Source organism: Indicator indicator, chromosome 34, assembly GCF_027791375.1.
Source record: "Indicator indicator isolate 239-I01 chromosome 34, UM_Iind_1.1, whole genome shotgun sequence".
NCBI classification, from domain to species: domain Eukaryota; kingdom Metazoa; phylum Chordata; class Aves; order Piciformes; family Indicatoridae; genus Indicator; species Indicator indicator.
The window spans coordinates 1,353,406-1,421,176 of record NC_072043.1 but is presented as its reverse complement, the minus strand read 5'-3'; the positions used below and the strand labels follow the sequence as shown (position 1 = coordinate 1,421,176).

Genomic DNA, 67,771 nt, shown 5'->3' with positions numbered 1-67,771 from the left:
CACCCTCCCTGTAAAACCTTCTTCCAGCCCACATCTCCCTTCTCCTTTGTTCTTGATTTGTTCTTCCACTCCTCTGTTCATAGGCCTCGGCCAAGCAGGTGAACCAGGCAGCCCTTGCCCGCTGTGTTGGCATCATGGGGAAGCTGTGTGCAGCTGTGGGCACCCGAGTGCAGCTGGCAGAGTGCAGGCAGTGCTGGCAAGCCTGCCTCCAGCTCCTGGTAAAGCAGCTTGGTGCTTCCCTGGGAGGGTGTCCTCAGCCCCAGCTCCTGGGGAAATGGCATTGCTGTGCCCACGTTTGGCTGCCTGCCCTGACAGCTCTCACCTGGCACTGAGACCTCCCTAGGGTGGACATGAGGAACAATCTCTTTATGGCAAGAGTGGTCAGGAGGTTGGAACTGGATGATCTTCAAAGTCCCTTCCAACCCAACCCATTCTGTGAATCAATGACAAAGAGAGGGAGATTTGGATCCTTTTGTTAGGCTGCTGAATAGCTACAGTGGGACACTGGGAGTCCAGAGCTACAGAAGCAACTACTGCCTAGGGGCAGAATGTTGCTAAAGCCCCAGGGGATCAGGAGTCCCCAGGGGATCAGGAGTCCACATCATCTGAGCACCTGACCCACAACCTTCCACCAACTGGCAGCCTGTAGCTGGCACACTGGTATTCAAAAAAGGCAAAAGAGGTTTGCCCCTGGTGGTAATTTTTTGGGGGTTGGAAAAGACCTCTGAGATCATCCCAGTCCAACCAGCAACCCAACCCCACCATGGCCCCAAGTGCCATGGCCACAGGGTTCTGGAACACCTCCAGGCATGGGGACTCCACCACCTCCCTGGGCAGCCTGTGCCAATCCCTGACCACTCTTGCAGCAAAGAAATTTTTCCTCCTCTCCAACCTAACCCTCTCCTGGCTCAGTTTCAGGCCATTTCCTCTCCTTCTCTCACCTGATCCTGGGGAGAGGAGACCAACCCCCACCCCACTGCAGCCTCCTCTCAGGCAGCTGTAGAGGGCAATGCTGGAAGTGCATCCTCTGAACCCCCTGCACTCTTCTCTCCTTTGCACACAGGATCAGTACCTGAGCAACCCACCCCAGTGCCAGGAGTGTGTGTTTGCAGTGCTGGGCCTGATGATGAACCTACTGCTTGAATCCAATGTGGTCATCCAGGTGAAGCAGAGCTGGGAATGTTCTTTGGTGGTGGTGTCCTTGGGAGATTCAGAGCTGCCTGAGCAGCCTTGGCAGGAGTCAGGCCAGAACATCCCAGTAGAACAGATGAGGAACTGGGATGTTGTGACCTTGCAGCCTGGAGAGGGGAGAGCTTGGCTGCATGAGCTGGCTTTGGAGCCCTCTGTCACATCCAGCTGGGTGGAGCACTTAAACCATTCTAGGAGTTCCTGAAGTCACCTCTGGGTGCTGGGGTGTCAGCAGCTTCCTGTGCCCTCATCTGGACTCTTTCTTGTCCAGTATTTTGTACCATTTCTGCTCCAACCCTTCCTGAGCTTTTCCCACTCTTGTTCTAGTGCCTGGCTGTGGAGATCAGTGGCAGGTGCATGTCCCTCCTTGGGGACAAGCATGGAGGCATTGTCACAGTAAGTGCAGTGGGGCTGGGGAGACACTGGAGCAGGCTGCCCAGGGAGGCTGTGGCTGCCCCCTCCCTGGAGGTGTTCAGGGCCAGGCTGGATGAGGCCTTGAGCATCCTGGGCTGGTGGGAGGTGTCCCTGCCCATGGCAGGGGGTTGGGACTGGATGATCTTGAAGGTCCCTTCCAAGCCAAACCATTCTGTGAGCAGTGAGAGATCTGTGGACTAAGCACAAATCCTGCTTGCTGAGCTGATCTCTTCAGTGCCAGCTGCTGCCCTGTGCAAGGCTGGCTGCTAGGCTGTGAAACCTGAACCATTCAGAATTATTAGTAGCAGAGATTCACAAACACACCACTCCTGACTCAGCTTTTGATGTTGCTTGATGCAAGAGGCTCTCCATACCCTCTTTGAAGCTACTGACAACTCGTTTCCATCCCTAGGATGGTTTTCAGTATCAAACTCTGCACAGAAATGAATCCATCTGGAAGCTAAAAGGAGCCAGAAGAGGTTGGGTGGTTAGCAGCTGGTTCTTTTTTCACAGTTCTCATCTCCAACTCACACCTAGGAGACTCTGCTCCTCTTGGTGGTGTGTAACTCCTACAGGTAGCAGTTACTCAAGGGAACTGGAGAGGAGCAGGTGTGGACTCAGAGTCCATTCCCCCCCTCTGAGCTCACCTGGATGCTCCTTCCTGGCTTACTCAACAGCAGCAGTGGTGGCCTGGTCCCTGCTAGGGCTTTGCTTCAATAAATCACCACAGAGGGAGCTGTGCTGACCTCAGCTGGGTCTCATCTCTCTCTGTCCTGAGCCTTTAGAAGCTGTGCTGAGTTCAGCTCCCACTAAGTGACTAAAAACTCCACCTCCTGAAGATGTTCTTCATTATGTTTCTCTACACTTCTCCTTTTATCACTTCTTGGGCTTTATTCTGCCAAAAGTAAACCACAAACAACCAAATCCTGGGATGAAACCTGCCTGAAGTTGTCAGGAACAACTAAACCTTTTGCATTTGGTGGTGGTGGCTGTTGTTTGGTGGCTTGATTTTGTTCTCTCCTCTAATTCAGAGAGCCACTGGAGTGCTCAGCTGCATCCTGCCAGCAGCCTCCTCAGCATTGCAAGCAGCAGTCCAAGGAGGAGTGGTGAAGAAGATGATCAAATTCCTGAGAGTAAGTCCATTTAACACATGAGTCCTGCTCTCTTGGCCTTTAAGAAACCCACAGCTGCCCCTCTGTCCCCAGGAGGACAGGAGCAGTCCCTCTGCCTGCAGGGAATGATTTGAAGCTGAGGGTTAGACTGGATCTAGGGAAGAAGGTCTTCAGCATGAGGGTGGGGAGACACTGGCACAGGCTGCCCAGGGAGGCTGTGGATGCCTCCTCCCTGCAGGTGTTCAAGGCCAGGCTGGGTGAGCAGCTCAGTCTAGCTGAGAGCTGTCCAAGCCTATTGCAGGGAGGTTGGAGTAGATGATCTCTGAGGTCCCTTCCAACCTCAGCCATTCTATGATCTGGCCTGCTCCTGAGCCCGGGCTGCCTGGATCCTCCAGGTGTGCTATGATGCAGATAAAATGAGACTAGGGGAAGCTTTGTGGCACTCAGCTTGGAAGCAGCAAGCATCAGAGGTTTGAAAGGAAGGGGCTGCAGGGCTTCAGGGCTGCTTGTGGCTGGCAGGACAGAGATGGTTCTTGTGCTCACCTTGAGAGGCACTGACAGAGGTCTGCATTTGGTACTTAGGGGAAGGAACACCCAAGTGTGTCGATGGCACCCAAGCTGTTCTGTTCCCCTGAGGGGGCTGGGCTGTGAGCTGGGGGTGTGTTCATGTGTGCTTCCATCACTTCTAGGTTGGGGGAGAGCTCACCTCCAGTTATGCCCTGAAGACCCTTTGCATCTGCACCAGGAGCAGCAGACAAGCTCAGGAAGATCTTGTGAAGGCTGATCCAAGTGAGTGACAGCCTCAGCCATGAGAGTGTGAATGCAGAGAGGGGATCTCAGCATCAGCCAAGCCAGCTGGGCTGGGGGAAGTGTCCCTGGCTGTGGCAGGAGGGTGGAGTAGATGATCTCTAAGGTCCCTCCCAACCTGAGCCATTCTGTGAGGCTGAGGCTGTTTGCTTCACTGTGCTGATGGCTCTCTGGGCCTGGTGTTAAAAGGGAGTGGCTGTGGAGACAGAGTGGTGATGCCAGAGCAGGTGTCTGGGGATTTCTTTGCTCTGCTCATGTGGTGTAACACTTCTGAGATTGCTTTAAAACCCAGGTTCAATTAATGCTAATTTGACTGCACCAGGGAACAGCTGAAGTTTACCTAAATGGTTGAACCTGTCAAGAAACTGTCAGCTGCTGTAGTTCAGCTTTGGACCCTGAGGATTTGCACTCATTCAAAGCCTCTCAGAGCATCATCTTCCTTCTCTACACCCCATAAGAGTTTCACTGTCATCTGCAGAGGAAGCTTTCACTTCCTCAGATTAGCAAGAGCACTTCTCTCCTTCATTCCACCTAAACTCCTGGGGGTTCAGTCCTGTCAGCAGTCACTGGTTTGTGTTTGCCTCCTCTCTTTGCCAACCCAGATGTTGCCCTGTTGCTAGGAGCCTGTCTCAGGATGTGAAATTGCAGCTGGGCTGCTTGGTTTAGCTTCTGCACCAGCTTCTGCTGCTGGACCTTTGCAGGAGACATGACTGCAGCAGAAGAGAACAGCAACCAAAGGAACTCCTGGGACCCCCAGGGCAGTGTCATGCCTGTGAAGGCCATGGCTGGGTTGTGGGTAGCAATCAGCCTGGCTGGAATGGCTTTGCTCTGAATTTGCTCTGGCTGAATGATGCTGAGGCCTCAGCTGCTGTTGCTGCTTGCAGTGCCAGCAAGAGCTGTGCAGCTCTGCCAGGGTTCAGAGGCTGATAGAATGGGTTGGGTTGGAAGGGACCTTCAAAATCATCCAGTCCCAAACCACTGCCATGGGCAGGGACACCTCCCACCAGCACAGGTTGCTCAGAGCCTCATCCAACCTGGCCTCCAGGGAAGAGGCATCCACAACCTCCCTAGGCATCCTGTTCCAGTGTCTCCCCACCCTCACTCTCAAGAATTTCTTCCTGCTCTCCCCTGCCAGGCTGCCCTCCCCAGCTCCAATCCATTCCCCTGTTGCCATCCCCACACCAGTCTCTCTCCCAGGGTTCAGAGTGCTGCTGAAGTTGTTGGACTCAGAGAATGAAAGGCTTGTGGGGAATGCTGCCTTGTGCCTTGGCCAGTGCCTGGCAGTTCCTGGAGCAGCAGCCTCCTTGCTGGGTTCCAAGGTGGTGATGACTTTGCTGAAGCATGCTGGAGGTGATGCTGCCAGAACCTCAGTGCAGGAGAACTCAGCAATTGCTCTGGGGAAGCTTTGTGTGGCTGAACCAAGGTATTGTGACAAAGGCCCTTGCTGTTAGTTGCTAATTCCTAACAAGGAATCTCCTACCCTGCCTCCAATTCCCACCTCTGGTATTGTCCCCACAGCTCTGCTTTAGGCTTCCTGGGTTGGTAGTTGTCTGTCTGAACACATCTCCAAGCTCATTTTGCTTTGCTTTCTGATACTCCCTGTGCTGCAGGAATGGAAGGAGGAGTTGTTAGAGGTTTGCAGAGGTCAGAGCAGTGATGAGAGCAAAGCTCTGGGCAGCCTGATCTAGGTGGAGGTGTCCTTGCTGACTGCAGGGTGGGGGGCTGGGGGGGGGGGGGGGTTGGACAAGCTGAGCTTTGAGGGTCCCCTTCCACCCCAATGCATTCTGTGAGTCTGTACAGCAAAAGTATAAAACCATCAAAGGATGTCTGCTGCATGCCAGGAGGGTCAGCTGCACCTTGCACTGCATTCCAGCTGGGTTCAGCTGGGTCATGTGGATCCTGAGCCACTGCAGAGAGCAAGGCATGATGCTGAGACCCCAAAATGTAATGCTTGGCCTCTGCTGAGGTCCCAGATGAGCAGCTGAGTAAGTCTTTGCTCTGAGATAAAAAAGGGAGAGACCCTCTTGGTGTTAGTGTATCACCCATGTGAGCAGCTGTCAGGTGTCAGTTAGAATCCTGGGATGGCTCAGCTTGGAGAGGGAGCTCAGAGATCATCTCCTCCAACCTCCCTGCCATGGCCAGGGATAGCTCTCACCTAGACTCAGCTGCTCAAGGCCTTGAACCCCTCCAGGGAGGAGGCATCCACAGCCTCCCTGACAACCCATTCCAGAGGCTTTCATTTTGCTTTTTGTGGGGAAGAATAATCTGGAACCTCTGCTTTGCATGCTGCTTCAGGAGTGGCAGCTGGGGCATGGGCTTAAGGCTTTTACTGTCACCCATCTTCTGTTCCTGACCTTTCTCTTGTCTTTTTCAGGCACATTTTCCAGCTGAGGAAGCTCAATGGCCTGGCCATCCTCAGCTCCTCTATGAAATATGTGCACAGCACCTGAACCCTTCCAGAGAGCTCTGCAATGTGCTGTTCCTGTCCCTTCCTCTTGGGTATTTTTGTCTTTTCTTCAATAAAAGCAACTCAAAGCACATCAATGTTTCCAATCCCTTCCCAAGGTGTTTGCAGCCAGTGCCACAACATCAACAGAAGGATCAGCAGGAAGAAGTTCATTTATTGTCTGGGCTAATAAGGGCAATAATAACTTGCATTAAGTTTGGCTTTGCTCTAATTAATGAGGCTGCCCTTCCTTGCTGGTAAGTTCCTTGCTGGTTAGACACTGACCCATGGCTCATGCAGACTGGTTTGGCTCAGGGTGTTTGAATTAAACAGAAGGAAAGGGTGGGTGGTGACTTTGAGGAGGTCCTCCCACAGCTTCCTCACAGGCTGGGGAAGAAGCTGCTGGAGAACAGCTCTGGGGAAAAGGACCTGGGAGTCCTGGTGGCCAGAAGGATGCCCATGAGCCAGCAAGGTGCTCTTGTGGCCAAGAAGGCTAAGGGCATCCTGGAGTGGATTAGAAGAGCTGTGGTGAGTAGGTCAGGAGAGGTTCTCTTGCCCCTCTGCTCTGTCCTGGTGAGGCCTTGCCAAAGGAGCAGCTGAAGCATCTTCCCACTTCAGAAGAAGGAAAACCTCTCCTGCTCTCCTTCAGCTTCAAACCAGTCCCTTTGTCCTGTGCTAGACACCCACAGTTTGGTTCTGCTTGTGAGGCTTCATGCAGCTGAGCTTGGGCAGGAGCAGGGCAGGGCTCCATGCTGCTGTGCCATGCTTCTGTCTCTCAAAGGGGCTGATGGGGTTGAGCTGCTGATCACAAACCTTCATCACAGCACCCAGGCTCCAAAAGAGCATCTCTGCTCCTCTGGGTACCAGCAACTCTGTCATCTGTGTGAGGACAAGGCCAGGCAGTGGGGAAGGAGCAGAACATAGCTTGGGAATGTAGAGCTGCTGGGCAGGAAGCCTTCTTCCAAGTGTTTAATGTGGCAAGACCCTGCAGGCTGTGGGCAGAGGCACCACCAAAGCAGGGCCCTGTGCTGTGCCAGGAGCATTTTCTCCCCCAGCCAGCCTGGAGTGGAGCTGAAGGTGAAGCGACCTGACCTTGGTTCCCTCCCTCAGCTGAGGGCCTTGGCTGGCAGTGGCAGTGCCACCTGGCAGTGCCCAGCCTGTTGGGCTATCTGCTAGGCTCCCCTGGCAGTGTGCTGATGGATGGAGAATGGTTGATTGCTGCTGCCCTCAGGAGCCATCTCCTCGCCCTTGGGGGCTCTTGCAGAGCCTTTCTGAGCTGGCATTGTGCTGTTATCTCCCTCTGCTCAGGTTCTGCTGGCTGCTTCCTCTCAAGAGTCACAGCTCTGTAATGACCTCTCCCTCTTCCCTCTTCCCTCTTCCCTCTTCCCTCTTCCCTCTTCCCTCTCCCTCTTCCCTCTTCCCTCTCCCTCTTCCCTCTTCCCTCTTCCCTCTTCCCTCTTCCCTCTTCCCTCTTCCCTCTTCCCTCTTCCCTCTTCCCTCTTCCCTCTTCCCTCTTCCCTCTTCCCTCTTCCCTCTTCCCTCTTCCCTCTTCCCTCTCCCCAGGTTTTGCTTGCTCTTTGTGTGTCTGCAGGAGGCTGGCACTGCAGAGATGCCTGCTGCACACCACTCCCTGCCTTCAGGTGCACAGTGGCAGGGACACTGCCACACAGCCCCAGGAGGCCAGGCTGGAAGGGACCCCAAGGCTCACCTGGTCCAACAGCAGAGTTGCAATGAGCTGGCTCAGCACTCTGCCAAGCTGAGCCTTCAAACTGAGCACTGGAGGGGCCTCCACTGCTTCCCCTGGGAGATGATTCCAATGTCTGGCTGCAGACAGCACCAAGGTCACCTCTCAGCTTCTTTTCCTCCAAACCAGACAAGCCCAAAGGTCTTGGCTGCTCCTTCCAGTCCTGGCACCAGCCTTGCTGCCCTGCTCTGGATGCATTTAAGGACCTTCCAATGCTTTTAAATTAAACTGGTGGGGGCCAGAGCTGCACAGGGTAAGCCAGGCAGCATTTCAACCCTTTCTTCAGAGCTAAAGAGCAGCCTCACATAGGCAGCCTCTGCTGTCTGCAGTTTGCAGTCAGGTTCTCTGCCTCTGCCCTGCACACAGAGCCACTCTTCTCCTGTTCAGCATCCCCTGATTCCAATTGGTGCAGCCTTCTCCTTTTTTTTTTTTGTCTCCTTGGAACAGATTATTGGTTGCTGCTTGGCCTAAACTCTTATAAAGTAACCCAATCCCCTGCCCTTCCAGAGCAAGCACAGCATCTGCCCCTTGCTGAGAGGCAGCAAAGGCTCCTCAGCAAGCTGCTCCCTCTCTGACTCCATTGGGATGATCCAGGAGATGCAGGAGAAATTCTCCCTCTTTGTTCTGCTTGCAGCTGGACTCTTGGATTTCTCTGGTGAGTGACGTGTTTTGTTCTGCTCTCAGTTGCTGTCTCCCTGCCTTCTTTCCCTCTGTCATCAGTGAGGAGAGAAACTGTGCTAAATATTGTGCCACCAGCCTCAGTGTGTGACACCAGTGAGCTGGAGGAGCAGCTTCTGGCTGTGCAGCTGTGCAGAAAGCCTCAACGTTCCCTCTGCCATGAGGCCAGGCTGAGGGAGCTGAGGTTGTTCAGCCTGGGGAAGAGAAGGCTCCAGGGGACCTCAGCATTTCAGTACCTGAAGGGATCCTACAGGAAGGCTGCAGAGAGACTTTTCCTGAGGGTGGCTAGAGACAGGCCAAGGGGGAATGGTTTGAAGCTGAGGGAGAGGAGGGTTAGATGTGCATTTGCTGGCAGGTGTCTAAGGGCAGTGCTTAAAGATTTTGGAAAATGCATTAAAGTTTCAGTCCATGGCTGGGGAAGTGGCCTGGGGGATGTGAAGACAAAAACTCACCAAGTGTGTGGATAAAGCAAGAGCCTTGAACAGCATTGCTCTGCCTCTTGGCATGCCAGAGTCTGCTCCTTGGCTGAGGAGCTACAGGTAGGGAAGTTGCTGTGTTCATAGACTGATAGAATGGGCTGGAAGGGACCTCAGAGCCAACCCCCTGCCATGGGCAGGGACACCTCCCACCAGCCCATCTTGCTCAAGGCCTCATCCAGCCTGGTCCTGAACACCTCCATGGAGGGGACATCCACAACCTCCCTGTTCCAGTGTCTCCCCTCCCTCACTGGCCAGAATTTCTCCCTCGTCTCCAATCTCAGTCTGCCCTCCTCCAGCTTCAACCCATTCCCTCTCATCCCATCCCTACAGGAGAGCTGGGGAGGGACTTTTTGGCAGGGCTTGTGGCCACTGGTGTCTCACCACCATTGCTGTTCATCAGGTGCCTCCAAGCAGGGACAGGATGGCAGTGAAGTGCCAGACCTGAGCTTTGCAGCAGGAGCCCAGCCCCGAGCTGAGGGCAGCCCAGTACCCAGCCAAGTGCTCTCCATCACCGAAGGGAACTCAGAAGTGCTGACCTTCAACTCCCAGAGCCCAGCAGCTGACCCCACCAGTGACCTCAGCCCTGCCCATACAGCCACAGCTGGAAGCAGAGCAGCCCTGCAGCCCCAGGAGCTGCACAGGGACCTGGCAGTGCCTGAGCACCTGCACACAGCAGCAGCTGTAAAGCTGGAGCATGGGCACAGGGGTCCTGGCAAGCTCCTGGGCACCACAAGCATCCCTGCCTCCATGCAGGGGTCACTGCCCACCACACCTCTGGAACAGCCAAGCAGGGCACTGCAAGGGGATGCAGACAATGGCACCGAGGCTGCCTTCAGCCTCAGCAGCTCCAGCACTGGGCTGCCTCAGCCCTTCCTCAGTGCAAGGACTCACCAAAGCTCTCCTGAGTTCACAGCTGCCTCTTCCACCCCTGCTGGCAAGCAGAGGGAGGTGACAAGTCCCACAGCGTCTCTCCTGCCCTCAGTGGTCAGTTTTCAACCCCCAAGAAGAGAAGTAGCAGCATCTTCCCTCGCCCCTGGAGCTCAGATTGCTGTGGAAAGTGCAAGGCTGGCTGGGGTACCAACAGGACCACCTCCCACGAGCACCAGGCCAAAGGGCACAGATCCAGCACCCCAGCCTGGCAGCCCAGCTGCTGGGACACCTGCACTCCTGCAGAAGGCTCACAGTGTGGCTGCTCAAGCTACAGCTTCTGCATTCCCCCCACAGCCAGCTGCAGGGGGCCTGGATGCAGCCTCTCACAGGGTGCCACAGCCAAGTGCTGCTCAGCTGTCCCCTGGGTTCCCTCTGAAGCAAGGAGCAGCAGGCAGTGAAGGCAGGAACTCAACAGCAGCTGTGCCAAATGGTCCTGGACACCCAACCCAGCTACCTGCTCCTCACACACCAGGCAAGGTCCAGGCTTCATTACTGGTGCCCCTGGAGGCTCTGGTGGGTGCTGATTTGCTTCCAGCTCCATTCCAAGGGCCCATTAGCACAACTGGTAGCCAACCAGCCCTCTCTCTGCCCCAGCCTCTCAGCTGCACTAAAGAGGTGTCCCCAGGAGCCAAGAGGGGCTCTGGGGAAGCTGCAGCTGCAGGCTCACAAGGAGATGCTGAGCAGCAGATGATGGCAAACAAAGCTGAAACCTCCAGATCCCAGGAGGGCCCACAGGGCTCTGCTCACTCATCCTCACAGAGCTCCACCCTGAGACCTTCCCAAGCCAACCAAGAGCCAAGAGCTGTGCCACCTGCACCCTCTGCAGCTGCAGCTGCCTCTGAGCATGCGGCCCTGCAGCCTGTGAGCACTCCTGAGTCTCTCCATGCAGGGCTCCAGCCGCCACCTTCAGCTTTTCCTGCCTCTGCTGGATTGGCTCTGCTGGGCATCCCCACCTCTGCTGAGAGAGGATTCCCCATGCCAGCTTCCCCCACAGCTGCTGCTCCTGGGCCTCAAGCCCCAGGCATTTCTGCCCACCCTGTGCCTCAGGAAGCCTTCCCTGCCATGCTGCAGATGAGCACAGTGGAAGCCCCCAAGAGCAAGAGAAGTTTCACACAGCAGATGGCTCAAACTGGTTCCCCCCCACGGACTGCCCAAGCCAGCCCAGCCCCCAGCCCCCCTGCACTGCATGACCACAGCAACCAGAAAGCTCCTGCTCAAAGCTCTGCCCCTCCAGCCTCCCAGGACCAGCAAGCTGGCAGCCTGGCAGAGCTGCCCTCACTCCAGGCGCAGGGAGGCCAATCCAGCTCAGCACCAGCACCTCCTGAGCTAGTGCTGCCCAAGGCTTCTGATGAGCTCCCAGCACCCCTGGCACAGGCTGTGGCAGAGCAGGTTGGCATGGCAGAGGCTGGAGCTGCCAGCAGCCTCAGTGCCCTGAGGGGTGGCCAGCAGGTGACAGTGCTGCCCTCCCCCCCACACTTGTCCTTTCTGCTCAGCAGTGCCAAGGGCATGATCTGCCTGCAGCCCATGCAGGACTCCCCTCTGCCCACACAGTTCCCCAGTGCCAGCCTTGGGGGCCTGGTTTCCATTCAGCAAATCCTGGCAGCAGCAAATTCTTCAGGCCTGGACCTTGGCAGCTTGCACAATCTGAGCCTGGTCCTGGTCAAGCCTGTGTTTGTCCTTCTGCCCACAGCCAGAGCAGAGCCACAGCGGGTGCCGGAGGGGGAAGGTGAGCACCAGGCTGCCCTCTTGGTCACCAACAAGAAAGAGCTGAGTGTGGCCACCCCTGAAAGCAGCCCCAGCCCAGGCAAAACTGCTTCCCCTTCACCCACCAGCAGGTCTCTCAGGCCTGAAACTGTCTCCACTGAGCCTAACCAGGGAGCAGAGAAAACAAAAGTGACCTCTCAGCCAGTGCTGCCCAGCCCTAGCCACACAGCCCCCCCTGCTTTCTCTCCAGCTGTGAGCTCAGCAGCAGATGGTTTGCTGCAGCCCTGGGTGGGGATCAGCCCTGCAGTGCAGGCCATGCATCTGCACAGGCTGCCTGAAGATGTGCAGCTGCCTGCTCCCAGCTCCCCAGAGGCCAGAGGGACTGCTTTGGCTTTACAGGACAGGCTGTCAGCAGAGCCTTCCATCCCCTCTGTGCCAGCAGCAGTGGTGTCTGCACAGCACAGCCTCCATGTCACCCCAAAAGCCTCTTTCAGCACTAAAAGGCCACAGACTCCTGCAGTTCCATCAGCAAAGGGACTCCTGGACCTTCCAACTCCATCCCATCCTCCAGCTGCTATTGCAAGGTCTGCAATTCCATCAGCAAAGGGACTCCTGGACCTTCCAACTCCAACCCAACCTTCATCCAACATTGCAAGGTCTGCAACTCCATCAGCAAAGGGAATTCTTCACTCCCAACCTCCATCCACCACTGCAGGCTCTGCAACTCCATCAGCAAAGGGACTCTTTGAGCTTCCAACTCCATCCCAACCTCCATCTACTATTGCAAGGTCTGCAACTCCATCAGCAAAGGGAATTCTTCACTCCCAACCTCCATCCACCACTACAGGCTCTGCAACTCCATCAGCAAAGGGACTCCTTGAGCTTCCAACTCCATCCCAACCTCCATCCACCACTGCAGGCTCTGCAATTCCATCAGCAAAGGGACTCTTTGAGCTTCCAACTCCATCCCAACCTCCATCCACCACTGCAGGCTCTGCAATTCCATCAGCAAAGGGACTCTTTGAGCTTCCAACTCCATCCCATCCTCCATCTACTATTGCAAGGTCTGCAATTCCATCAGCAAAGGGACTCCTTGAACTTCCAACTCCATCCCAACCTTCATCCACCACTGCAGGCTCTGCAATTCCATCAGCAAAGGGGCTCCTTGAGCTTCCAACTCCATCCCAACCTCCATCCACCACTACAGGCTCTGCAACTCCATCAGCAAAGGGACTCCTTGAGCTTCCAACTCCATCCCAACCTCCATCCACCACTGCAGGCTCTGCAATTCCATCAGCAAAGGGACTCTTTGAGCTTCCAACTCCATCCCAACCTCCATCCACCACTGCAGGCTCTGCAATTCCATCAGCAAAGGGACTCTTTGAGCTTCCAACTCCATCCCAACCTCCATCCACCACTGCAGGCTCTGCAATTCCATCAGCAAAGGGACTCTTTGAGCTTCCAACTCCATCCCATCCTCCATCTACTATTGCAAGGTCTGCAATTCCATCAGCAAAGGGACTCCTTGAACTTCCAACTCCATCCCAACCTTCATCCACCACTGCAGGCTCTGCAATTCCATCAGCAAAGGGGCTCCTTGACTTCCAGACTCCATCCCATCCTTCATCCACCACTACAGGCTCTGCAACTTCATCAGCAAAGGGACTCCTTGAGCTTTCAACTTCATCCCAACCTCCATTCACCGTTGCAAGGACTGCAGATCAGGTTCAGCACAGGGAGACTCCAGCTCTGCATAGCCCTGGCCATGGCCAAGGCTTGGTGCCCACCCCAGCCCCTGCCCACAGGCAGTGCTCAGCATGTTTGGCCTTGAGCTCAAGCAGGCAGCTGCCCCTGGAGGTGCTCACAAGCACTGCGCCCCTGCAGCCCACAGCACGAAGCCTCCAGAGCACTGAGCCCCCTCAGAGGCTGCCCCCAGCTGCTCAGGCTGTCCCCAGCACCTTGTCAGCTTCCTCAGTGCTGCCAGCTGGGGATGAGCACAGAGGTCCCACGGCCTGTTCAGGAGGAGCTGCTGTGTGTGCTGAGCTGGCACCACCCCACCCCACATCTGCAAGACCTGATCCTGCTGGGCACTTGGAACTGACTCCTGCTGCACCCAAGGCTTCTGTGCTGACAGAGAGACCACCACTGGAGGCTTCATTGCCAGCAGAGATCCAAAGGAAAACAACAGCTCCTGGGAAGCTTCTGGCTGCAGTCACCCGCCCAGAGATGTTCAGCAGCTCTGCTGCAGGCTCACCTTCCTCTGTGGCCACACACAGTGCCCTGCCCCCAGCCATGGAACGTGGCCAGAGCCACCCAGCCCCTGCTAAACCCTGCTCACAGGCCAGCATGGGACAGCAGACAAAGCCCACTGAAACCAGCACCATCAGCAGCACAAGGGCAAGGAAAACAGCAACTGGCAGCTCCTTGGGAACAAGAGGACCTCTGCCAGCCACCTTGAACACAAGGGCACAGCAAACCCCCCCAGCACTTCGTGGCAACGAGGTTGGTTTGACTCCAGTGCAACCATCTGTGCCTGCAGCTTCTACCTCTGCTCCTGAGGGACAGCCTCTGCTGGTGCAGAGCTCAGCACTGACCTCCCTCCCTGCACCTAGCAGTGGCTCTGTCACTGCTGCACTCCCCAGCAGCAAAGTGCTTCACCTGCCCACACCAGTTGCCAGCTCAGAGCCAAATGCAGTGCTGCCCACAGCTGCCAGAGGCCACAAAACACCTCTGGGCCCTGCAGAGGTGGGCAAGGGTGAGGAGATGATAATGAAAGAAGCAGCTCCTGTGGTCCCTGCAGTAGTGGGCAGGGGTGAGGAGGTGGCAGTGGAAGGAGAAGCAGCCCCTGTGGTCCCTGCAGCAGTGGGCAAGGGTGAGGAGGTGGCAGTGGAAGGAGAAGCAGCCCCTGTGGTCCCTGCAGCAGTGGGCAAGGGTGAGGAGGTGGCAGTGGGAGAAGCAGCCACTGGTAGCCAGGTACCCCCTCAGGCACCCACATCTTTACCCCTTCAGGCAGCAGCCACAAACCCTGTGGAGAGGGCACCCCTGGAAGAGGAGAGGGAACATGAGATTGGTCTCTCCAGCCCTGGCACTGCCATGCATGCCACTGGGCTACCTACATCACAAGCACCTTCTGGCTCTGCTGCCAGGCCTGTCAGCAGTGCTACTCCTCAGCCAGCTCTCCTCAGCAGTGCAGCTGTAAATGATGCTGAGATGCCTCATGGCAGAGATCTGATCCAGTTCCCTCCAACCCCTGAGAGTCCCTCCTATTCTCCTCGGATCCTGGTGGCACTTACCCCCCAGGGGAGCTCCTCCCTCGGTGCTGCCAACACTGGGCAGCCTGAGAAGCTGAGCACAGAGGCAGAGGAGCTGCTTAGGACAGAGGAAGCAACTGAAGCAGCAGCTGAAGGCTTAGGAACTGTTCTGACAGTGCTGGACCCGGAGCCCCGAGCACTGCTGAGTGAATCCCACCAGAGGAGGGGGCTGCAGCCAGATGCCACCATCCTGAACGGGTAAGGAGCTGGGGGGAGTTGCTGGGGTGCATTTATGCTGTGGGGTTGACCAGGGGGTGAGGGGAAGCATATCCACACTGCAATCCCAGCCCAAAGGTCCTCTGTGTGATGTGAACAGCTCTGAGCAGCTGGGCTGGTGGTTGCCCCTAATGACCTTAGAGGTCTTTTCCAACCTCGCCGGTTCCCTGTTTGGTTCTTTGCTTCGTCTGCTGTGTGGTGTCCCCGGGGAAGCTCCACCTCAGTGCCTCACAGCCCGGCAGGCTGTGGCTGCACCTCAGCTTCTTCTCTTCCTTTGCCTGCAGCCTGGCAGTTGTGAGCGACGCCGCCTGCGGCTCCGGCAACTACACCGTGCAGATGAGCTTGCAGCCCCTGGCAGAAGCAGAGACGGAGCTGGGGGCTGCCCAAGACACTTACCTGGCTCTCATCGCCGTGCAGAGCAACAGCAGCCAGCCCCTGCTGCAGGTCCGGTCCTGCTGCGTGACTCCCTCTGCCAGCCCCGGGGCGCCGGGCGCCGTCTGCTGCCTGTTCCGCAGGTGAGAGCTGCAGGGGGAAGCTGCTCTGCACTGCTGCCTGGGGCCGGGGCAGGGCTGATCCTGAGGGAACCCTTCTCCTGTGCTCTGTGGCTGCAGTGGGATCTCGTTGGAGCTCAGAGTAGGCTCCAAGAGGGGAGAGCAGCTCCTGAGAGTGCTCTGGGTCCCTCAGCTCTCCTTCAGTGAATTTCAAGTGCAGCCCTCAGAGGAGAAATCTTTCCTCACCCTTTGATTTGTGTAAATCACAGAATTGGTTGGGTGGGAAAAGCCCTCTGAGGTCATCCAGTCCAACACCAGCCCAGCCCCACCATGGCTACCAACCCATGGCCCCAAGTGCCATGGCCACAGGGTTCTGCAGCACTCCATGGATGGGGACTCCACCACCTCCCTGGGCAACCTGTGCCAACCCCTGCCCATAAGCCCCCCCCTATGCCCTTCTCTGTGCTGTCACAGGTGCCAGGTTCACAGGCAGCCTCCTGCACTGCCTGCTGCAGGGTGGCACAGCAGAGCAGTCTGAGGATGGAGCCAGGCTTCCCCACTTCCCATCAGCATCTCATGGCTGCTCCTGCCCAACCCCTCTGGGTGGTGCACAGAGGGAGGCTGCAGGACTCAGCAGCTGATGTTTGTGAAGCTGCAGGGACCTGGAATGAGCAACAGAAGTGCTCATGTTGGTGGCACCAGGACAGGAGCTTTTCAGTTTGCTTGTAGTGGCCATGGTGGGAGACCTCCTCTGCAGGGCTTCTGAATTGGGCCAGCTCAGGGAATGACCCTTGCACTGCAGCACTCAGTTTAGTGGCAGTAGCAAAATCAGCTCCCCACCAGGGAACAACTCTGTGGCCTCCACAGCAGGGGCAGGCATGGCCTGAGCTGATGACATTTGGTGAATTTCTCTTTGGGCTCTGTAGAGGAAGGTTTGCAACCTTCAAGCTTAGAGCTTCTGCAGATCTGCCTCAGCAGCTTCTCCTCTTTCTTGCCCTGAGAGCTGCAATTTGCAACCGTTTGCCATCTGTCTTTGCCAGGCTGCCATTGGAATGCAGACACATCCAGCTGCTGCAGAGCAGCAAGCCCAGGTCTGCCAGTTTCTCCATCCAGCTGTTCCAGATGTTGAACCACTCGGTGGCCTACTTGCACTGCCAGCTTGATGTCTGTCTGCAGGGCAAAGCAGGGTGTGAGCAGGTAGGTGGCATGGGGGAGCTTTGGGAAAGACTTGGTGCTGCCAGCAGGCCCAGGTGGGGCAGGGGAGCAGCTTGGCAGATTCTAGAGGAATCTTGGAAGGTTATGGAATCATCTTGCTGGGTTATGGAATCATTCTGGTGGGTTATGGAATCATCCTGGTGGTTATGGAATCATTCTGGTGGTTATGGAATCATCCTGATGGGTTATGGAATCGTCCTGGTGGTTATGGAATCATCTTGGTAGGTTATGGAATCATTCTGGTGGGTTATGGAATCATCCTGGTGGTTATGGAATCATCTTGGTAGGTTATGGAATCGTCCTGGTGGGTTATGGAATCATTCTCCTCTGCAGGCTGAACCCCCCTTGGTTGAAAGCCTGGCAGCTGGGTCAGGGGTATGACATGGTGCCACCAGCTGCTAATCCATAGAGAAAAGGGATTGGAGAGCAGAGATCTACACAGGGGCTGAGCCAAGCATTAGGCAGCTCCCTTTCTAGAGTGAGAGCAGAGCTGAAGAGTCTGAGGAGACCTCCTGTGGCTGCTGTGCACTGCAGATGGTCCCTGGTGCAGGAGGTTCTGCTCAGGTGCCAGCAGTGCCCTCACAAAACTTCTTCATGTGTCCTTCCCAGGACTGCTTTGAGAGCATGGAGTCCCTGCTCCAGCCAGGTGAGAGGAACAGCCATGGAGAGCTGCACAACCTGATCTCCTTTGGCCCAGTCCCAAGACTGAACAGCAGATCCCTCTATGGACCCAGGGAAGGTGAGTCCCAGCCAGCCCAGCCAGCACCACCACAGCCTCTACTGCATGTGCCCAGGTGCCACAGCCACAGCCTGCTTCAGCTCCCCCAGGGACTGCTGACTCCCAACCCATGCAGCCTGTGGATCTGTGGTATCAAGATGGATGGGAGGTTAACCCTCCCTCCCTTCCTCCCTCCCTTCCTCTCTCTGTCCCTCCCTCCCTCCCTTCCTCCCTCTCTCTCTCTCCCTTCCTCCCTCTCTCTCTCTCCCTTCCTCCCTCTCTCTCTCTCCCTTCCTCCCTCTCTCTCTCTCCCTCCCTCCCTCTCTCTCTCTCCCTCCCTCCCCCTCTCTCTCTCCCTCCCTCCCTCTCTCTCTCCCACTCCCTCCCTCTCTCTCTCTCCCTCCCTCCCTCTCTCTCTCTCCCTTCCTCCCTCTCTCTCTCCCTTCCTCCCTCTCTCTCTCTCCCTCCTCCCTCTCTCTCTCTCCCTTCCTCCCTCTCTCTCTCTCCCTCCCTCCCTTCTCTCTCCCTCCCTCCCTCCTCTCCTCCCTTCCTCCCTCTCTCTCTCCCTTCCTCCCTCTCTCTCTCTCCCTTCCTCCCTCTCTCTCTCCCTTCCTCCCTCTCTCTCTCCCTCCTCCCTTCTCTCTCTCCCTTCCTCCCTCTCTCTCTCCCTTCCTCCCTCTCTCTCTCTCCCTTCCTCCCTCTCTCTCTCTCCCTTCCTCCCTCTCTCTCTCTCCCTTCCTCCCTCTCTCTCTCTCCCTTCCTCCCTCTCTCTCTCTCCCTTCCTCCCTCTCTCTCTCTCCCTTCCTCCCTCTCTCTCTCCCTTCCTCCCTCTCTCTCTCCCTTCCTCCCTCTCTCTCTCTCCCTTCCTCCCTCTCTCTCTCTCCCTTCCTCCCTCTCTCTCTCTCCCTTCCTCCCTCTCTCTCTCTCCCTTCCTCCCTCTCTCTCTCTCCCTTCCTCCCTCTCTCTCTCTCCCTTCCTCCCTCTCTCTCTCCCTTCCTCCCTCTCTCTCTCCCTTCCTCCTCCCTCTCCCTCTCCCTTCCTCCCTCTCTCTCTCTCCCTTCCTCCCTCTCTCTCTCTCCCTTCCTCCCTCTCTCTCTCCCTTCCTCCCTCTCTCTCTCTCCCTTCCTCCCTCTCTCTCTCCCTTCCTCCCTTCTCTCTCCCTTCCTCCCTCTCTCTCCCTTCCTCCCTCTCTCTCTCTCCCTTCCTCCCTCTCTCTCTCTCCCTTCCTCCCTCTCTCTCTCTCCCTTCCTCCCTCTCTCTCTCTCCCTTCCTCCCTCTCTCTCTCTCCCTTCCTCCCTTCTCTCTCTCCCTTCCTCCCTTCTCTCTCCCTTCCTCCCTTCTCTCTCCCTTCCTCTCTCCCTCCTCCCTTTCTCTCTCTCCCTTCCTCCCTTTCTCTCTCCCTCCTCCCTTTCTCTCTTCCTCCCTCCCTTCCTCCCCCTTCCTCCCTCCCTCCTCCCTCCCTCTCTTCCTTCCTCCCTTTCTCTCTCCCTTCCCTCCCCCCCCTTCCTCCCTCCCCCCCCTTCCTCCCTCCCCCCCTTCCTCCCTCTCTACCTCCCTCCCTCTCTTCCTCCCTCCCTCCCTCTCTTCCTCCTTCCCTCAGTGCTGTTCACTGCCTGATGACTTCTTTCTTTCTCTCTTTCTTTCCAGGTCCTGACTCTGCCATGCTGCTGCCCATCCTGCTGGGGTCCCTTGCTGGCTTTGCTGTCTTGGGCAGTGCTTTCCTCAGCCTTTGGCTGCATCACAGACAGAAAACCAAAAGCATTCCCTACCCCCAGCTGGAGGAACTCCATGGTCTGTGAACTCCAAGCAGCTTGCCTGGCCCTGCAGGGCCCACCCCACTGCCACACACTGACTTTGCTTTGCACACTGCATTGCTTTTGTAGAGCTTCTGGTGGCCCAGGGAGGAAGCAATCCCATCCCTGCTTCCTGCACCCCTCTCCTTCCTTCCTTCCCTTCTGCAGGAGCAAGCCCACCTCATGCAGGGTGCAGAAGGATTTGTAGTCATGGTGCAGCTACAAGGGAGGCAGCAGCAAGAGACTTGCAGTGAGAGATGGCAGCTGGGAGGGGGGTGAGGGGGTGGGGGCAGGCTGGGATCCATGTCCAAGAGGATTGGCAGCAGCTTTTTGGGGAGCAGCTCAGGGAAGGGCTGGAGCTCCTCTCCTGTGAAGAAAGACTGAGAGGGTTGGGGCTGTTCAGTCTGGAGAGGAGAAGGCTCTGAGGAGACCTTCTTGTGGCCTTCCAGGATCCGAAGGGGGCTACAGGAAAGCTGGGGAAGGACTTTTGAAGGTGTCAGGGAGTGATAGAACTGGGGGGAATGGAACAGAACTAGAAATGGGGAGATTCAGATTGGATGTTAGGAAGAAATTCTTCCCCAGGAGGGTGGTGAGACACTGGCACAGGTTGCCCAGGGAGGTGGTGGAAGCCTCATCCCTGGAGGGTTTTGCAGCCAGGCTGGATGTGGCTGTGAGCAACCTGCTGTGGTGTGAGGTGTCCCTGCCCATGGCAGGGGGGTTGGAACTGGATGAGCCTTGAGGTCCCTTCCAGCCCTGACAATTCTGTGATTCCTCTTGCAGTGTGTGTGGGGACAGCACACAGAAGCAGTGTGGGGTGAGGGGGTTGTGGCTCCCTGGGCTGGGCAGTGAGCACCTCAGAGGCTGCTCAGCAGCAGCAGCAGCACTTCCCCCTCTCTTCTGGAGAGAACAAACCAGCCAGGGTCCTATGGCAGCTGCTGTGGGATGGCTTCCTACCCCTCTGCAGATGTTTGGTGGGCAGCTTTGGAGTGTCCCAGCAGAATTCTCCTCCCAGGCCTGCAGTGGATGTGTTGGGACACCCCAGCAGCCGTGCAGAGCGTGGCACAAGTAGCACAGCTGGGCTGTGGCAGCAAGGAGCTGGCCTGTCCTGTGTGACCTCCAGCTGCCCAGCTGTGACAAGGCACAGGCTGCAGGTAGCTGCCTGCAGGCTCTGCAGGTGCTTGACCACCTTCCTGTGTGCAGGCTGCAGCTTTTGGGTCCCTGGTGGGGAGCAGTTTGGTGAGGTTGCTTTGCACACCGTGGCCAGGGAGGGCTCAGGGGGAAAAGTTCTTTACAATGAGGGTGGTTGAGCAGTGCAGCAGGGAGTGCACTGCCCAGGGAGGTGGTTGAGGCTCCAGCCCTGGAGATAATCAAGGTGAGGCTCAAAACAGGGCTCTGGGCAACCTGAGGATGTCCCTGCTGCAGGGATGGCTGCAGGGGGTTGGACTGGGTGAGCTTTGGAGCTCCCAACCCAACCCATTCTGTGATTCTATGGAAGGGTCACATCCAGCCAGCTCCTGGACAGCTCCCGGCACTCAAAGCCTCTGCTCCAGGCTGAACTTGCAGAGCTGTGCCGAGGTCCTGAGCTGCCAGGAGGTGGCAGAGATGCAGCTGCTGCTGCGGGAGGAAATAAAGCAGCGCCTGGCTGTCACCGTGCGCTAGAGCCTTGGGTGTTGTCCCCAGGCGCTTGGTGCTGAGCTGGGAGATGTGGTCCTCATCTCGGGGGAGATAACTCCGTGTTCTGGCAGTGCCTCTTGCACAGGCAGGGTGGACTTGGGAGTGCCTGCACAGGTTCTAAACGTGGAAACTCTCTGTTAGTGAAGAGCAAGCCCCTTCCTGCTCTGTGTGTGATGAAACCTCATGTTGGGAAGTGGAGCTTTTGCCAGGGCCTGAGACTGGACCTGATCTGGGAGACTGGACCTGATCATCTGTGGGACTGGACCTGATCTGTGGGACTGGACCTGATCATCTGTGAGACTGGTCCTGATCTGTGAGACTGGACCTGATCATCTGTGAGACTGGTCCTGATCATCTGTGGGACTGGTCCTGATCATCTGTGGGACTGGTCCTGATCTGTGGGACTGGACCTGATCATCTGTGGGACTGGACCTGATCTGTGAGACTGGACCTGATCATCTGTGGGACTGGACCTGATCTGTGGGACTGGTCCTGATCATCTGTGGGACTGGTCCTGATCATCTGTGGGACTGGTCCTGATCATCTGTGGGACTGGACCTGATCATCTGTGGGACTGGACCTGATCTGTGGGACTGGACCTGATCATCTGTGGGACTGGACCTGATCATCTGTGGGACTGGTCCTGATCTGTGGGACTGGTCCTGATCATCTGTGGGACTGGACCTGATCATCTGTGGGACTGGACCTGATCTCTGTGGGACTGGTCCTGATCTGTGAGACTGGACCTGATCATCTGTGGGACTGGACCTGATCATCTGTGGGACTGGACCTGATCTGTGGGACTGGACCTGATCTGTGGGACTGGACCTGATCATCTGTGGGACTGGACCTGATCATCTGTGGGACTGGACCTGATCATCTGTGGGACTGGACCTGATCATCTGTGGGACTGGACCTGCTCCCCCTGCTGCTGCCAGTTCACCTTGGTTTTGCAGTGCCTTCAGTGGTGCCACCTGTACCCAGGACACTGGCAGAGGGAGGCTCTTGCTGTTTCCCAAGGGCTGGGCACAGCCTGAGCACTGGAAACTCTCTGCACTGATGCTCAGCACCTGGAGGGGGGATGCTGTGTGCTGGGTTGCCCTGGGCTTGGGTCAGGGGTGCAGCTGGTGGGGGCCAGCCCCAGGTACCAGCAGACTGGTTCTGGAGTGGTGGAGAAGCAAGAAGAGGCATCCCTAGGTGTGGAAGGAACAGCACCGTGGGCTTGGCTGCCTCACTTCCTAACCTTCTGCTCTGAGGCCACTGAAGCTGAGGCTGCCCCTGGGGGGTGCTGAGCTCCCTGCCAGTGGCTGCAGCTCACCTCTCAGCTCTGGGAGGGAGGGAGGGAGGGAAGCAGCAGCTGCTCTCAATCCATGGAGTGGTTTCCTCCACTCCCTCTGCTTCTGGGCTTTCTAGAATAAAATCTGAGCATTCCAGTACCACTTTGTCCTGCCTGTTCCTGAGCACAGGGCACTGGGGATGCACTGAGTGTCTCCTCAGCTCTGCCACCTGAGTGCCAGCAAGTGACCAGAGGTCCACTCTGCAGCCCCTGCCCCTTGCTGCTCAGCCCACAGAGAGCAGCAGAGCCTGGTAAGGTGCAGTGGGAAAGAGGAAGGAGACACCAACACAGCTCTGCTAAAAGTGCCTCACACTGCTAGGGAGCAGCCCAGGAGACAGCTTGGCCTCAAGAACTTTCTCTCATACATCTGAGGGGCAGCAGACACAAACTGCAACCCAGGAGGTTCCATCTGAACAGGAGTAGAACCTTTGGTGTGAGGCTGCTGGAGCCCTGCAGCAGGATGCCCAGAGAGCTTGGGGAATCTCCTTCTCTGGATCCTTCCAAGCTCCTCCTGGAGGCAGCTTCAGCAGCACAAGGACAGCAACTGAGCCACTGCCAGAGCCTGCAGCAGACTCTGGAACTCACTAGATCCAGGCAAATGTCACTGAAGCCTTTCTGGAGCTGGGGAGCCAAGGTGCAGAGCAGCTCCAGGCATTGCCTGCTGTCAGCAGAGCTCACATGGGGATGGCTGAGCTGCTCAGGCTGGCTCTGTGCTGTGCTCAGCTTGCCTGGGGAGCCCCTTGCAGGCATTCAGCAGCCACTTGCACCCCTGAGGTACCCACCCTGGCTCACCAGCTTGGTTGTGGTCCTGCTGCAGTGTTTGCTCACATCTGCCACATGTTGGTCTGGGGATCTCCTCTCTTCTTTATCTTTCTGGAGTGTTTTCCACCTTCCCTACTTCATCCTGCTCACACAGGTGGTGATGCACAGGAGCCCTGTGGGTTTCTGCCTCTCTAAGGCCTTCCTTTAAGTGCCCAGGTGAGGGATGCCAGCCTCTGCACAGAGCAACTGCCAAAGCATTGCTGCGTGTCATCTGCTCTGCCAGTGCCCAGCCCATGCTCGAAGGGGGCTGGGAGGTACCCAGCCTGGGCAGGCTCTGGGAGCCTGGCAGGAGTGCCTGGAATGAAGTCATGCAGCTGCTCTGCATATCAAAGGAGAGGGACACTTAGGATCCACCTCTCGGCAGCAAGCACCGAGGCTCATCTCAGGTAACTCCCCACCTCCCCACGCCAGGAAGAAGCAGGAGCAGCTCCTTGGTTCCTCTTTGACACCACCTGAGCAGGAGGCTGACAGCCAGGCTGCCTCTTCTGTCATGACTCCAGAGAGAGACCAGCAGCTGGGCAGCTTAACTGTCTTCAGCAAGGAGGATTTTGAGGATGACTGGGTCAAGGTGGCCAGTGGAGGCTTTGGGCACGTGTACCAGGTGAAGCACAGGAGGTGGAGGACAGTCTATGCAGTGAAGTGCTCCCCATACCTGCTGCAGGACTCCAGCCTGGAGAGGTAACTGCCAGGTCCTCAGCCTGGCTCAGCAGCTCCAGCTGCCACTCAGAGCCAGCTGTGGTGAGCTGGTGCTAGAGCTCTGAAGGGAAGGCTTTGCAGGGCTGCTTCCTTCTGGAGGGGGGTTGAAGATTTTGGTACTCAAAGGGATGGAGGAAATGCTCTGTGCCTGTGCTGGAGGGGAAGGAGCACTTCAGCAGGGCACTGAGCTTCGCTCTCTGGAGGCTGGAGTGGGCACCTTGCACTAAAGGGGGCATGGGCAGAGCCAGACTGGATGTCAGGAAGAAATTCTGCCCCAGGAGGGTGGTGAGAGACTGGCACAGCTGCCAGGGAGGTGGTGGAAGCCTCATCCCTGGAGGTTTTTGCAGCCAGGCTGGATGTGGCTGTGAGCAACCTGCTGTGGTGTGAGGTGTCCCTGCCCACGGCAGGGGGGTTGGAACTGGATGATCCTTGAGGTCCCTTCCAGCCCTGACAGTTCTGTGATCCTATGAAAGCAGCCTGGGTCACTTCTGTCACACTTTGGGGCAAATGAGGATCTTTTAAGCCAAATTAGGGATCAAAATCACAACATCTAAAGGTGGGGGAGAGAGAATTCCCAAGCTGGTTTTGCAGGGCTCTTTTTGCTTGGCTTTCCTTCCCCTCCAGGTGCTCTCTTCTCTCTTCATGGTGCACCCACATCTTCGGCTTAGTCTTTCACCTATGGAGACTCTTCTGCTGCCTGCCTTGGGTCTGGAGGTAGAACAAAGCCAGGGGATCCCAACCAGTGCTGGCACCACATGGAATGTAGCAGTCGTGGTGATCAGCAGCTGTTAGTATTCCACAATGTGATGGCATTTGAGCTGGAAAGGTTTTTCCTGATTAAATATCACAACCTCCTATGACTTTTTCTCTTGCCACACTGGACCAGATGATCCCTGGGCTCCCTTCCAGCCTGGCATTCTGTGGCTCTGTGTTGCTGCCCACAGCTGAGATGGTTCCATGTCAGTGGTTCTGTGCTCTGAGCAGGGCCTGTCCCCTTTGCTGTGCTCTGCTTTTGCTCTTCAGATGTTGCCTTTGCATTTCATTTGCTTTTAGGGGAGAAAAACTGCTCTGAGTTAATCAGTTCTGCTCTGGGAAATGTTGTCATGAGGCTTTCAGGGATTGTCTCAGCTCTTGGTGCATGCTCCAGAAGAATGGCTGAGTGTGAACAGAAATCTTCAATGATGATTTGATTTGATTTTTTTTTTTTTTTAAATCTAATTCTGCAATCAGCAGGGCTTGAAAAACTGAATCTGAAAATTTAGCTGTTGGAGCAAGTTCAGAGGAGGTCACAAAGATGATCCAAGGGCTGGAGCAGCTCTGCTGTGAGGAGGAGCTGGGGGTGTGCAGCATGGAGAAGACTCCAAGGAGACCTTAGAGCTGCTGCCAGGACCTGAAGGGATCCTGCAGGAAGGCTGCAGAGAGACTTTTCCTGAGGGTGTCTGGAGACAGGACAAGGGGGAATGGTTTGAAGCTGAGGCAGAGCAGGGTTAGGCTGGAGCTGAGGAAGAAGTTCTTCAGGATGAGGATGGAGAGACTTGGAACAGGCTGCCCAGGGAGGCTGTGGCTTCCTCCTGCCTGGGGGTTTCCAAGGCCAGGTTCAGTCACTTCAGCTCCATGCAGCAATCTGCAACCCCCTGTGCTGCAGGCTGCAGCTGCTTTGCTGTGTTAAGGCTGTGGGAAAGACACCACCTGAGATCCCTCCACACCTTTTACCATGGGCAGTCTGCCAGAGGAGGTTTGCCAGAAGGTTTTGCTTGGCTGGACCGTGTTTAGAGCTCTCAGTGGCCCAGCACAGAGCTGCTGTGAGCTCAGCTCCATTCCCAGGCTGTGCTTGTTGAATGCCCTTCTGGCACTTCACTGCCTGGCTGCTGCAAGCCTGATCTGGGCACCCCAACTTGCTCAGCAGGTTGGGGAATGTCAAGATTTAGCACAACAGATCTGCCCCAGCTGGCAGCAAGGGCAGGCTTGTCTAGACTGCCTCTGGCACCAGATTCAGTGTGGTCACAGCCAGAAGGCTGCAGGCAGAGGTGCAGCCATGGCCAAGGCACAGCCCCTGGCTGGGCAAGCTCTGGCTCAGCAGGGTGCTGTCTCCTTGGAGCCTGGCTGCCTGCAGCCTGCCCCACGGACATGTGGTGTGCAGAAAGGCATGGATCAGCCATCAGGATCCAGGGAAACACCATGGGGAATGAACTGGATGGTCCTTGAGGTCCCTCCCAGCCCTGACAATTCTATGATTCTGTGTCACCCTTAGTGTAGAAACAAGCAGAGGGACACTGCACTGGGATGTGCCATGGAGCAGTGCAGCAAGGGATGGAGACTCCCTCCTGGCAAGGAGTCCCCTGGAGAAGCCAGGGGGTGATGGGAACAAGGGACTGCTGGGGACATTCCCATTGCACTCCAGAGGAAAATGTTTCCCCATGGGAACAGTTGGACTCTGGAATCATCTCCCCAGGGCAGCAGTGGAGTCCCCTGCACTGGAGAGTTTTCAGCTTCAGCTCACTGCAACTCTGCTGTCACCTGGAAATGTTGGAGCTGATGATCCCTGGGGTCCCTTCCACCCTGGCACTCTCTGCATCCAAGGGGTGAAGTGCAGTGACTGTTTCTGGGGTGGGCAGGGCTGCTTGTAGGGCCTGGGTAGCAGCCAGCTGCTGTGGATCCCCTGGTGCCACCCCATGGCCCTACCTCTTCTTACTGCCTCCTTTCTGGGGTGTTTGTTCCCAGGACCAGCATGAACTGCCTGATGGAAGAGGCAACCAAGATGGAGAAGATCAAATTCCAGCACATTGTCACCATCTATGGGGTCTGCAACAGCCCTCTGGGGATAGTGATGGAGTACATGGCCAGAGGCTCCCTGGAGAAGATTCTCCCCACCCACAAGCTGTCCTGGCAGCTCAAATTCCGAGTGATCCATGAGATGAGCCTGGCTATGAACTTCCTGCACAGCATGACACCTCCTCTGCTGCACCTAGACCTGAAGCCAGGCAACATTCTCCTGGATGGGAACATGCATGTCAAGGTATGAGCCTCCTGCTGCCCCTGCAGGGACAGCTGATTCCTCACTGCTTGCCAAAGGAGCCCAGAACCTGCTCAGCCAGGTTCCCCAGGAGCACCCAGTGAAAGAGTGACCAGTGGGGCTTGTAGGAAGCAGCTCCCATGGTGTCCACAAAGCCCTGCAGGCAATCTGTGCCATGGCTGTGACCAGCAGGACAACAGAGGGGACTCTGCCCTGCTGAGACCCCACCTGCAGCCCTGCCTCCACTTCTGGTGCTCCCAAGCATAAGAGGGACCTGGAGCTGCTGGAGAGAGTCCAGAGGAGGCCACAAAGATGCTCAGAGGGCTGGAGAAGCTCCCCTGTGGGGACAGGCTGGGAGAGCTGGGGCTGTTCAGCCTGGAGAAGGCTCTGGAGGGACCTCAGAGCAGCTTTCCAGTACCTGAAGAGGGCTCCAGGAGAGCTGGGAGGGACTTTGGACATGGGCTGGGAGTGATACAATGAGAGGGAATGGATTGAAGCTGCAGGAGGGCAGACTGAGACTGGAGATTGGGAAGAGCTCTCCTGGGTTGTGCCTGCAGAGCTCTCCTGGTTTGAGCCTGCAGAGCTCTCCTGGTTTGAGCCTGCAGAGCTCTCCTGGTTTGAGCCTGCAGAGCTCTCCTGGTTTGAGCCTGCAGAGCTCTCCTGGTTTGAGCCTGCAGAGCTCTCCTGGTTTGAGCCTGCAGAGCTCTCCTGGTTTGAGCCTGCAGAGCTCTCCTGGTTTGAGCCTGCAGAGCTCTCCTGGTTTGAGCCTGCAGAGCTCTCCTGGTCTGTGTCTGCAGATCTCTCCTGGTTTGTGCCTGCAGAGCTCTCCTGGTCTGTGCCTGCAGATCTCTCCTGGTCTGTGCCTGCAGATCTCTCCTGGTTTGTGCCTGCAGATCTCAGACTTTGGGCTGTCCAAGTGGATGGAGCAGTCCAGCCGGATGCAGTACATTGAGAGCTCTGCTCTGAGAGGCACCTTGAGTTACATCCCCCCTGAGATGTTCCTGCAGAACAGCAAGCCCCCAGGCATCAAGTATGATGTGTACAGGTGAGCACTGCCTCTGCCCAGGGCCACCCAGGGCTGCCACCAGCTCTTGCAGGCAGCAGAGGGGCTGGCACCTCACCTTGCTCCGTTTCCATGCTGGCTCCCTGCCTTGCACAGTGTCCTTGGGGGGAACACCCTGGGAGTGATGTGTGGTGCTGCAGCCTCAGTGGTGGGGAGAGAGAGCAGCATTGGCTCTGGAGAGTCTCCTGCCCCTCAGCAGCTGCTCCTCTGTGCAGCACCAGTCCCTTGTCAGCTGCAGACTCTGCTGCCTCCTCCATGCCCTGCTGGGCTGCTGGAAGGTATAGAATGGTTTGGGTTGGAAGGGACCTTAAAGGTCATCAGGGACAAAGGTTTGGACCTGGAGCAGGGCAGAGTTTGGTTGGACATCAGGAGGAAGCTCTGCACAGTGAGGGTGGGGAGACACTGGCACAGGCTGCCCAGGGGGGTGGTTGAGGTCCCATCCCTGGAGACATTCAGGATCAGCCTGGATGTGTCCCTGGGCAGCCTGCTCTGGTTGGAGCTGTCCCTGCTGCCTGCAGGGGGTTGGAGAAGATGCCCTTGGAGGATCCCTTCCAACCTGATGCAGTCTGGGAACCCATAAGGAGAGCAGCAGGTGGCACCAAGTCAATCTGCACTCTTGTCCCCAGCTGCCAGCTTGCCCCTGACCAACAGCTCCTGTCCCTGGCACTGGCAGAGCAGCACAAGACTCTTGTGCCAGGATAGCTTCCACCTCCAGCAGCAACCTGAATTTATACTGATGGCATCCGAGGTGTAGCTGATGATTCATAAGACCTTCTCCTTTTGATGTGGGGGATGAAATCCTCCCAGCCTGAAGAGCTCCTTCCCTAATTTTCTCATTCCTCAAGAAGGTGAAAGCAGTAAAAGGGAACTTTCTGTCCCTGTGATGATGATCTCTCCTTGCCTGCAGCTTTGGAATCGTCATTTGGGAGGTCCTGATGCAGAAGAAACCTTATGCAGGTAAATGTGAGCACTCCTGAGGTGCTCTGCACTCCTGGCAGGCTGGCTGCAGCCAGGACAGCCCAGTGCCCCTTGCTCTTCCCCAGGAGCCAACATGATGGCCATCATAGTCAAGGTGGCAGCAGGGAAGAGGCCCTGCCTGGAGCCCATCAGTGATGACTGGCCAGGGGAATGCCAGCAGATGGTTGACTTGATGAAGAGGTGTTGGGACCAAGACCCTAAGCAGAGGCCAAGTTTCACAGGTGTGGGGTAGGACACAACCAGCTGGTGCCCTGGGAATGCTTGGGAATCCTCCTGCTCCCTCTCTCCTTCCACATGTGGAGGATGTGGGGAAGACTTCCACAGCCTCAGGCACTGCTTGGGTTGTGAAGAGCCTGGCAGGCCAGAGAGCTAACAGAGGCTTTGCTCTGGCAGACATCCCTGTGGAGACAGACATGCTGCTGTCCCTCATCCAGAGCCTGGTGCTGGACCCGGAGAACGAGCGCCTTGTCAGGAAGATGTCCCACAAGCCTGCCATCCCCAGCAGCCAGCAGGTGAGCAGCTCCTCACACCAGCTCCTAGGAAGCTCCACTGAGCCCCTTCCCTGCTTCACAGAGTCACAGAATGGGTTGGGTTGGAAGGGACCTGGAAGATCCTGGAGCTCAAGCAAAAGAAATGCACTTTGCCTGACCTGCATTTTGGATCCTCTGTGTTCAGAGAGTTACAGAATGGGTTGGGTTGGAAGGGACCTCAAAGATCATCCAGTTCCAGCCCTCTGCCATGGGCAGGGACACCTCCCACCAGCCCAGGTTGCTCAAAGGCTCATCCAACCTGGCCTTGAACATCTCCAGGGAGGAGGCATCCACAACCCCCTGGGCAACCTGCTCCAGTGTCTCCCCACCCTCACTGGCAAGAATTTCTTCCTCATCTCCAGTCTCAATCTGCCCTCCTCCAGCTGTCCCTGTGTCTCAGATGACCATTTTCCAGCTCTGTGGAGCTGAGGACACTGCAGTTTTAATCACTCCCATAGAAGAAAACAACAAACAAACTAACAAACCCAAACCAAACCAAACAAACAAACCAAGCAGGTTTTAAATCCCTGAGTTTCTTTGATCAGGCTTCAGGGTAGTCACAGCTTGAGCCCAGCTCCTGGAGGAACAGCAGTGGAGAACTTGCTGGCTTGAGGTTCTGCCTGGTGGTGCAGTCAGAAAGGAGCAAGATGCCTGAGAACAAAGAGTTGAGGAGATTTTGGGGTTCCCTGTGCAACAAAAAGCATGGAAAGCTGGGGTGCTGCAGAGAGGGAGCAGGAGAGATGAAGGTTAGGCAGCAAAGGAGTATGAGGAAAGTCTGGTGGGCACCCAGAGGTCATTTTCAGGCTGCCACATTCCTCTTGGTGTCTTTGCTCTGCTGAGTTTTGGGTGCAGCCAAGGGATTGGGCAAAGGCCAGGGGAAGGACAACACAAACTGGTAGGGCACAGGGAGACGATGTGCAGGCACCAAAGGCTGCAAACAGCCAACTTCACCATCTGCCTTTTTCTTTCCCCCTTCCTAACAGCCTGACAGAGAGGAGTTCCCCTTCCCAGGAGCCACCAGAGGTGGTGGTAAGTAGGGGACTTTGTAACACGAGGTGGGGGAAGCTGTGAGGAGGAGCTGCAGGGACAGGCTCAAGAAGGTTTTCCATCTGGGTGACTTTTCCTCTTAGCTTAAGGAGAAAGAACCATCCAGGAAAGAGCAGGCAGAGGCCAAAGGTCTCCCTGCTAAGAGGCTGCCTGGAGCTGTGTTGCCTCTTCTCACATTCCCCATCTCCAAAGTGCTCTTTCATGCCACGCTCTGAAGGAGGCCATGGCCTCCCTCCCACCTCTTCCCTTGGCCTTACGCTCCTTCTCCTGTTTTATTCCCCCCCTTGCCTTTAGAAGCTGCCCATCAGGAGGTTCCTCTCCCAGCCCTGCCCAGCGAGGTTGCAGGCCCTGAGGAGCTCCTGCCTGAGGGAATCCCCAGGCTGCAGGAGAATGGCCTCACCTTGCTTCACCTCCAGGTGATGCAGGGCAACGTGGAGAAGGTGAAGTTCCTGCTGAGCTGCAAAGCCAACGTGAACAGCCAGGTGGTCTGTGGCTACACCCCACTCATCATGGCTGTGCAGAGGAGGTCCCCAGAGCTGTGCTCAGCTCTGATAGAGCATGGGGCAGACCTCAACGTGCCGGATGACGAGGGCTGGACCCCGCTGCACTTCGCGGCTCAGAACGGGGACGACCGAATTGTCCGCCTGCTGCTGGACCACCAGGCAGAGGTCAACGCTCAGGAGCATGATGGATGGACCCCTCTGCACCTGGCCTCACAGAACAACTTTGAGAACGTTGCCAGAGTGCTGCTGTCTCGCCAGGCTGACTCCAACACCCAGGAGGTGGACGGGAAGACCGCCCTGCACGTGGCAGCTTGCTTCGGGCACGTCAGCCTGGTCAAGCTGCTTGCCAGCCAAGGAGCAGACCTGGAGAAAAAGCAGAAGAACCATAGGACCCCACTCCACGTGGCAGTGGAGAGAGGCAAGTTCAGGGTGGTGCATTACTTGCTGAAGAGGGGGACCTGTGTCAACAGCCTGGACCAGAACCATTACAGTGCCCTGCACCTGGCCGTGGTGAGGGGCAAGTACCTGATCTGTGAGAAACTCATCAAGTACGGAGCCAACGTGGAGCTGAGGACAGACAAAGGCTGGACCCCCCTGCACCTGGCTTCCTTCAAAGGGCACATCGAGATCATCCACCTGCTGAAGGACAGCCAGGCCAAGCTGAATGCTAGAGGAGGCATGGACTGGACCCCTCTGCACCTGGCCGCTCGCTACAGCGAGGAGCCGGTGGTCTGCGAGCTGCTGAGGTGTGGGGCAGACCCCAACATGGCTGAGAAGTCCGAGTGGGCTCCCCTCCACCTGGCTGTGCAGAGGGGCTCCTTCCTGACTGTCATCAGCCTGCTGGAGTGCAAGGCAGATGTCAATGCCAGGAACAAAGTGGGCTGGACACCCTTGCACCTGGCTGTCCTCAAGGGCAACATGGCCATCATCAAGACCCTGCTGAAGGCTGGAGCTCAGCTCGACCTGGAGGACATCACAGGCTCCACAGCCCTGCAGCTGGCAGTCAGGCACCAGAGGGAGAACATCATCACACTGCTGCAGGGCCAGGACTCGCTGGGGACTAAGTTTGGGCACAGGACTGTGGTGAGCGATGCTCAGCTGCCCAGAGCCAGGTTTGTCTCGGGGAGGACAGATCTGTAGGCTCACCAAGTCTGGCTGTGATAGGTTCATAGACTCATGGAATGGGCTGGGTTGGAAGGGACCTTGAAGATCATCCAGTTCCAACCTACCTTCCACTAGAGCAGGTTGCTCAAGGCCTCACCCAACCTAGCCTTGAAGATGAGTGTCAGCTGCTGTGCCTCAAGCCACCAGATCCTGTCCCCTGCTGCTCCACAACCCCTTCTGGTGTTGTTTGTTTGTTTCATGCAAGTTTCTAAGCATGCACACAAGAAGAGGACAAGAAAATGGAGCTGCAGAAGGAAGCTGACCAGATCCTTCCTACAGTCTGACCAAGCTTGTAGAACAGTTTGGCTTGGGGGTGCTGCCTTGGGCAATGCTTTCCTGTTCTGCTGCTTGCTGTGCAGGGATGGAAATGGAATCTTTGTGCTGCCTTTTTGTATGGGCAAGGCTGAAACTGTGCCCAGCAGCCTGTGTCTGTCTTCCACAGAGTTTATTGCTTTTGTTCCATGTTTTCCTACAAAGCAAATTGGTGTAAAATGGTCTTGGCACAGGTGGGAATTGAATCAGGAGATTCTCATCTGCTGCTGGAAATCAGGCAGCAAGCATATGGCTCAGCAATGTGTCAGATCTTCTGACATCTCATTTCTGTAACCAGAACAAAATAAAACACACCCTCCCTGGGCAACCTGTGCCAGTGTCTCTCCACCCTCATTGTGCAGAACTTCCTCCTGATGTCCAACCTAACTCTGCCCTGCTCCAATTTCAAACCACTCTCCCTGATCCTATCATCCAAGCCCCTCTAAACAGCCCCTCCCCAGCCTCCCTGTAGGTCACCTTCAGACACTGAAATGTAGCTATGAGGAGGTTCTGCTCAGTGGTTTCCTCTAGGCTTGGTGACTGAGAAATTCCTCTTGCCCAGGGAAACCTGGAAGTTGTCTGCTCAGGACAGAGCAGCACATCAGGTTTGAAATGCTCCAGGTAAGATGGGAACTTGACATTCAAGACAGGCTGCCCAGGGAGGTGGTGGAGTCCCCATCCCTGGAGGTGTTGCAGAAACCTGTGGCCATGGCACTTGGGGCCATGGTTTGGTGGCCATGGTGGGGCTGGGTTGCTGCTTGGGCTCAATGATCTCAGAGAGCTTTTCCAGCCCAAACAATTCTATGTTCCTAATCTTGACCTGCAGCTGGCAATGGCTCCTGTGCAGAGGACCAGAAGATGTCTCTGTGGAGAGGTCCCACTGACCCCAGCAGCATCCTGGGCCCCAGGGGGAAGAGCAGGACTCAAACCCAGGCAACTACTTGGCAATGCCATGAGCCCTGCTGCAGCTCTGCTCATGCTGAGCCTCACACTGAGCTCTGTTTGTAGCAACTGGAAGGTTCTCCTCTAATTAAAATGTCATCCTTCTGCTCCTCCAACAGCCTGGAAAGCTCTTGCTGAGACCTGAGCTGTTTAGCTGTTGTTGAGCTGTCAAAGGCAGGAGATTAAAGAAGTGTGAGGCGTAGCAAGAGAGCTCTCCCTTGGTGTGACATTTTTACTCCAGGATCACTCTGAGGCTGTTTTTCCTTAGCAGTCATGCTTGAAATTCTGCAAGAGGATGGCTGTGAGTGGCAGCAGGAGCACCAAGCTCCCTCTGCTAGAGATGTCTTCAAGAAAAGCAAAAGCAAAAGCAAAGCCAGCAGCCCAAAATTGCAAACCAAAAGCTGAGTGGTTACTGAAGTCAGTCCAGGGAGAGGGTTTGGGGTTTGGTTTGGGGGTTTTTGGGTGGGTTTTTGAGCTGTGTTGGGGCTTTGGGTTGGGTTGGGGCTTGGGGGGTTGGGTTTGTGTTGGGTTTTGGGGTTTGAGGTTGTGTCGGGTTTTAGTTTTGGGGTTTTAGGGTTTAGGTTTGTGTTGGGGCTTAGGTTTGTCTTGGGTTTGGGGGTTTGGATTTGTGTTGGGTTTGGGGCTTAGGTTTGTGTTGGGTTTGGGGATTGGGTTTGTGTTGGGTTTGGGGTTGTGTTGGGCTTCAGTTTTGGGGTTTTAGGGTTTGGGTTTGTGTTGGGTTTGGGGGTTTGGGGTTATGATGGGTTTGGGTTAGTGATGGATTTTTTGGTTTGTGTTGGGGTTTGGGAGTTTGGTTTGTGTTGGGTTTTGGTTTTGGGGTTTAGTTTTGGGGTTTGGGAGTTTGGTTTGTGTTGGGGTTTGGGAAATTGATTTGTGTTGGGATTTTGGGGATTTGGTTTCACCTGATTTGCACAGAGAGGATTCACAGATTCACAGAATGGTTTGGGTGGGAAAGGACCTTAAAGATCATCCAGTTCCAAGCCCTCTGCCATGGGCAGGGACACCTCCCACTAGATCAGGTTGCTCAGTGAAGGAGCAGATAGATTAAGACATAGAAATTTCAGGTATCTGTGTACTTTTTGTTGCCTTTTTGAAACAGCTTCAAAGTCTCAAGGCCTTTTATATTCTACTTGCATGGAATAAACTCTATTTTTTTTTTCCAAAGCAAGGCAGAAGCAAATCTGGACACCAAAAAGCTTTCAAAGGGACTGCTCCAGGTATGCTGATGGATGCTGAGGTCTGCAGGGCCAGGTTGGATGAGGCCTTTTCTGTCCAGCAATTTCTCTTCACTTCATCTGTATTGATCCAGCTGGGCTCAGGGGATATCTCCACTGCTTAATATCATTGGAAACACTCACCCAGGGTATAAAAAAAAAAAAATAAAGAAATCCAATTGCTACATAATTCAGCAGCTCCTTTCTGTCCCCACTCTGACAGAAAACCACCAAACTCAGCTTGTATGTCAGAGAATGTTCTCCAGGAGAGCTTAATTAAATTTATAATGAAAATAACAGGGGATTAAGAAGACACAAGGGAAATACATTCCTCTTGCAGAGGTGATAGAAGCAATCTGCAGAGAAAATTACCTGTTTGCTGCTCAGTTTCTATAGAAATTAAATGAGGCTTTACAAACTCTGCAAAACTGCACTGCAGCCTCCGCTTTGTGACTCTGCAACTTGCTGCTTTTTATTGCTAAAATTAATCCCTTTCCCCCCCTCCCCTCCCCACCTTGTTCAAATACCTTTTAGTCTTTTGTCCTTGCTGATAAATATACTGCTGGTTAGATCATGTTCTTACCCAGGAGCTGCCAACGCTGACAGCCAAGGCAGAGTGTGGCAGAGGTGGCTTTGGAAGGGACCAGCAGGAGGACACAAACCCTCCCAGCAAGACACAAACCCTCCCAGCAGGACATAGACCTTTCCAGCAGGGCACAAACCCTCCCAGCAGGACCCAAACCCTCCCAGCAGGACCCAAACCCTCCCAGCAGGACATAGACCTTTCCAGCAGGACCCAAACCCTCCCAGCAGGACCCAAACCCTCCCAGCAGGACACAAACCCTCCCAGCAAGACACAAACCCTCCCAGCAGGACACAGACCTTTCCAGCAGGGCACAAACCCTCCCAGCAGGGCACAAACCTTCCCAGCTGGGCACAAACCTTCCCAGCAGGGCACAAACCTTCCCAGCTGGGCACAAACCCTCCCAGCAGGGCACAAACCTTCCCAGCAGGACATAAACCCTCCCAGCAGGGCACAAACCCTCCCAGCTGGGCACAAACCTTCCCAGCAGGACACAACCCTCCCAGCAGGACACAAACCTTCCCAGCAGGACCCAAACCCTCCCAGCAGGACATAAACCTTCCCAGCAGGGCACAAACCTTCCCAGCTGGGCACAAACCCTCCCAGCAGGGCACAAACCCTCCCAGCAGGACCCAAACCCTCCCAGCAGGACATAAACCTTCCCAGCAGGGCACAAACCCTCCCAGCAGGGCACAAACCTTCCCAGCAGGACACAACCCTCCTCAGCAGCTCCTTTCTGCAGTGCTCTGCTTGGTCTTTATGAAAGATCAAACTCTTGACTCTCAGGCCTCGTGAAAATCACTCACAGATGGCATTGGGCTGGAAGGGACCCTCCAAGGGCATCTTGGCCACTGCCCTGCAGGCAGCAGGGACAGCTCCAACCAGAGCAGGCTGCACAGGGACACATCCAGACTGATCCTGAATGTCTGCAGGGATGGGGCCTCAAGCACAGCCCTGGGCAGCCTGTTCCAGTGTCTCCCCACCCTCACTGTGCAGAACTTCCTCCTGATGGCCAACCTGACTCTGCCCTGCTCCAGTTCCAAACCACTGCCTCTCATCCTATCACTCCAAGCCCTTCTGAGCAGTCCCTCCCCAGCCTTCCTGCAGGTCCCCTTCAGATACTGAAATGCAGCTCTAAGCTCTCCCTGGAGCCTTCTCTTCCCCATGCTGAACAACCCCAACTCCTGCAGCCAGTCCCTTTCTTCTGGCTGTGTTTCCAGTGTTGGTTTTCTCTCTGCAGTGAGAACTTTGGAGGGGGGAGGGGGGGGGATGGCTTCTGCTACCCTGTGGCTGTAATTTGTTTGTTTGGCAGCAGTGAATCTTTTGTAGAGATGGTGATTAAAACCAAATTAATCTTAGAGTTTGGAAGGGAATTGGTTTGAATAAATGCAACTTGGAAACAAACAAACAAACAAACAAACAAACCCCCATGGTCTGTGTTTAGGAGAGCTGCTGCTTGTTTTTTTCCATGGCCCCTGAGGTGTGGAGAGAACCAAGATGTTTCTGACAGCAGTGATGGGAAGGTAGGAGGAGGTGATTTTCATGTGAGAAGAAACAGTGAATTCTGTGTGTTTCTCTGCCTTGCAAGGAGGTGGTTGTAGGATCTGTGCTGGATCAGACGTCAGCCTGAGACGTGCCTGACTCCTTCCACAGCCTTCTCATGGCCTGACTAAAATTCATTTTGCTCTGGCTGCTCTCTTGCCAGGCTCTGCCCAGAGCTCAGCTGTGCTGCTCCCCAGCTTTAGGGAGCATTTTCCTCCTCTTGCTTTGAAACCAAAGCATTTACAGAGCAGCTCCCCCCCAGCTGCACAGTGCAAGCAGCTCTCTTTGTAACTATCTGAGGGCTGGGGGTCAAGAGGGAGGGGACAGGGACAGGGGCAGGCTCTGCTCAGCTGCACCCTGTGACAGGAGAAGGGGCAATGGATGGAAACTCCAGCACAGGAGCTTCCACCTCAGCATGAGGAGGAACTTCTGCCCTGGGAGGGTCACAGAGCACTGGAGCAGGCTGCCCAGAGAGGTTGTGGAGTCTCCTTCTCTGGAGACTTTCCAGCCCCATCTGGATGTGTTCCTGTGTGACCTGTGCTGGATTCTATGGTCCTCCCAGAGATTGCTTCTGGATTGGAAAAACCACAACAGCAAACAACCAACCAAAAGAGATACCCCCCATGCCCCAGCATCACCAGTTAGAAAAGATCACATGAAAGCTTCCAGCTCCATCTGGAGCAGTTACAGAGAGGAAGATGAGGACAGGGTTGAAGTCACTAGCTGGCAATAAAGGATAAATTCATGGAATGGTCTGGGTTGGAAGGGACCTTAAAGATCATCCAGGTCCAACATCCCTCCCCACCTCTTTGTTTGCTGTTCTTAATCCTGTGGCACAGTTGTGCCAAGAGAAACTGTTCTGGATGCTGCTAGAATTTAGCTTTGGAGCATGTCTGGCCTCATTCCATGGCACTTCCACAGCTGAAGCTTATTTCTTCCTGAGCCAGAGGAGTGGTGCTGTATCTTATCTTTATTGCTATCCTTTGGACAAGATTTTGGTCTGCTCCAAGCAGGTAAAAATAAAACTTCTCACAAAGGAGTCCAGGGAATTAATTTGTCTGTTTGGAAAAGATTCCAGTCTGCCCAAAGGTTTTGCTGAGTCTAACTTTGCTTTTATGTGGAAGAAATCTTTGCCTAATGCCCAGCATCATTTCTCCCAGGAGAGCTGAGTAGGATTCTGTGCTGGCCAATGTGTTGCTCCTGTTTGACTGCACACAGCTGAGTTCTCTTTATGGCTTTTGTCTCTGGAGACTTCAGTGAAAGTGTCACAGGACATGAACCCACTGAGGCATTTCAGAGAAGTAAAGGAGAGAAGGGAGGAAAATAACAACAGTCAGAGAATTATCAGGGCTGGAAGGGACCTCAAGGCTCATCCAGTTCCAACCCCCTGCCATGGGCAGGGACACCTCACACCACAGCAGGTTGCTCACAGCCACATCCAGCCTGGCTGCAAAAACCTCCAGGGATGAGGCTTCCACCACCTCCCTGGGCAACCTGTGCCAGTGTCTCACCACCCTCCTGGGGCAGAATTTCTTCCTAACATCCAATCTGAATCTCCCCACTTCTAGTTTTCTTCCACTGCCCCCAGTCCTATCACTCCCTGACTTCCTAAAAAGTTCCTCCCCATCAGATAAAGAGATGAAAAGAGAGAAGAGGTGGAACTGATCCCAAATCTGTGGTGTTTCATAGATGCATAGAATGGGTTGGGTTGGAAGGGACCTTCAAGACCACCCAGTTCCAACCCCCCTGCCATGGCCAGGGACACCTCCCACCCAGCCCAGCTTGCTCCAAGCCTCATCCAGCCTGGTCTTACACCTTGGGATGAAGCCCTTGTGAATGGGGCTGCCTTCTCCCACTGCTGGTGCCAGCTTTACCCCAAGGCTTTTGAGTTGAGATATTGTCTCCAGCACCTTGCTTTCCTCAGACACCCTTCCTTTGTCAGACTGTCTGGGTGAGGGAGAGTTTGCCTGAAGGAACCCTTCCCTGTGCTTGTTTTAATCAAGGAGCTGGAATTTACTGGCATTTCCCCTCTCACTGATATCTCTGTTCCCAGTAGTTCACTCTCTAATCTCCCTGAGTGATTCTGGTTTCATCTCTGAAGTAATTTACTGAGGTTGTTTATCAAGGAGGCAATCAGACAATGTTTGCTGCAAGGTGCCTTGAGAACTGCCACACAGACCTGAATATTTGGGGTTGGTTTGGGTTGTTTTTTTTTTTTGGCTAGGTGGGCTCAGACACACAGGCATCTCCCTGTGGCTAAACAGCTTGGCAGGCAGTCACTGAGCCCAGGAAATGGCTCTTGGCATAATCCTGACTGCTGGCAAGTGCCAGGCAGGCAGGTTAATGTGAGCACAAGGAATGCAACCTGCAGCAGCTGCCACCAGCTGAGCAGTACATTGCCAGGCCACAACCATTCAGCCACAAACCTACATCCCCAGCTCCATTTGCTGTGACTTTGGCACCTAGACTCCAGCCTGGGAGCTGCTGCTCTGCTCTTGGGCTGTCACTGACAGCAGAGCAGAGTGCAAAGTGCCACAAAGGCAGGAGGAGGCTCCCTGATGGCTCTGCTTTCAGCCAGCCTGATCATTAGGCTGAGATTCTGTAGCCCATTTCCAAACTTGCCAGATTTGGGCTGGCTCAAAACCTTTTATCCTGTGTCATTGTTTGTCCCCTTCAAGGAGGGGAGACCTCATTGCTCTCTACAACACCTCAAAAGGAGGCTGCAGTGAGGTGGGGCTCAGTCTCTGCTCCCTAGTCTCAGGTGATAGGATGAGAGAAATGGCCTGAAATTGTGCCAGGGGAGGGTTAGGTTGGAGAGGAGGAAAAATTTCTTTGCTGCAGGAGTGGTCAGGGATTGTTACAGGCTGCTCAGGGAGGTGGTGGAGTCCCCATCCCCAGAGGTGTTCCAGAACCCTGTGGCCATGGCTCCTGGGACCATGGTGGGGTTGGGCTGGGTGAGCTCAGAGGCCTTTTCCAACCCAAACATTTCCATGGGGGTCACAGCAATGGGGGTAGGGGGGCTGCTGGAGGAGGGAGCCAGCACGGTGCTGGACAGTGATGGTTTCATAGCCACCCCTCAAGGCCCTCTGCTGGGTTAGGCAGGAGACCTGCAGAGCCCTCTGCTCTTGGGCTCCTCACAGTCAGAGCTGATGAATCTCTCCCATCTGAGACAGGGCAGTGTGCTGGAGGCTGATTTACCTCCTCTGTGCTGAGGAGACTCTCCAGTGAAGGGACTGCAGCTGACCTCCAGCCTCACCCTGCAGGAGCTGATTCTAAGCAGCTCTCTCTCTGTGTCAGTGGCTTCTGCTTTGCTCCCCCTCCACAAACCCTGCTGCTGCTCCTGGCCCTGGTGGATGCCTGTTAGCTGTTACAAACTGCCCTTAGCTCTGCACCAGCTTGGTGAAAGCCAGGAGTGATGGCTTCTAACCTGCAACAGGCACCAAACCCTCTGTGCTGCTCTTCAGCATCCCTGGTGTGAAATCCTGCAGCCTGAGACGTGAGTGATGTCATCTTCCCAGCCTCATCAGAGCTCTGGGTGCAGTTGATTGCATGCAGCAGGGAAGCAGTTGCTAAGCCTGGCTAAATGTGCTCAACTTGTTTTCATTATCCCACTTCTGGGTTTTTTTTTGTTTTTCTTCCACAGGGCCCAGCATGGCAGCTTGGGAATGCAAAAAAAAAAAAAAAAAGGTTGTTTGGGGTTGGTTCCCGCCCCCCCCCCTTCATTTAAAGGGCTTTGCTTTGCTGCTTTAAGCCTCTTTAAATGCATTTCTAGGGCTGTTAACTATTCATCACACCTTAACTGTGTTTAGTCCACCAGCATCCCTGTCTCTTTGGTGAAGGAAGATGTTATTTAGGAGGCAAAAGCCTATTTATGAAGCAGACAGTCTGGAACCATCAGGAAGCTGGGAGCTGGGGGTGAGGGGAGCAGCTTTAATTATGCCAAGGAGCTTTGATTAAAGAGAGGGAGTTCACTCAACAAGAGCAACTGGTTTTCTCTCTTTTTTTTTTTTCACGAGATGGGTGGAAGAAAACATAGCCAGGAATGACCCAAAACTCTAGGGCTTGCTCCAGGGCCCCAGGAGAGCAGTTCTGGCTTCTTTCTTTTTGCATGGTGTGAACAGAAGCTTGCTGGCTGTGGGTGTTTTGTGGTCCCCAGGCTGTAAGGGAGAACCTCAGGGTCCTGACATGGGGCTAGACATGCTGAAACCAAGCTGGGGGTGTTCCCCCTGCTGTTTCATCTTGCCATGGGAACAGAAGGGAAAACTTTGTCACTGTGAGGGTTCCAGAGCCCTGGAGCAGGCTGCCCAGGGAGGTTGAGGAGTTTCCTTCTCTGGAAACTTTCCAAACCCCCCTGGCTGTGTTCCTGTGTGCCCTGCCCTGGGTGCCCCTGCTCTGGCAGGGGTGGTGGACTGGATGATCTCTGGAGGTCCCTTCCAACCCTTCCCACTCTGTGATTCATTCTTCCCCTTGCCTGACACTCCGGGCTTCAGCCCACAGCTAGAAGTCTTAAAGGCAAACTGGGACAAGGGAGGGAGAGAAGCAGCAATGTATCTAGTCTGAAAAGCATGTCAGAGAACATACAAGAGCTCACCTGAAGGCCATCACAGAGCTCACCTGAAGGCAATCATAGAGCTCACCTCAAGGCCATCATCATCTCATCCTGTTCCACCTGTGGCATTACTCTAAGCCTGAGCCCTCAGAGCCAAGCACCACCACCACCACCACCACTGCTGCTGCTGCTTGGGATGACAAGGAATGAAACAAGCATCATCACCTCAGGGTGGCTTTGTGCAAGTCTCTGTTTAATTACAGTGCTGCATGGAGACATTGGTTGGTGCCACAGGTGCTTGTGATGGGTATTCTACATTCTGGACTCTTCAAGGAGCCCTGTTTGCACTAGAGACTTTCACCACAGAGGTAGTGATTTTTGTTGTTGTTGTTGCTGCTGTTTTTTTCTTTTTTTTTTTCCTTCCCCCCCCCCTTTGTTTTCCTTTTTATTTCAGCAGGATTTAATAAGCTGCTTAGATTTACTGTAATTAGTTTACTCTTCAATCAGAAAGATGAACAGAGTCACGAGTGTGGTGGGAGCAAAGCAGGCAAGAGCCAAATGCAGTGCAGGCAGAATTCAGTCAGCTTCTTAATGAAAACCTGTTCAGGGGCTGCAGAGACCCAGGATGGGCTTCAGTGAGCTGTGGACTGCAGGGAAGAGAAACAGGAACAGGAAGACTTCAGTAAAGCAGAACTAAAGTCTCAGTTACAAATAATGAATCACAAAACAAAGGCTTCAGCAAGGCTCCTAAGTTCTTCTGGAATGAAGAAATGAAATCTTCTCACCAGTGTGTTTTAAAACCCCCAGATGCCAGGACCCTTCCCAGCAGCTGAAGTCCTTGGGAAGGCAGAAATTCCTCACAATGAGGGTGGTGAGACGCTGGAGCAGGTTGCCCAGGGCTGTAGTTGAGGCTCCATCCCTGCAGACGATGAGACTCAGTGTGGCCCTGGGCATCCCACTCCATCTGGAGGTGTCCCTGCTGCCTGCAGGGGGGTTGGACAAGATGCCCTTGGAGGGTCCTTCCCAACCTGATGCAATCTCTGAATCTGCATTTGCCAGGCTCAGATCTGTGGGCAAGAGGCCTCGGAGTCCTGTGGTGCTGCACTTGGCTTCTCACAGGTAGCAGAAGTTTCTCCAAGCACCTCCCACCACAGCTCTGGGCTGCTGCTGGTGGCAGTGCCAGGTTGTGCACAGCTTGCAGAGGCTTTTCCTAGCTCTTGGCAGGAGTTTATTCTTTGTAAAGCCAGAGGTGCTGATGTATTTTGGTCCTCCCTCAGAGAAGAGTGATGAAGGCTTGGCTTGTGGGTGGAAAAGTGCTGTAGCTGCAGATGTTTCATGGGGAAGGGAAAGCTGCTGCAGAGGAGAACAGACATTGGCATTGCCACCCTCCCAAGGGCAGTGGGGATGCAGGGACTCCCACCAGATGCCTTTTGAGCCTGGAGTGTTAGGAAGAAGTGCCTTAAAGTGTCTTTGGGGTGGCTGAAGGGCTGCAAGCAACTTCTCTCAGCAGATGTTTAATCTCTAGCAGGTGGCACCAGGGCTTTTTGGGGGTCCAGGTTAGCAGACACAGGAAGGACAGAGGCCCTTCCTCAGCAGCTTTTCTCCACCACAATGTTCTGGAAGAGTTTGTCTTGCAGTGGTTCCCAAGACTTGAGTTAAAGGTTCTGCCTCCAGATTCAGGAACAGAAGTTTGGAACAAGGTGCAGAGTCTTGGAGGTGATTTCTGTCCTGGGTTAACACTGAACACAGAAATCCAATCATGGCACAAAGCTCACTTATGGTTCATCTTCCACTCGTTTTGAGGGATCCATGCCAGCTCTTGGGACAGGGCAAATATCCCCAATGGCAGCATGCAAGGATCTGAAAGCTTGGGTTTGGTCTCCCTTTGTATTCTTTTCTGTGTGGGCTCAGCTCCCCACCTGCTAAACCCCTAAGTCAAATGGCACTTTCCTGCTCTGTGGTTGTAAGCATGGCAGGAAAGTCAGCAGTAGTTTGTTACTCATTTCCCCCACCAAAATCCTGCTGACTTTGCATTATTCTTTGAATCATGGAATCACAGAATGGCTCAGGTTGGAAGGGACCTCAGAGCTCATCCACTCCAACCTCCCTGCTATGGCCAGGGACACCTCCCAACTAGGTTTTTTTGCCCAAGGACTCATCCAGCCTGGCCTTAAACACCCCCAGGGAGGAGGCAGCCACAGCCTCCCTGGGCAGCCTGTGCCAGAGTCTCACCACTCTCATCCTGAAGAACTTCTTCCTCAGCTCCACTCTAACCCTGCTCTGCCTCAGCTTCAAACCATTCCCCCTTGTCCTGTCTCTAGACACCCTCAGAAAGTCTCTCTGCAGCCTTCCTGCAGGATCCCTTCAGCTCTTGGAAGGCAGCTCTGAGGTCCTCCTGGAGGACCTCTTCCCCAGGCTGACCACCCCCAGCTCCCTCAGCCTGGCCTCACAGCGTAAGGGACTGGAAACCTTTGGATCAAGGTGGGACTCCTGTTTCACAAAAGACCTGAGAGCACCCACTGCAGCTGCTTGATGTGCAGCTGGCACACAGCCTGCCAACACAACAAATGCTTTGTTACCAGCACAGGAAACCCAGAGAATAAAAGAAACCTCCCCAACCCCCTTGGCAGTGCTCTTTCTCTCTGTTGAGGCAGCAGCTCTGTGCCCACAAACTGCACAGAGAGAACTGGGATTCTATTGCTCTCCAGACTGTGTTTTAACAGCAGGGAACTACAACTTGGGAGCCTGCCTCTCCATATGGCTCTTGTCATCCTCTAGCCCTCCATGAAGGTTCTAGCCAGGCCTATTTCCATGGCAAATTTTATTCAGCTTCCTGTGCTGTATTTACAGAGCTATTACAAAAGAGATCCATGGGCTGAGCACAGGTAAGGGCAGTGGGGGCTTGGCAATGCCAAGAGTCAGCCTGGTGAGATGATGCTGTTAGGAGCTGTCAGTTCTTCCAATCCATGAGAGATGGACAGCAAAGGGGAAGGGATGCTGGAGACATCCAGACCCTTCCAGAGCCCAGCCTGGACTCAGCACATCCAGCTTGAGGCTTCCTTGGGCTTTTGTTCTGGGCTGGTTTTGACCCCAAACAGAGAGTTTTATCTCCTCTCCTGTTCCTGTGGATTAGGCAGGGTGTCATTCTGCACTCTGTCTATCAAGGGCCATGGGCAAACAGAGCTGAGGTGGTCCTTGGCTTCGTGGCACCTGAAGTTAGGTGAGAAGAGCTGGACCTAGCTTAGCTGACTTGTTCAGGCTCCCACCCAACGGGGATGTGGCTGCAGCTGCCTCACCTGGGCCACTCTCCTCATGCCCCTACATTCACCACACCAAGGCTCCTCCCCCAGCTCTGTAACTCCTTGTAAAAGGCTGGGGATGAAATGCTGGTGGGCAGGAATTCCTGCTGGGCTGGCTGATGGTAGATGAGGGCTGGAGTCCTGCCTGATCTGAATGTCTACCATGCAATACAAGGTCTCACTTCTGGTAAGGATGGACAAAGATGACCTCTGAGGGTCCCTCCCAACCAGATGCAATCTGTGACTCAGGTTTTGGCTTGGGCTCCTTGCTCAGCTCATTCCATTGGTTCCTATGTACACTGATGTGGTGGTCCCACAGCAGACTTGTGCTCCCTTTTTTCCCCTCTGCCTGTTGCTTGCAGGCCTGCATTGTTGCAGGCATGGGATCTGTACGTGGCAGAACCTTCTCAGCCCCCTTTGGGGACCTCTTAAAGTCTTTTCTCAAGGCTGCAGCAGTTTCACACTTGGTAAGTCAGCTGGAGGTGAAGGCAAAGCTGTTGCACAGAGCCTGCACGAGCTCTGTCTGGCTCCTAGTGCAAAGCAGAAGGGATGGTCCTGTCTTTGGTGAGGGTTATACCAACGATGTGGCACTGCCAGCCAGTGGTGCCAGTGACCTGTCTCTACCTTCCCATGGCTCTGTGGCTGTCTGTGTCCAATGCACTCCAGGTTAGATGGCCACAGGCAAGAGCCAAGCCTTGACTTCTGCTGCCGCTCTGCGAGGGTAGCTCCAAAAAGTCCCAGAGTCCACAAGGTCACCTCCAGGGAGTCAGAGAACCTGCCAGCTGAAGGCCCCTTCCTAACATGCCCAGATAGAGATGCAGGAGCATGGCACTGTTGTAACCCTGCAGGCCTCATGCCCAACACAAGAGCTGGAGACCTCTCCAGGTGTGCGTGTGTGGCATCGGTCGCTTTCCCTCTGCTTCTCCAAAACGTTGGGGGGGGCTTGGGTTTGGATTGGATTTTGTTTTGTGTTGTTTTCTTTCATTCCCCTTCAACAGTGGAGGATCTTCATGAAAGCCTTGCGAAACTCCACGTTGAAGGTGGTGTAGATAATTGGGTTGACAGCACTGTTGACATAGCCGAGCCACGTAAAGGCGCTGTACATCGCCGGGGGGATGCTGCAGTCACAGTGCATGTTCAGGATGTGAGTGATGAAGAAGGGGAGCCAGCAGATGATGAAAACCCCTGGGGGAGGGGGCAAAAAAAAAAAAAGAAAAAAAAAGAAATAATAATAAAATATCAAGCAAACAAACAAAAAGAGAGACAGGTTTTGACTCCTGAAAGCTGGACGCGTTCTGAGGCGATGAGAGAGCAGCAAGGTTCTCTTAGGTATAAAGGGGTGGAAAAAAGGTTTTATCCCCAGGGAATAAACCTTCTGTTTGTCTGCTAAGCCTCCCAAGTCTGCATTCAGGCTCCCCAGCTAATGAAGAATTTCTCTGCTGATGCAGCTGGAGCAGCTGTAGCCAAAAATGTGGCCCTCAGAGGTGCCAGTTTCTTGCTGAGCTATGCTGCCTTCCCAGGGGCTTTCTTGCCCCTGCCCCCAGCTGCCTTTTGGCAGTCCCAACCCCCTCCCCAGGATGCAGAGCAGAGCTTCTTGAGCCTTTTCTACAGTGCTGTCAGCTGCTCCTAGCTGGGGAGGAGGCAACCTTGCTGCTGGCAAACTTCTTGCCTGACACAGCCTGGATGTCTCAGGTGAAATTGTCACTCTCTGGTGACCTGCAAGCTGCAGCCTACAGCAGGCACCCAGAGTGGCAGCTGCAGTGCTGGGTAGCTGTTGGTTTATCTGCAGAATCACAGAATTGTTAGGGTTGGAAGGGACCTCAAGGCTCATCCAGTTCCAACCCCCCTGCCATGGACAGGGACACCTCACACTACAGCAGGTTGCTCACAGCCACATCCAGCCTGGCTGCAAAAACCTCCAGGGATGAGGCTTCCACCACCTCCCTGGGCAACCCATTCCAGTGTGGGGAAGAAAGACAAGAGGAAGCCTTTGTGCACACTCACCCAGGACAATGGCCAGCATCTGGGTGGCTTTCTTCTCCTTCTGTTGTGAGAGCTTCCTCCTGTTCACAGCCTTGAGGAAGGTCCTTAATTTGCCATTGGGCATAGACTGGATCTCAAAGGCCTTGGCTGTGTGTGGTGTTTCTTTGGTGTGTCCATTCCTCTCCACTTTCCCAGGGCTGTCCAAGGGTGCCTGTAGGGTTGAGTTGGTGCCCTGGTTAGAAGGAAATGGCACAACCAACTGATGGTTACTTGGTGCTGCAGGTTGGATGGTGGTTTTCTCAGGGGGGCTGGTACTGGACACCATCTCCATGTCCATCTGTATGTGACTCTTCTCCTCCTGGACAAGAATCAAATGTCCACAACATAAAGACAGATAAATATACAGAGAGGAGCAATGAGCTTTCCTTACAGAATGGGTCTGGAGGATGCTGAGGATCAGTCCCTCCTCTCCCTCCCTATGCTTTTGGTAGATGCCTGGAGAAAGGGTGGTGAAGACCTCACAGATCATAACACTTTCAGGCAGAAGGGTTCAAGAGAACTGCAGGGAATGACTCTCCTTCATTGCACAAAGAGGCTAAGAAATGGGAGAGGCAGCCTCCACTCCTCAGCTTTTAGTCAGATTTTCAGAACAAAAAGAAAAAAACAACAAACCAAACCAACCAAACAAAAAAACCCAAATAAAATTAAACCAACAAGCAAAACCCAACCAAGCCAGGGCAGTCCAGGGCTTAAAATAAATAACAGGGAGGAGAAGAGACTCAGAGGCACAAAATGTTCAAATGTCATGGCTTTGGCAGCTGAGCTTTAGGTGAGAGCTCAGCCTGGCTCTGTGATCTCTGTGCTCTGAACCCCCTCCCCCCTGCTTCACTCCCAGCAAAGGGAAGAACATTTACATTTCGAGATCCAAATTTGCTCCCCCTCCCCCTGCCACCTGTAAATTCATTTTGTACCCTGAGGGGAGGAAAGGGGAAAGCTGAAGGCTCTGAACAGCTCCCACTTCTCTTCCACACTCACCACTTTGCGTTTATTAACTTGGAAGCTCCCATTGGACTTCACAATAACTCTGCAGAGCTTGACGTCTTCTGGATGAGTGCATTTGTCCTAAGGGGCAAGCACCAGCTCAGAGCTTACACAAGCAGAGAGTAATTGGGAAGGGAAGGCTGGGCAGGGAGGCTTGTGGCAATACAAACACACAGAGAGCATGAAGCAGCAATTAATCAGCGTGGCTGAGGGGGCTAAGGAGGATGGAAAACTTCTGGGAAGCAGCAGCAACAGAATTGAGCATCCCTTGTGTGTCTCAGCAAAGGGAGGAAACCACCAACACCTGTAGGGGTTGGAAGGGACCTCTGAAGACCATCAAGGCCAAGCCCTCTGTGGTGAGACACTGGAACAGGTTGCCCAGGGAGGCTGTGGGTGCCTCCTCCCTAGGGGTGTTCAAGACCAGCTTGGATGAGGCCTTGAGCAACCTGTGCTGGTGGGAGGTGTCCCTGCCCATGGCAGGGGGGTCAGCACTCTATGATCTTGAAGGTTCCTTCCGACCCAACCCATTGTATGGACCTGTGACTCTATAAAGCATCCATAACCTGATGGAGATGACAAGTGATTCATGCACTGGGGCCAGGGTTTATTTATTGCTGTTTAATTATATCCCTGGGAGGGTATTTCTCTATTTATTTTTTTTTTTTAATTAATAGGATCTTTATATTTGTAGCTGGTGTGCAAGGCCAGGCTGGATGAGCCTTTGAGCAACCTGGGCTGGTGGGAGGTGGAGGTTGGAACTGGCTGATCTTGAAGGTCTCTTCCAACCTAAAGCATTCTGTGATTGTATGCAGTGGAGCAGGAAGGGCAGAACAGGAGCAGGGAGGGGACTGTCCCCTTGTACTGAGAGCTGGGGAGGCCACACCTCCAGTGTTGGGTCCAGTTTGGGGCACCTCAATACAGCAGAAGAGATGTGGAGGTGCTGGAGCCAGTACAGAGGAGGACAGGGAAGCTGTGAGGGGCCTGGAGAATAAATCTGAGGAGGAACAACTGAGGGAGCTGGGGGTGGTTAGTTTGGAGAAGAGGAGGCTGAGGGGAGACCTCATTGCTCTGAAAGGAGGTTGTGCAGAGGTTGGTGCTGGTGATTAGTGATAGAACAAGAGGGAATGGCCTCAAGCTGCCACTGGGGTAGGTTTAGACTGGACATTAGGAAGAAGTCTTTCACAGCAAGAGTGGTCAGGGATTGGAATGTGCTGCCCAGGGAGGTGGTGGAGCCACCACACCTGGAGGTGTTTCCAGGTGGTTCAGATGTGGTGCAAGGGGTGGCCCTTGCAGAGCAGGGTTCTGGCTTGGACTTGGTGATCCTGAGGGTCTTTTTTTCTTTTCCCACCTGAATGTTTCTGTGGTTCTGAGAGGAGGGGGAGGGCTGGGAGAGAGGAGGGGGAGGGCTGGGAGGGAGGAGGGTACCTTGAGCGGGGGCTGTGTGTCGGGGCAGCGGCCGTGGCTGCTGCGCTTGGTGGTGACTCTCTTGCGGCGCCGGCGCAGCACGATGTAGATCTGCAGGTACACCAGCAGGGTCACCATGAAGGGCACGTAGAAGGAGACGATGGAGGAGTACACCACGAAGGCAGGGTTGGCAATGATGCACTCGTTCTCATCTGAAAGGCAAAGGGTTGCCTTCAGGCTCGTGGTCTCCTGCTGCCAGCAGCTGGCACCGGCTCCCTCCTCTGTGAGGAGGCTCAGGGGTAGCCAGAGTGAGGTGCTCAGGTCTGGGGGGGGACCACTATGTCAGCTGGGAGTAGAATCAGGGCAGCAAGCCCCCCTGTGTCAGTGTGAGCTGAAATTCCCCACCACCACCACCAACAACAACAACCAGGCTAGCTCAGTCTGGAAGCAAATGCAAGCTGTATTTGCAAGCAAAATCTACAATCTATGATGAAATTCCAATGAATATGTACAAATAGACACAATTCACAACATTTACAAATATATACAATCAACAGAAAAGCACAACCAAGCTCCCTTTGCTTCCCCTCAAAGGGGACCTTTCCCAAGGGGGCTTCTCTCTCCCAGGGGCTTCCCCCCCCAGACCCCCGTGGTAGAAAGCAGAGCTAGCTAAAGCAGAAAGTTGTTAACTTAGCTGCCAAGGTCAGTGTGTTATCTTCAGCCAGAAGAGAAGAAGAAAACAGCAGCCAGACAGCCCAGCAACTGCCCCCACTGCAGATTGCAGAGTGCCCCACTTTATTTTGAGTAATAGTTCTTAAACATTTCTATCTATCCAATGGAAGTGTTTAGAACAATCAGTATTTTGCTTTCTTACACCCAATAGTGACTTATTTACACTCTTTCACTTTCTCTGTTCTGAACTTTGCAAAGAAAGATTAAAAACACAATTTCAAACCATCACAGTGCCTGGCTGCTGCTTGCCTTATAACTGAAAGGCTGCTGAGCCCATGCTGTATCCACTCTCCCTGTGAAACCCTAATGGCTGAGCAGCCTCTTCTTGTCTCTCCTGTCTCAGGGAAGCTGTTTAGAATTCTCGGTTGGACAGCAAGACCTCGAAGGTCTTTCCAGCCTGCTTAGAATCGTTTTGGTTGGAAAAGACCTTTAGGATCATCAGGTCCAACCATTCTCTAACTCCACCAAGTCTGGTGTCTCTCAGCACCACATCTCTGCCTCTTTGAAACCCCTCCAAGGACGGGGACTCAACAACCAACTCTGGGCAGCCTGTGCCAGTGTTTGAGAACTCTCTGAGGGAAGAAATTTCTTCTGATATCCAACCCAAACCTCCCCTGGTGCACCCTCAGGCCATTTCCTCTCATCCTGTGCCTTTCCTTTTCACATTTTAATGTATGATCTATAAAGTTAGTGTAACATTGACAAGTGTTGTGTAAACATCTCCATAGCCTCTGCTGTGTAGACTTCTCCATAGCCTCTGTTGTGTAAACTTCTCCATAGCCTCTGTTGTATAAACTTCTCCATAACCTCTGTGGTATAAACTTCTCCATAGCCTCTGTTGTGTAAACTTCTCCATAGCCTCTGTTGTGAAAACTTCTCCATAACTTCTGTTGTGTAAACTTCTCCATAGCCTCTGTTGTACAAACTTCTCCATAGCCTCTGTTGTGTAAACTTCTCCATAGCCTCTGTTGTGTAAAATTCTCCATAGCCTCTGTTGTGTAAACTTCTCCATAGCCTCTGTTGTGTAAACTTCTCCATAGCCTCAGTTGTGTAAATTTTCCATAGCCTCTGTGTCTAAAACACTGCCCTGGAACAGCAGGAGTTGAGTCACCATCCCTGGATGTGTTTAAAGGCTGTTTAGATGTGGTGCTTTGGGATATGGTTTAGGGGTGAGCTTTGGAGAGCAGGGTTAATGGTTGGACTTGATGATCCCAGGGGTCCTTTCCAACCTGAATGATTCTATGATTCTATGAATCAGACTCAGAAGTGGCTACAGAAACGGTCTGGGATGACACTTGAGGAGGACACCTGGGAAAGGGATTGCTCCACCCCGGTGCACCTAAACCCGATCCCCACCTGCGCTCAGAAGACTCTCTGAGCAGCCAGTAAAGCCAAGAAGATGCCAGCAGCCAGCTGCAGGTGGCATAACACTCACCTGTGTTGTTGAGGCCAAAGAGGAGAGGGCAGGAGATGGCAAAGGAGAGCACCCAGACCACAGAGATCATGACGGTGACCCTGCGCTTGGAGCTGTAGCGAGTGTTGTACAGCATGGGCATGGCTACTGCTGTGTACCTGCAGGGGTACAACCAGGCTGTGGTTATCCTGCCAGGGCTGGGCACTCCTAGTGAGGATAAAACCCAGGCTGTGGTTATCCTGCCAGGGCTGGGCACTCCTAGTGAGGATACAACCCAGGCTGTGGTTATCCTGCCAGGGCTGGGCACTCCTAGTGAGGATAAAACCCAGGCTGTGGTTATCCTGCCAGGGCTGGGCACTCCTAGTGAGGATAAAACCCAGGCTGTTGTATCCTGCCAGGGCTGGGCACTCCTAGTGAGGATACAGCCCAGGCTGTGGTTATCCTGCCAGGGCTGGGCACTCCTAGTGAGGATAAAACCCAGGCTGTGGTTATCCTGCCAGGGCTGGGCACTCCTAGTGAGGATACAACCCAGGCTGTGGTTATCCTGCCAGGGCTGGGCACTCCTAGTGAGGATACAACCCAGGCTGTTGTATCCTGCCAGGGCTGGGCACTCCTAGTGAGGATACAACCCAGGCTGTGGTTATCCTGCCAGGGCTGGGCACTCCTAGTGAGGATAAAACCCAGGCTGTGGTTGTCCTGCCAGGGCTGGGCACTCACTGAGGATACAGCCCAGGCTGTGGTTGTCCTGCCAGGGCTGGGCACTCCTAGTGAGGATAAAACCCAGGCTGTGGTTATCCTGCCAGGGCTGGGCACTCCTAGTGAGGATACAGCCCAGGCTGTGGTTGTCCTGCCAGGGCTGGGCACTCAGTGAGGATAAAACCCAGGCTGTGGTTATCCTGCCAGGGCTGGGCACTCAGTGAGGATAAAACCCAGGCTGTGGTTATCCTGCTAGGGCTGGGCACTCACTGAGGATACAGCCCAGGCTGTGGTTATCCTGCCAGGGCTGGGCACTCTGTGGGAAATTACAGAGTTCCTGTGTCTGGCCAAGCAGGTGGAGTTTCAGGAGGCTCCAAGGTGTTTGCCTTCCCTGGTTTGGAAGGCATGGGGCTGAGGTCAGCCTAGCGGGGTGGTTTTTCTTCCACTCTCTCTGAGCTGCTGCCTCCCCACTGGTGTCTGCTCTACCAGAAAGAGAAGGGCTGAACTAATGGGGACACAGAGAGTTCCATTTACATCCTGGGGAGCAGCATCTCTATAGCTGCTTCTGATGGAACCCTTCTGGTGCTCAGACCTCCTTTAGGTCCCTTTCAGAGGGTGCCAGCATCACCAGCTCTCCCTTGCTCTGAGTCAGAGGTAAAATTAGCCCAGATAGAGATGGCTGTGGTTGCTGCTGTGGATTTAACACGACCTGCTGCCATGGAGCCCTCACCTGTCAATGCTGATGGCACAGAGGTTGAGGATGCTGGCAGTACACATCATAACATCCAGGGTTACAAAGATGTCACAGTGGATCCGACTGAACCTCCACTCACCCACCACCTGCAGAGACAGAGAGAAGGAGGTCAGTGAAAGGATTCACTGAGGAGATGCTACTGAGAGGCTCTGAAGGGAGGACTGGGCACAGAGACAGCTGCTTGCTGGGAGCTGGAGCTCTGCTGGTTCAAGAGGGATCCAAGTTCTGCCCAGAGAAGCTCCAGCTGCACTCAGTGGTGTATCAGGTAGGGCTGTTTGCCTCTGAGTGCCTTCAAGCCTTGGTCCTGCCTAGTCTACAGCTCTCAGATGACAGCATGGCCACAACAGAGGTGCTCTGCTCCATCCCAGTTGTTCCTAAGGGCATCCCCCTGAGGGCTGCTGTGAATTTTGTCCTACCTGATTCCATCCTCAAGCCCAAAGAGCAAACACAAGCTCCTGGGCTCATATTCCAATGACAAAAGTGAGTGCAGACCTGAGAGTGAAATATGTAAGTTTGGGAGGCTCTGAAGGTTTCTCTGTTCAATTATTTCCTGATGGAATTTGTTCTACTCCAATCTGGTGGGAGCCCACCTGGAGCTCTGTGTCCAGTTCTGGAGCCTCTATTACAGGAAGGATCTGGAGATGCTGGAAGGTGTCCAGAGAAGGGCCATGAGGATGAGCAGAGGGCTGGAGCTGCTCTGCTCTGGAGACAGCCTGAAAGAGTTGGGGTTGTGCAGGCTGGAGAAGAGAAAGCTCCCAGGAGACCTTCTTGTGGCCTTCCAGGATCTGAAGGGGGTGACAGAAAAGCTGGGGAGGGACTTTTGAGGGTGTCAGGGAATGATAGGAATGGGGGGAATGGAGCAAAACTAGAAAGAGGAAGATTCAGGTTGGATGTTAGGAAGACATTCTTCCCCAGGAGGGTGGTGAGAGACTGGCACAGGTTGCCCAGGGAGGTGGTGGAAGCCTCATCCCTGGAGGTTTTTGCAGCCAGGCTGGATGTGGCTGTGAGCAACCTGCTGTGGTGTGAGGTGTCCCTGCCCATGGCAGGGGGGTTGGAACTGGCTGAGCCTTGAGGTCCCTTCCAGCCCTGACAGTTCTGTGATTCTATTCTATGATATGTAGGAGCTGAAACAGATCTCTGAGGCATTGCAAAGAAGCATTAGGAAGGAAATACATCAACTTTATATCCTGAGCAGCTCTGATTGTACTGACAGCTTTTTATCAGAGGCATCTCTGCAGTGATACCCAGCAAAGATCAGCTGAAACTTCTCACTTTAAAGAACCAGGGTAGAAAATCCTCATGGAGTTTGTTTGTTGTTGGTTTGGGGACCAAAATAATTCCAAGTGAAGACTCTCTGACACCCTACAAGTTGTGATATAGACCTAGTGACAACCCTGGCAGTCAGCAGTAGCCTTTTTCCCTCTTCACTTCTCTTTGCTGTTGAAACTGAACTTTGCCAATGAAGTTCAACAGCAATTATCAGGACTGCTGTATTTGACATGTGATTGGAGGGGGGGGGGGAGAAGAGGAAAAAAATAATAAAAATGTATATTTCCCTCTAATAAAAATAGAGTCCTACTGCATTTGAAAATAGAATGAATAAGATACCTATTCTTCAGTTATTTCTGCTCTGATATACATAACCATAGGCAGCAGAAAGAAGGAAGAAATGACTGCATTGAAGCCTGAGTGACAGATGAATGCTCAGTGATTAAAAAAGCACTTAAGAGGCAGCTCCAAGCAGGAACTTGGAGGAGAATTTGCCCAAAGGCAAAAGGTTTCCAACCAGCCACAAGCCTCTGCAAAATCACTGTCCTGAGTGCAAGTTTGTGCTGTGAGGATAGGCTGAGGGAGCTGGGGGTGGTCAGTATGGAGGGGAGAAGGCTCCAGGAGACCTCAGAGAAGCCTTCCAAGAGCTGAAGGGATCCTGCAGGAAGGCTGCAGAGGGCTTTTCATGAGGGTGTCTGGAGACAGGCCAAGGGGGAATGGTTTGAAGCTGAGGGAGAGCAGGGTTAGACTGGAGCTGAGGAAGAAGTTCTTCAGTGTGAGGGTGGTGAGACTCTGGAATGAGCTGCCCAGAGTAGCTGTGGCTGCCTCCTCCCTGGGGCTGTCTAAGGCCAGGCTGGATGCCTCCTTGGACAAACAAAACTAGCTGAGAGGTGTCCCTGCCCATGGAGGGGGCTTGGAGTAGAGGAGCTCTGAGTCCCTTCTAGCCTGAGCCATTCTGTGATTGGAGTTCATGGGAGATGCTGGAAACTACAGCAGGTCTCTGTCTTAGAGCTGGGTCTGAAAGACCAGGAGCTTCTCACAGCCTAAACCAGGCTGTGGCAGAAGAGCAGAACTAGACCCAGAGGCTGCAGTCACAAGCAGCCTGTGGTCATGCTGAGAAGCTTTAGCAGTTGTCTGGTGCTTTACATTGTAAAAGGGCCACGAAGCCAATAATTAACTGGAGTGCTAATTAGTCCAGTGGTTCCTCACCAGGCTGTGCCCTGTCACTGGGCTTGATTTGCTCTGCATTAATCTTTAACAGGCTAATCAATTGATTATGGCCTCTTTCTCTGCTCTCCTCTCTGTTTTATCGTTTTCTCTCATTAAAAAAACCCCAAAGTTCCTGGAAATTAACTGCCAACTCAATCTCATTTCACTCTTACACTTCCTCACCACCTTTATTCCCTCACCAGTGTGCCAGCTCTCAGCAGCCCAGAGAAGGAGGCTGGAGGGCTGTGGTATCTTCTCCCAACCTTTCCTCCAGGGAAGCATTTCATTCTTTCAGGCAGTTGGCTGTTGCAAGAGGCCTTTACTTTGCATCCAGTAAAGAGGTGGCACCCCAGGGAGTATTTGGCTTTCCCAACCAGCAGTGCCACTCAGATGTGGCTCTGTGTGCAGAGGCTTGGAGCTCTCCTGTAGCCAAGTGACAACCCTGTGAGAAGCAGCTGCCTTGTGGTGCTCTTTCTCTTACAGACTGTGGCATGAGAGCTCTGGGTTTACAGCCTCCTGCCACAGCTTCCTGCTCTTCTTACTACTTGTCCTGCTTTTGCTGGGACAGCCCCAGGCCAGCCATGGGCTGTTGGCAGTTTGGAGTCAGCCAGGGCAGCTGCTCCCTGCTGGCTCCAGGTGAATCCCATCCCCTAAATGCCATGCTGAGGATAAAGTGGGGAGTTTGCTGAAGGTGAAGGCTTCTCCTGCTCCACCTCCTCTTCCTTCTGCTGCTTGCCCCTGCCCTGGAGAGCTTCACCATCCTGCTTGCCTCTTGGTGCACGCCTGGGCTGAGTGTCACTTTCCACGCTTTCTATTGGCATTGGTGCCACTTTGGCTCTTTAAATCCATGTATATTTCCTCCTGTGAGTCTCCCCTCTTCCTGATCACTTTCTCAGCTGGGGAGGGGTCGTTTGGTGGTGGAACAATAGGGTATGGACTGGAGAGACCCTGCTTTAGCCCTTCAGAAGCAGGGTTTGCTTGCTGATGGAGCTGGGTAGCCTGACAGCCAGGCTGCTGCTGCAGACTCCTCATCTCCAGCTTTGAAAACACACTGGGGGCCTTTTCCTTGCAACTCCTTCACTTAAAGGCCACATTGTCCACAGAATTGGGTTGTCCTCTGAACAGCTGTGTGTTTTCAAGGCAGCCCTTAGCCTGCTCTGGTGGCTGTTCCCTGGGAAAACCTGAGCAGCTCTTAGGAAAATCATCTCCCTTTTCTTTGGGGGAATTCAGGAGGTCCTGAAATAGCTGCTGGCCAGGCTGCTAAATCTCTTTCTTCCCTCTCTCTGCTCATTCAACATAAACATTCAGTGCTGCACAAGGAAACTTGAGGGCTGGAGCACCTGTCCTGTGAGGACAGACTGAGAGAGTTGGGGTTATTCAGTCTGGAGAAGAGAAGGCTCTGAGGAGACCTTCTTGTGGCCTTCCAGGATCTGAAGGGAGCCCCAAGAAAGCTGGGGAGGGACTTTTGAGGGTGTCAGGGAGTGACAGGACTGGGGGGAATGGAGCAAAACTAGAAATGGGGAGATTCAGGTTGAATGTTGGGAAGAAATTCTTCCCCAGGAGGGTGGTGAGAGACTGGTACAGGTTGCCCAGGGAGGTGGTGGAAGCTTCATCCCTGGAGGTTTTTGCAGCCAGGCTGGATGTGGCTGTGAGCAACCTGCTGTAGTGTGAGGTGTCCCTGCCCATGGCAGGGGGGTTGGAACTGGCTGAGCCTTGAGGTCCCTTTCAGCCCTGACAATTCTGTGATTCTCTGACCTACCTCCAGATAGAGCACCCAAGGCATGACCAGAGTTGCTACCAAGAGATCTGCCACTGCCAAGCTGACAATCAGGTAGTTGGTGGTGGTCTGGAGGGCTTTCTCCCTGGACACAGCCATGCACACCAGCACATTGCCAAAAACAATGACAAAGATGAGGAGGGTGAGCAGCATGGCATAGTAGTTGTAGTGAGGCTTCTGGTCTGCATTGGACTCGTTGAGTGGCTTGCTCCAGTTCCTGTCCTCGAGGTCACCGTTGTACCAGGAGAGGTTTAGGGGATCCATGGAGGGAAAGGTGCCAGGTTCCAGCTCCACCCTGACACAAAGATGTAGAAAAGATAGTCAAAGGCCAGTGTAAAGCACAGGTAAAGCAGGTACACAGCCACTACCTTGCTCAGGGTGCTTTGGAGTCAGTTCCAATCCCCTGCCAGGGGCAGGGACACCTCCCACCAGCCCAGGTTGCTCAAGGGCTCATCCAACCTGGCTTTGGACACCTCCAGGGAGGGGACATCCACAGCCTCCCTGGGCATCCTGCTCCAGTGTCTCCCCACCCTCACTGGGAAGAATTTCTAGTCTCAATCTGCCCTAGCTAGTAGGTTACAGTGCAATGAGGCCAGCAAGAAGAGAGCCCCCCACAGCTGCAGAGGTTCTCTGGAGTGACATTCAGCCATGCTGAGCACTTCAGCCCCTAGCCAGCTTTGCTTGTGAGCTTAAAAGCAGAGCCTTGAGGTCTGTGCCTGGGCCTGAGGCAGACCCTACATCAAGAAATGGGGACACACACATCAGGGAGTGTGACCCAAGGGCACATGCAGGAGTTGTTTGAAGGCACCTGGACACCTGGGCTGACTTTGGGTTGTGTGTTCCTGATCTGAGAGGTCTCAAAGGCTCCCCAGAGAGGTTGTGGAGTCTCCTCTGGAGACTTTCAAGCCCCATCCTGTGTGACCTGTTCTGGATTCTCTGCTCCTGCTCTGGCAAGAGGGTTGGCCTTGATGATCTCCTGAGGTCCCTTCCAACCCCTAACATCCTGTGAGCCTGCGTGAAAGGGATTCACTGCTCAGTACTTCCCAAACCCCAACCATTCCCTGTTTCTCAAGCTGGATTTCCAGGAAGACCACTGTGATTCCAACCTCTGGCCATGCCCTCAGCCACTCCCCCCCCCCCCAAATCCCATCCCATTGAATCCCCTTCCTGCAAAGACAAAAGGGAATTCGCTTCATTAAGCCACGGGAAGCCATCAAAACAGCAAAACATTTGGAAAGATCAAATTCCCAGTGGAACAAAGGTGCCTTTATGTTTCCCTGAGCTTTTGTGTGCTTGGCTCATTCAAAGAGCAATTTGTATAATAATCCTTGGGAATTTGTTGCCGATGGGTCCTTAATAGCTGATAATTCAAAAAGTGTCTGTCTGACAGTGCCATCAGCACCACTTGATAGCTCTACAAATGTCGTCTTAGAAACTGTCAAAGTGTCAGAAATTAATTAAATGGTAGCTTCTGTGACTCAGAGTGAAGAGGGGGGGAAAGAAAAAAATCAATGCTAAATGCAGCAGCAGAGGGAATTTTTTTTCTTTCTTGTTACTTTTCTCCTGTTGCCCTTTGATAATGGAAAACGATCTAGAAAAAGGCAGAAACGTGCAAAAAAAATGCAGGATGGGGGGGGGGAGGGGGGGGAAGATGAAAAGAAAAAGCAGGAACGTGGAAAAGTGTCTTAAAAACTATAAAAGGAGTGGAATGGTCGAGAAATTCTTTGCAGAAAGGAATTCTGGACAGTGAGGGTGGGGAGCCACTGGAAGAGGTTGCTCAGGGAGGTTGTGGTTGTCCCCTCCCTGGAGGTGTTCAAGGCCAGGTTGGATGAGGGCTTGAGCAAGATGGACTAGGGGCAGGTGTTGGAAGTGGATGATCTTTAAGGTCCCTTCCAACCCCAAACATTCTGTTCTGGGCAGCCTGATCTAGTTGAGGATAACCTTGCTGACTGCTGACTGGGTGACCTTTGGAGGTCCCTTCCAACCCAGACCATTCTGTGATTCCGGGATTCTATGATTCCATGATTCAGTCTGGAGAAGAGAAGGCTCCAAGGAGACCTTCTTGTGGCCTTCCAGTATCTGAAGGGGGCTCCAAGAAAGCTGGGGAGGGACTTTTTAGGTTGTCAGGGAGTGATAGGATTGGGGGGAATGGAGCAAAACTAGATGTGGGTAGACTGAGATTGGATGTTGGGAAGAAATTCTTCCCCAGGAGGGTGGTGAAACACTGGAAGAGGTTGCCCAGGGAGGTGGTGGAAGCCTCATCCCTGGAGGTTTTTGCAGCCAGGCTGGATGTGGCTGTGAGCAACCTGCTGTGGTGTGAGGTGTCCCTGCCCATGGCAGGGGGGTTGGGACTGGCTGAGCCTTGAGGTCCCTTCCAGCCCTGACAATTCTCTGATTCCATGCTTCTGTATGAATCCAAGCTGATGATTGTCAGGAAAGTTAAGATTGTTTGCAGTTTGTACAGGTGAAAAAGCTTTGGAGTCTCTGTTCTAAAAGAAGAAAGTTTCCATGTGAAATGAAAAAAAAAAAACAACAAACAAAAAGTTCCAAATATTTGGCATGAAACAGGGAAACTAAACCACAGCAGAGCTCCTGATCATGCAGTTAAAGGCTGTGTCTGATCCTCATGCTACAAACCTTCATGGCCAGCTCTGGTAATTCCTGTCTTTGGAGAGCTTGAGTTTTCCAGCCTAAAAATAATCTTAATTTCTCCAGGCACAGACCTGGCATCATCTGGGAGCATCATGGTGGCCATCAGAAGGTCTTGGAGGTCTTTCAGTGCTGCTTTAAAGGAGCACTTTTTATTTGCCTGCTGACAGTTTCTCAGGAGAGAAGAAAGGAGCAGGAGCACTTTAAAGAGCTGCCTGAGGAAGGCTTTTTTTTAACTGCCTTTATCCAAGCCCCTGCATCTGCATGGGGGCAGAGGGAAGGGATGATAAATGCAGAGAAAAGGCAGGAGCAAAAGTGGCATCTTGCTGCACACTGTCCTGGTGGGACCTTGGGGAGCTTCCCTGGCCCTGTACCAGGAGCCAGCCAGTCTTGGTTGTAAAGCTGAGGCTTTGCAGACTGCCGTGGGTGGAGTCCTGGTGTGGGACAAATTCCTTGTAAATGAAGGGCAGGAAAGCCACTTTAATTCCCAGCCAGGTTTTTAGGATGGCTGAGCTAATCCAGATATGGATTTACTGGCAGGTCAAGGGCAGGCTAGCACAGCAAGGTTGCAGTGCTGTGGTTGGTGCCAGCAGTGCCTGCGTGGCACAGAGCATCTCTGTGGCTGTCTCCCTGCCTCTGGCCAGGGGCTGTGCTGATCCCTTCCCTGGGTGCCCCATTCGAGGGTGACAGAGCCCTGCAGCAGGCTGCCAAGAGGGGTTGTGGAGTCTCCTTCTCTGGAGACGGTCAAGATCTGTTCCTATGTGCCCTGCCCTGGCTGCTCCTGCTCTGGCAGGGGGCTTGGGCTGGATGATCTCCAGAGGTCCTTCCAACCCCTACCACTCCATGACTCTATGGTCTACTGGGGAAGCAGTTTTCCTGCCATCCAGAGGAAAGCAGCAGCCTCTCCCAATGAGTCCCCAAGCTTCCCAGGTGTCTCTCAGCAACTGGAGGAAGGCTGCTGGCTGGCTGGAGCCAGGAATGGGAAAGGAAAGCAGGGCAGAGGCTGGGAATGCAGAGCCAGAGTTTCTCTCTCCTTTGCAGTTAACTCCCTGTCCTGCTCAGAAAACAACCTGCAAAGCACTTTTGCCATGCCAGTGCTTCTGCTCAGCTCCTCACCACTGATCATCTCATTGCATTGGTGCCAAAGAAGCCACATCCCCCTGGCACATGTGCAGCTTCACAGCTGCCAGCCACAACCCCTTTTGTCTTTCTGGCAAGATGTGGAGCATGGAATGTGTGTGGAGCAGAGAAGCAGAGCTTTGCTCTGTCATGTGGAGATAGCTGTGCCAGGGAGCTGGCTGGGAAGCAGAGGGTAAGAGGCTGCAGCAGAAACTCTGCCTACAGCTTGCCTGCTTTTGAATAGAGTCATAGAATCATGAAGGTTGGAAAAGACCTCTGAGATCATCGAGTCCAAGCCACCAACCCAACTCAAGCATGTTCTGAATTGCCATGGCCACATATTCCTTGAACATCTCCAGGGATGGGGACTCCACCACCTCCCTGGGCAGCCTGTTCCAATCCCTGAGCACTCTTGCAGTAAAAAAAAAAAAAAAGTAACACTGAAATCCAACCAAAACCTCCCCTGGCACAACTCGAGGGCATTTAGCATCCTGGGGCTGCCCTCTGCTTCTCTTGGTTCTGTGCTAGGTCAGAGCTGCTTTGATTCAGTGCAAAGATCTAGTGGGAGGTGATCTAGTGTGAGGTGATCTAGTGGGAGGTGATCTAGTGTGAGGTGATCTAGTGTGAGGTGATGATCTAGTGGGAGGTGATCTAGTGGGAGGTGTTCCTGCCCATGGCAGGGGGGGTTGGAACTGGCTGAGCCTTGAGGTCCCTTCCAACCCTGACAATTCTATGATTCTATGAAATATCTCTTTTCTTTTTTTCCCTCTCATAAATAAGGAAGGTCTTAACACTCTTTTGGATTTTCACTCTGTTTGCAGACACCCTCAGGCGTAAAATATCCACAGGTCTGATCCTGAGCTGGAGTCTGTGCCCAGCAGACACTGTGCTGAGCGTCATTGCTGCATCTGGTTTCTGTTTGGTGGAGATTTGTGGCCTCCAGAGCTCGTCTGGCCCTGGCTGCCAGAACATGAGGTCAGCCTTTGCTTCTTCATAAACCAGGAAGAAATCCCCTGAGGTTTTGAAGCCTGGAATTCAGCCTGGTAAAGGCAGGAACAGGAGCTGAGGGCTGGGGCCATGGGAGCTGCCCCCTGCTGCAGTGGCCAAGCTGTGGCTGTCACAGCTCCCCTGGGCTGGCAGCACTGCTGGGATCTGGGATGCTTTCAGGTGGCTTTTGGCTTTCCTCTGAACTCCAGACACAGTTCTGCTGCTCAGCTCAAGACTCTTGATTGCCAGGATGCTTCAGGGACTGAACTCTGTGTAAACTTCATAGGAGAACAACAACAAAAGCTTAGAAAGACCACCAGGTCCTGGGCTGATGGCTGGACTTGATGATCTTGGAGGTCTTTTCCAAGCCAAACAATTCTGTGATTCTCTGAGCAGCACAAGCAAGTTACTTTTAACCTGGGCAGCTTAATATCCCTTCAGGAAAGGTGTGGACATGGCACTTTGGGATACGGTTGAAAGGCCATGGTGGTCCTAGGCTGATGCTTGGACTTGATGATCTTGGAGGTCTTTTCCAAGCCAAACAATTCTATGATTCTATGAGCAACCATGTCCTGGTGGCAGATGTTTCTCCATCAGCCTCAGAGCAGTCTCTGTTTCCTTTCCCCAAGGTATTTCTTGCATGCAGCTCCTGCCAGGTTGTCCATTTCCTGCTCATTGCTGCTACCCAGATGTAGCCACCAGGCTACTGAGAGTCTAGCCCAAGACTGTGTGAGGAAGGTGATTGGAGACAGATTTGCTCCAAAAGCTTTTCTGTTTCCCAGAAATCAATGTCTAAGTGAAATTTGCACAGCCCGGTGCCTGCCTGAGTGTTGCCATTTCCCTCAGAGATTTTGGAATCAATGTGCCACAGGGAAGCTGTCAAACTGACATCTTTCCTGTCCAGCTTGATGCTGCTTATTTGGCTCCACTGAGAATGAGTCTGAGGCTTTCCAGACAAGGCAGAGAACAGATTCTTTTGCAGTGGGGTGGAAGAAAAGAAAAAAACAAAGGGGAAAGTGTGTTTGAGGAGCTGTTTTGTTTCCATCTTCAGGAAAGGAAAGCAAAGGGAAGCAGCTTCTGGAGCAGTTTCACTCTTGTATTTTTGCTTGTAAGCCCAGGTTTGGTAACCTGTGCTGGGAATTCCTGGTCAGTGGAGAGCAAGGCAGGTGTGTAACAGCCAGCAGAGTAAGAAACTCTTCCCATTCAGTCCTAGGCAGGGCACAGTGTCTGCAGGCAGTGAAAAGGAGGAGGGAAGGGCAGGAATTAGGAAAACATTGGAAATTCTGTCTTGAGTCCTGAAGGATTGTGCCCACTGCTCATGCTGGTGACATGCCAGCTGCTGCCTTGGCACCTAACACTGGCACTGAACACAGCAGGACAGGTCCCAGTGCCCTGAAATGAAGCTGAGCCCCACCCAGCAGTGGGGAGGCTGTGCAGGTGCAGCAGGAGCCAGCAGGGCTGGCTGAGCTGAGGAGGTGCTGGCAGCAACCACAGCAGCAGCAGCTGTGAGCTGATGATGACTCTGTCTCCTCTGATCGCTTCTATAGACCTCTGATCACTTCTATAGATCTCTGATCACTTTATAGACCTCTGATCACTTCTATAGATCTCTGATCACTTCTATAGACCTCTGATCCTTTCTATAGACTTCTGATCATTTCTATAGATCTCTGATCACTTCTACAGATCTCTGATCACTTCTATAGATCTCTGATCATTTCTGTAGTCCTCTGATCATTTCTATAGGTCTCTGATCATTTCTGTAGTTCTCTGATCACTTCTATAGACCTCTGATCATTTCTATAGACTTCTGATCATTTCTATAGATCTCTGATCACTTCTACAGATCTCTGATCATTTTATAGATCTCTGATCACTTTATAGACCTCTGATCACTTCTATAGATCTCTGATCACTTCATAGACCTCTGATCACTTCTATAGATCTCTGATCACTTCTATAGACCTCTGATCATTTCTATAGACTTCTGATCATTTCTATAGATCTCTGATCACTTCTACAGATCTCTGATCATTTTATAGATCTCTGATCACTTCTATAGATCTCTGATCACTTCTATAGATCTCTGATCATTTCTGTAGTCCTCTGATCATTTCTATAGGTCTCTGATAATTTCTGTAGTTCTCTGATCATTTCTATAGATCTCTGATCCTTTCTATAGACCTCTGATCCTTTCTATAGACCTCTGATCATTTCTATGGATCTCTGATCATTTCTATAGACATCTGATCACATCTATAGGTCTCTGATCATTTCTATAATCCTCTGATCATTTCTATAGATCTCTGATCATTTCTATAGACCTCTGATCAGTTCTATGGATCTCTGATCATTTCTATAGATCTCTGATCATTTCTATAGACATCTGATCACATCTATAGATCTCTGATCATTTCTATAGGTCTCTGATCATTTCTATAATCCTCTGATCATTTCTATAGATCTCTGATCATTTCTATAGACATCTGATCACATCTATAGATCTCTGATCATTTCTATAGGTCTCTGATCATTTCTATAATCCTCTGATCATTTCTATAGACCTCTGATCATTTCTATAGGTCTCTGACCATCTCTATAGACCTCACATCCTCACATGTATAAAATCTTTTTCTCTTCCCCTCCTCTCCCCCCCGCCCTTTTTCTTTCCCCCCAATGTATCCTAACACCAAATCTCTCTGACTAGATCTGAGCCTCTGACTAATCTCATCACTTCCCAGCTTTATGATCCTGGTGATCTAGCCTCTGTTAGAATTTGCTGTTGTGTTTGAGCTCATCCAGCACTGCCTTCATCTGTAGTGGAGCTAACTGTAGTTTTTTTTTTTTTCCTTAGGAACTGAAAAGGTTGAATCCCTTTGCCTTTGTAGCTACCTACAGAGGCAGCTGAGAATCTGAACAAACAAATATTTACTTCTAAGTGCTGATGAAAACGTGGCAAATGTTTAAGGGCTGAAAATTAAAACAGATTTAGGTTGTTTTGGTATTTTTTTCTGTTGAATGTTTGCTGTGCAGCTTGGTGCTTGGCATTTGTGGTGTATAACTTAATTTGATTGCAGAAGTAGATGGTGTTGATTCCTTAGCCGAAGAAACCCTTTCCACCCACCCCCCCCACACCCCCTCCAGTCAGGCTCCCTCTGTTTATGCAGCACCTAGCACGAGGATATCTTAGCTCTGAGTCCTTCAGCCACACTTTATTAAAAGTAAATAAGAATTCAGATTGGGGAGATCAAATATTTGCCTTCCACTTATGCCATCTAACATTCATTTAACATCTGCTCTTTCCATTGCCTCTCCTGTCGCTCAGCTTGTTTGCAAAAATGTTGCCAAAAGTGAATGTTGCCAGAGGAATCCTTCCCTTCCCTTCCCTTCCCTTCCCTTCCCTTCCCTTCCCTTCCCTTCCCTTCCCTTCCCTTCCCTTCCCTTCCCTTCCCTTCCCTTCCCTTCCCTTCCCTTCCCTTCCCTTCCCTTCCCTTCCCTTCCCTTCCCTTCCCTTCCCTTCCCTTCCCTTCCCTTCCCTTCCCTTCCCTCTCTTTGTCTCTGATTTGTGGGGTTTTGCCCCAAACCATGACTAACATTTGCCACAAAGTCCCTTTAGTATCTTCTCTGCCCAGGAGCTGATGATTCTGTGTCAATCAGAGCAATGCTCTTGTGCCTCCTTCTTGCTCTCAGTGCCACTTCCCTGTGCCTGAAGCTGGAGGAGAAGGCAGATTCTGTCCTGTCCCTTCTGGGGAACCATGAGGCCACCTGCAGAGGGGAGGTGAGGAGGCTCTCTCTGTTCCTTGTGTGCAGCTCAAGCAGTACTCCTCACATTTCAAATCCTCTAGTGATCTCTAATCATTTAATCCCTGACCCACATCAGCTCCACCGTTCAGCTTCAATCCTGACTTCCAACACCCAACTTCTGTCCTCTCTGCAAGCAAGCAAGGGAGCAGGGGAAGGACATGTCCCTAGCTGTGGACTTGTCCTTGTGCATCTCCTCCTGCAGAGTGGGCATTCAGCCAGAGAGGAGCTGGGCTGGTGCTCAGCTTCTGGGGAGCAGTGCCTGCAATCATGGCCGTGGGGCTGGAAAGCAGCACTTGGAGACTCCTGTGGCTCCTGCCCTGCACCAAACTTCTTCACCTAACTTTCCTGAATGCCTTCCAGAAGTGCAAACCACTTCATTATTATTCTATGTGCAATTTCCATTCCCTCTCCAGTTTGCCTTCCCACTCTGCTGCATCACTGTGTCCCCTCTTTGCTCTCTGAAGCCTACCCATGGAGACACAAACTGCCTCTGCACCAGATGCTTCCCACTGTTGCCTGCTGTGATGCAAAAGCTCGTGTTCTTGGAAGACTTATTGCTCCTAGTAGTGATTTCCTTCCCAACAGGGCTTTTGTCCTGATTTCAGATGGATTTGGCCCTCAGCTTGTGTAGCAGAGGCAGGATATGGATTTGGGTGTCAGGGCAGACACTTGAGAGAGAGCAAAGAGCCTGGTGTGGTGTTTCCAGCGTTGGAATCCCTGGAAGGAGCCATTTCCTGGTGTCATTCACACTTCCAGAGGCTGGGGGGATGACAGGCAAGTCCTCCTGCGCTGCCGGGGCAGGGGCTCTTGGCTCACACCCCTCTGCCGCCCCGGGGCACCCGCAGCAGCCACTCCCCTGGGAAGATGAAGCAGAGGAAGGAGGAGCCAGGCAGCTTTCCCCCAGCCTTTGGGCTGAGCTGATGAAAGATGCAATGTGACAGGAAGTGTCAGCTGGGATCACACAACCCCACATGACAGCCAGGCTGTCCCCACCTGCCTCACTCTCAACCCCCTGGCTGGGGTCACCAGAGCCAAGCCCCCACCGGAGCAATCCAGCATCTGTGCTCCATCTCCTCCTGCTCAGCTTGCTCCACAGCTCTGCCCTGCTGAGCCTCTCGTGGTGACAGAGGGGAGGAGGAGAAGCTGACCTTCATTCCAGGCTGCCCAGGGCTGGGGTTGAGGCCCCATCCCTGGCCTTGCTGTGTCCCTGTGCAGCCTGCTCTGGTTGGAGCTGTCCCTGCTGCCTGCAGGGGGGTTGGCCAAGATGCCCTTGGAGGGTCCCTCCCAACCCACTGCCATCTGGGAATGCTGCCAGTGCTTGGGAGCAGGTTTTCAGGCACCTATGCAGCAGTGGAGCTGTTCCTTCTTGTTTGCACTTGCTGAAGCTCCTCAGCATTCTGTGCAGACTGTCTGCTTCTGGTCGCTACCTTTTGAACCCTTCAGCAGCCAAAGGAATTTTGATGGATTTCTCCTGCTTCCCTAAAGATGCTTCTCTGGTCGCACTGCAGCAGGGGGAAGAGGTTGGATTTGATGATCTTGGAGGTCTCTTCCAGCCTGGTTGATTCTGTGATTCTGTGGTTGTGGTCTATGTATTTGGGGGGAGGAGTGTGGGGGGGGGTCTGCTTTTCTCTGCCTGCCCTTTGGTACTGTGTCTGGAATGAAAAAGCTTCCTAGAAGCAGAGAGGTCTTCCATGATGTGCTAAGCTCTGCCATGGTGTTTGAGGCTGGCTCACTGCACACACTCAGCTGCTGCCCTCCTGTTGTTTTGCTTTTTTTTTTTTTTTTTTTTTCTACCTTGCCAGCAAATCTTGCAGCCTGCTGTGAGGTGCTGGGACACAGAGAGGCTTTTGTGTACCAAACACAGCTGGTTTGCCCTGAAAACGTTTGTAAACTAAGCCCACAAAGGGAGCAGCAGGGGCGGGGAGGGGAGGACATGAAAAGCAACGGAGTTGTTGCCTTGCTGTTTGTATTGCAGCGACGCCCTTGGAGCAGCTCCAGCCTCCCTCTGTGCAGGCAGCACGCAGCTCACAAGGCAAGCAGAGGGCTCCAATCGATCAGCCCCAGCAGCCAGACCCAGTGCCCTTGGACTGCAGCCCAACAACCCTCCAGATCCCCCAGGTGAGGTCACAAGTGGTGAGCAGAGTGTCTGGGAATGTTGTTTGCACCCCTGGAAGAGTTTACCTGAGCTCACCTGAAGCCTGTGAAGAAAGCTGGGAAGGGGCTTTCCACAAGGGTAGGATGAGAATCAGAATGGTAGCAGCCTAGGGAAAAAGAAGGCTCCAGGAACACCTCAGAGCAGCCTTCCAGTACCTGAAGGGGCTCCAGGAGAGCTGGGAAGGGAGTTTTGACAAGGGCTGGGAATGATAGGGTGAGAGGGGATGGATTGAAGCTTGAGAAGA

General features: G+C 53.6%; 3 protein-coding genes across 4 annotated transcripts in view; 2 read left to right on the top strand and 1 right to left on the bottom strand.

Annotated features, from left to right (window-relative positions):
- The window catches only part of TTC12 (tetratricopeptide repeat domain 12), a 16,316-nt gene extending 10,345 nt beyond the window's left edge, over positions 1 to 5,971 (top strand). The window contains exons 15-21 of the mRNA XM_054395559.1: positions 84 to 218; positions 1,064 to 1,162; positions 1,516 to 1,584; positions 2,634 to 2,735; positions 3,404 to 3,503; positions 4,719 to 4,944; positions 5,896 to 5,971. Of these exons, the coding sequence (XP_054251534.1) occupies positions 84 to 218; positions 1,064 to 1,162; positions 1,516 to 1,584; positions 2,634 to 2,735; positions 3,404 to 3,503; positions 4,719 to 4,944; positions 5,896 to 5,971 (807 nt within the window). The remainder of the gene's footprint in view (positions 1 to 83; positions 219 to 1,063; positions 1,163 to 1,515; positions 1,585 to 2,633; positions 2,736 to 3,403; positions 3,504 to 4,718; positions 4,945 to 5,895) is intronic.
- A 17,597-nt stretch (positions 5,972 to 23,568) lies between these two features.
- Positions 23,569 to 32,048, top strand: ANKK1 (ankyrin repeat and kinase domain containing 1). The gene is made up of 8 exons (XM_054395677.1): positions 23,569 to 23,756; positions 26,496 to 26,790; positions 27,681 to 27,832; positions 28,758 to 28,807; positions 28,894 to 29,049; positions 29,222 to 29,340; positions 30,342 to 30,387; positions 30,700 to 32,048. The coding sequence occupies exons 1-8, from the start codon at positions 23,569 to 23,571 to the stop codon at positions 32,046 to 32,048; spliced, it is 2,355 nt and encodes a 784-aa protein (XP_054251652.1).
- Positions 32,049 to 45,525: 13,477 nt separating this feature from the next.
- Positions 45,526 to 57,077, bottom strand: DRD2 (dopamine receptor D2). 2 transcript variants are annotated; one of them, XM_054395626.1, is made up of 7 exons: positions 56,796 to 57,077; positions 52,535 to 52,644; positions 51,130 to 51,266; positions 48,984 to 49,174; positions 47,547 to 47,639; positions 46,539 to 46,872; positions 45,526 to 45,719 (listed from the first exon to the last, which is right to left on the bottom strand). In XM_054395626.1, the coding sequence occupies exons 1-7, from the start codon at positions 57,075 to 57,077 to the stop codon at positions 45,526 to 45,528; spliced, it is 1,341 nt and encodes a 446-aa protein (XP_054251601.1). The 2 variants fall into 2 exon arrangements, with proteins under 2 accessions (XP_054251601.1, XP_054251602.1); XM_054395627.1 differs by lacking the exon at positions 47,547 to 47,639 and having other exon boundaries at positions 46,539 to 46,875.
- Between the last annotated feature and the right edge of the window lie 10,694 nt (positions 57,078 to 67,771).

Excerpts from the sequence above, each read along its gene's own strand:
- DRD2 (XM_054395626.1), bottom strand. The coding sequence starts at position 57,077 with ATGGATCCCCTAAACCTCTCCTGGTACAACGGTGACCTCGAGGACAGG. Across the intron at positions 52,645-56,795 it reads CTTGGGTGCTCTATCTGGAG|GTGGTGGGTGAGTGGAGGTT; the intron begins GTAGGTCAGAGA and ends CTGTCTCTGCAG. Across the intron at positions 47,640-48,983 it reads ACACACAGCCCCCGCTCAAG|GACAAATGCACTCATCCAGA; the intron begins GTACCCTCCTCC and ends CTTGCCCCTTAG.
- ANKK1 (XM_054395677.1), top strand. The coding sequence starts at position 23,569 with ATGACTCCAGAGAGAGACCAGCAGCTGGGCAGCTTAACTGTCTTCAGC. Across the intron at positions 29,050-29,221 it reads GCAGAGGCCAAGTTTCACAG|ACATCCCTGTGGAGACAGAC; the intron begins GTGTGGGGTAGG and ends TTGCTCTGGCAG. Across the intron at positions 29,341-30,341 it reads CCATCCCCAGCAGCCAGCAG|CCTGACAGAGAGGAGTTCCC; the intron begins GTGAGCAGCTCC and ends CCTTCCTAACAG.